We start from the raw sequence: 60,309 nt of genomic DNA, 5'->3' as shown, positions 1-60,309 counted from the left end.
ATAATTGATAGTTTTAATGGTAGATTGTCATCGGAGTGGTAATTTGAGAGGGTTAAGTGGACTTTACCCTATTATATATATATATATATATATATATATATATAATAGGGTATATATATATATGAATTTTACACGTTTGAAAACAAAAAAACAAAAAACAAAAAACAAAAGACCCTACCTAAATTTGCCATCTTATGCCTCAAAATAATATGTATATATTAAACCAATCCTGCCACCCCAGCATGATCTTCCATCTTATGATTTTAGGAGAAAACTGTTCACAAGTCAAACCAAAGGGTTATCAATCAAAATCAAATGTTTAAGATCACAACTTCACAAACCATTTAGTTATAAGATGTATAAATTTATATACATTTTTTTAGTTAATTTCATGCTTACATCAAATGCCCATGTTTACATATATTTTTTTGGGATTAAAAATTAAAAGAAAAGGAAAAAAAAGATGCTCAATCTTGTGAATCACGTTCACCCTTCAAAATTATTTTTAAAAAATCTCTTGTCATACGAGCATAAACTATAACCCAATGCACGTGTTATTTGTCTTGGTCCCATCCCTATGAATTATTGGGCTACTATGGATAAGTATAACCATTAATATTCTTCACAAAAAAAAATTTAATTGGAATTAAATTATATGTTGTCCAAATCTTTTAAAATACCCTAATTCTAATTATTGTTTCCCCTAATGCGCCATGTGGGTGGTCACGACTAGTCTACCGACCCAAACTAAACAATGAAATAACTATCATATCATTAAACGGAGATCTCTAGTTTGAATCATCTTCTCATTCTTCTTGTACGGACATATTAAAAAAATATTATTTTATTCATTTCAAATTTATAAAGTATGATGTATTATTTTTTGGAAAAACTTAACAAAAGCTTCATGATTTTCTCGTGTTTTGAGAATACCCTTCAAAATTCAAAAATATTTAATTTCATCCCTTGAAATTTTTAGTTTGATGTAATCTACGTACGCGTTCTATTAGGGTTTGACGTTAAACAACATTAAAATTGATGAAATAACATTTTATACTCCTGAAACTTTTATAAAATTATAAATTTACTCATAATTTCCTGTTAAATTAAAAAATAAAAAATAAAAAGTTGAGGGTATTTTATTATTTTTCATAGGATTTAACGCAAAATCATAACCGAAGAAGTAGATTGTATCAAATTAGAAGTTTGAGCATTCTAAGGATAAAATTGAAAGTTTTTAAGCTTTAGGAAAAATTATATTTTACCCCCCAAAGTTTAGAGTGATTTGCAATTCGACCCTAAAATTTCAATTTTGACAATTCACCCCCCAAAATTTCAAATTTTTGCAATTTGACTAATTGTATCAAAAACTTTTCATATTGTCTATAATTTTTAATTTTTTATAAAAAATTCGGGGCGGCCGTAGCCAGCTCTTTGGCCATCTGGCCATTTTTGCACCCTCAAATTTGTTTTTTTTTTTAAATAAAAAAAAAAATTAGGGGCAATATAAAAATGTTAGAATAATATTAGTCAAATTGTAAAAATTTAAAACTTTAAGAGTAAATTGTCCAAATTAAAACTTTAAATATTAAATTATAAATCGTCCCAAAGTTAAGAGTATAAATGTAATTTTTCCTAAACTTTAAGAATGTTTTTAAAAGGCCTGAAAGTTTAAAAAGGTTGGGGAAGTTATTTTTTATTTTTATTTATTTTTATAGATAAAAAGAAAAGAAAATGACAGTCTAGATTTTCGTAAGATCTGTCCAATTGACCCAAAATGCTAATCGGATGGCCATGTGATGTTGTGTCATGGGTCCCATACATCCCGTAGAAGGTATTGACCACTGACTAATTCACCACACCATCACATCACGCCCCAAGCAACAAGGCATCAAAATCTTGAAAGATTCTCCACCGACCCAACCCGACCCGACCCAACAGTCCTCTCTTTAATTATAACGGCGGAATCTCTTGCATTCATCGTCGCTGTCATGCCTCTAGTACAAATTCAAAGCTTCTTATCCAGTAATCCTTGTCGGTGTCCTTCTCGCCGCTATAAATTATCCCCATAACTCCCAACGATTCAACACACATTCTGTCGGCTGTAGCCATATGTCGTGGCTGGCTCTCTTCCGATCCCTTTATTCTCGCTCCAAATTGTAAGATACGCCATATTTTACCGTTGATTCAGCGAAGATTAATCTCGTCGAAGACGCGAAGGAGAAATATAAGACTAGAGAGACCCCACGTTCTCTCTGTATCTCTATCTCTTCGTCAAAAAACTTCGTCTTTACTCAGGGGTCCCTTTCTTTCTCTCTGCCAAGCTATTTCCCTCTCTCGAGGTGCTTCAAAAAGCGGCAACCAGGCCCAAACTTTTTTCCCAATGGCGAGCATATACCAGTACCACCAATTCCCGCACCACCTCTACGGCTAGTTGTGTATATATAGACCCTTTTACGCGTTCTATTCCACCAATGGATTCGCAAACTTCGTTGTTGAGGGAGCAGAGGAAGCTCCAGAGGCTGCGGTGCTCGGTCCAGTGCTACGACTGGGGCCGTCGGGGTCAGCACTCGCGGGTGGCTGGCCTATTTGCTCGGAACACGGGGTCCGAGATCCAGCCGGACAAGCCCTATGCGGAGTTATGGATGGGCACCCACGAGTCCGGGCCCTCCTTCGTGGTCCAGACAAGCGTCGACAATGGCGTGTCGGTCGGGTCAGAGGGTGTCAGCTTGAAGTCCTGGGTCTTGGAGAACCCTGGTGCGCTTGGTGATAAGGTTTTGGACGAGTGGGGCTGTGATCTCCCGTTTTTGTTCAAGGTACAATTGTACGAGTTTGTGTGAATGAAAATTTGTGTTTGATGCATTTTGCTTTGTTTTGGGGAATTTCTGGTTGGGCTTTGGGGTCTGATTCTTATGGACTTTGCGATTTTTATGTTAAATATACATGGGGTTTTATGTGAATTTGTGTTTTTCATGGAAAAGTTGTGTGCGTGGTGTGGGATTTTGACTCTTTGATGGGACTTTAGGTGCTTTCAGTGGCAAAAGCGCTGTCAATACAGGCGCATCCCGATAAGGAGTTGGCGAGGACGATGCATAAGGCGCGGCCGGATGTGTACAAGGACGATAATCACAAGCCCGAGATGGCTTTGGCAATAACGGAGTTTGAGGCCCTTTGTGGGTTTATCAGCCTTGAGGTATTATGAACTCCAAGGTTGCTTTGCATATGTGGATCTTTGACTAGATATTTCTTTCTTTCATTCTTTTTTTGCTGGTATTCTGGATCGAAGCACTAAGTTCAGCATTGTTTGTTTGTGAAGAATTTTGGGATGATGGGGGCATTTATGAACTTGGTGTGGCTCACCACTTGATTGTCATAAAGGCATAATGACTGTAATAGGTTACTTTCAAAATGGATAAGACTGTACCTTTTTTATTCAATTATAAATCCTGATTGGTACCTTGTTGTATTATCTTCCTCATTCTTGCCTTCGTTTTTTTTTTTTTTTTTTATTTACTTTTTTTTATTATTATTATTATTTTCTTACATTTCACTTATTTTACTTCTACTCATTAGATGATTGATTCATGATTTTGGTGATGCCCATCTAATCCCTAGTTAAATGTTTATAATTTGGAAGAACGTTGTTACATGGTACTGTGACAAATTTCGTAAATTTCTTTGTTTGAGATTCATGGAGAACCATTGACTACTTTGTAGTTCCCTTGGGTTTCTTGCGTGGCACTTCAGCTTGCAAGATGAATCCCTAACCATTAACCAGCTTTGCTCTGATCTTGACAGTTTATGGCAAACGTGGATTTCCCAGTATTTTCTTATGTGGGAAGAGAGAGAGAAAGAAAAAGAAATGTGTCATCCCATCATTGCTGAAGACTGGTTACTTCTGCCTGGGGATTGTTAGTGCGGTGTGTGGGACACACAGAGTGTTTTCATAAGTAGGATTTTCATCATGTATGGGCTTCCTGAAACCCATGCTCTAATTTGGCCAGGGGTCTAGGTTCATATATTTTCCAGTTGATTTATTTTTCAGTGCCCCATCTGCTCTAGCTGTTGAGATTTGGCTCATACTAGTGATAGTTTCTTGTGTTTCATGGCATGCAATTCCAAAGAAACCTGGATAGGAGAAGGATAAACACATTAACCATCTGAGTCTGTGCAGCAGATCTGATGGAGATTTATTTCCTCCAACTGTAAACAAACTTGACTTTTTAAAGGCATTCCTATTATTATTTTTTTCAATTGACTATGTGCATCCCCCTCAACCCCCCCCCCCCCCCCCCCCCTGGGGTTGCTCTCTCTGCTGCTGGGTCTGCAATTTCTTCCTCCCATTTTCGGTTCTAAAACTTGGTTGTATTCTATATTTGCAAACATATTGATGATTCCCAAAGTCATTATCATTTACTTGGAACAACTTGCTATTTTCTTTCCAGGAACTCAAGGATGTGCTTCGTAATGTTCCTGAGATTGTAGAACTAGTTGGTAGTGCAGATGCAAACCGAATCTTGCATCTTGACGAGCAGGATGAGGAGGAAAAAGCAAAATCTGTTCTGCGATCAACTTTCACCCAACTCATGTTGGCTAGTAAAGGGAGAATAACAGAAGCAGTATCCAAGATAAAAAGTCGCCTGCACAAAGAAAGTCAGGTCAGTTGGAAATTTTACTCATTACTAATTTTCCACTGTTTTTGGCTTTATAAGTAGGATTTTTTTTTTCTTCGAGTTCTTTATGCTCTTATCCTGTAGAGTGATTTGATTGTTATGCGTACCCTCCAAGCAGATACTCATTTCCTGCTGCATATGACAAGAAAACTACCATGTTAGAAAAACCTGTTAAGTTTGATGTCTTACAACCCAAAAATGACCATAAATGGTGTTGGCATAGTTAGTCTCCTTAATGGAAGTTATAGGTTGTAGTCACTGGTGGCCATGAAGAAAATACTGGTAACAGAGTTTGATTAAATCTATCTCAACTTATAGAGCTTGCAATATGTATAGGTAGAGAGAGAGAGAGAGAGTTGTGCCAGTGTAAACTTCAGCTACATACACACCACTCAATAGTTATACATTTTTGTGAACCCACAGTTGGATCAACTGCACCCTATGTACCCCACCATGCGTGCCAAACTGCCCATTATTAAATCGATCTGTTGATTATATCTCTTGAATTCTTAACTTACCTTGCTTTATATGAATAAATGTCAATTTTCAACACTCAAGATGTGATGGCGTTTGTTCTCTGATCAACTTGATATTTGTGAGGGAAACATGCATAGAGATAACATGAAATGCAAAGGTAGGTTTATCAGAAGATAGTTTAAGATGACAGGGTAGTTCACATTTTTTTGAGATGATGAGCAACTTTCTTTTTTTTTTTTTTTTTGTCACTCTCTTCACATCTTCTTGTTTACTGGTAAGACCTTTCTTTTTCCTTTCCTTCAGGTGAGGCAATTAACAGACAAGGAACTGCTGGTGTTGCGGTTAGAAAAGCAATATCCAGGTGATGTTGGTGTCATATCAGCATTCTTTTTTAATTATGTGAAGCTTAATCCTGGTGAAGCATTGTATCTTGGGGCAAATGAACCCCATGCATATATATTTGGTGAGTGCATCGAATGCATGGCGACTTCAGACAATGTTGTGCGGGCTGGCCTTACTCCCAAGCACCGAGATGTCCAAACTCTTTGTTCCATGCTCACATACAAACAGGTAATGAATCTATTCGAGTATGATCATGTTTTGATTGGATGTTCTATTTGTATTATTGGAACTAGATATTTCCTTTGGCAACCTTGTAGACAGAGTTCATCAAGCAATTTATCCACTAGTACTTGTGATCTGTGTTTTTGGCCTCGATGTGGGGTTCTATGGATTTATTTCAACCCACCCTTATTTCAATCTAGTCATCAAGAATCTTGGTCATTGTATAGTATGGAATCAATTAATGTTCTGACAGACCTGCCGGTGGATAAACGTATTCTCATGCTCATTATACCTTGGTCCCCTTTTTAAATGGAGTAAATTGATGTTGAGCTAATTGCAGCTTCACTGTTGTTGGTGCAAGGAAACAAGTGAAGTTACTGTAATCTTTTCCAACTCGCCTGAAGGATACTAGAACTCCTTTGATAGAAAAACTTGCATGACTGCATGTTAGGACAAAGACATGAATAAAAAAAACAATATTTGTCTCTGCTGCAGGGCTTGCCTGAAATCCTGCAAGGAATTCCTGTGAATTCATATGTAACAAGGTACCTGCCACCTTTCGATGAATTTGAGGTTGATCGCTGTATCCTTCCCCATGGGGCATCAACAGTTTTTCCTGCCGTCCCAGGCCCGTCCGTTTTCTTGGTCATGGTTGGGGAGGGAGTAATGCATGCCGGATCATTGAAAGGTGTTGTGGTTACTGAGGGAGATGTTGTTTTTGCACCTGCTAACACTGAGATTAGCATTACAAGCGCATCAGAATTGCAGTTGTATAGGGCTGGAGTGAACAGCAGGTTTTTTCAATAGAAGAGCACCTCTTTTGCTTTAGGTCAAAAGTAAATAACTAATTTATTTGGCGCGCATAATGCTGCAATGTTGTTTATAAATGTCTCTATTACGTAACATCAGCTCATGTATTTGCATGCATGAGCAATGAGTTATAGTAAAAATAAAAGGAATAAAGAGTCATTATTTTGGTAGTAAGATCTTGCAGGTTTTTTTACTCTTCATTGAAATCTTTACCCGTTTTATATTTTGGTCTGCAAATATTTGGTGAAACAGATACACCCTCCATACGTTTCATATAAATCAACGTAACCATGGATATTAGTCTCGATTTAATGATAAATCCAAGCCAATGGCATTCGCACTATCAGTTTGTGGAATTTCCATGACCTTAGCAAATCTTGATCGATTTGACTGCTCAATAATTCTCATATTATGCAAACAAATGCAAGCAAGCAAGCAAACCTAATTCCAATGAATGAAATGCTCAAAATGATGATGAAATTGACACTCTCATTCTAGGTTTACAATATTACTTGTCCTCTTTGTGAAATAGAGAGAGAATCTCTTGAATATATACCTTTTTTTCTCTTATGTCCTGCTTCAGAAGTTAAATTGGCTACTTTTGTTAACATTTTTGCTGTCCTCTGTTTTTATTTTTTATTTTCTCAAAAAAAAAAAACAAAAAACAAATAAGTCAACAAAGAAAATATTCTTAAAAAGCACAAAATCATTTTTCACCTTAACATCACATTAAAATACTTTTTTCAAACTAACAATAAAAACACTTCAAAACAAGAGCTTATGGCAGTGTTTGCCAAGAGCCTGGGCCTGGTACAGTGGCTGGTACCTGGTATTGTATCAGGCCCTCCCTCAATCCCAAAAAAGAAATCTTTTCACCTCAAAATTAATCCCAACATCTCTACTTTTTATACCACATCAATCTTTTTTTTATTATTATTATTCAAATAAAAAAATCACTACAAAACAATTTTTTTACATTTTTGCATATAATTTTTTTTTTCACTTTTTCCCACAAAATATTTTCACTAAAACTAATCAAACACATATTCCTAAAAAAAAATGCTACAGTATCAACTCAGGCCATTGGCAAACACTGCCTATGTTTTCCACTTTGCTAGCCAATCTATTTCCAATCAAGTAAACAACTATTGTTGATAATCTTATGAATGAAAGGTTGAATGTACATTAACATACATGAGATGAAAGTAACATAATGTTTTAATTTCATTTTAGCAAGCAAACAAAACAACACTTTCCATTGATTAAAAAAACAAAACAAAACTAGTCTCTAGTATAAAGGTCATATGAACGGAGTGAGCTTTCAATATAGTGAATTAGCCGCTCTCTCATGTGACAAGCTAATCATATAAATTGTGTCTATTTTATTTTTTAAGTAAATTGCATAATCTCAAAAATAGTAGCATGGCACAATTATGATATACTTTTTACCTTGCCCGGCAGCTATCTTTTGTGACTAATACTCCCAATTTCTTTCATGTAAAAGCAAGAGTTTTCCTTCTCGTGACCACATTTTTTTTTTTTTTAAGGTCACCAATAGTTTCGATGAGTAATACTAGATACCACCTTTTCATCTAGATTTCATCCAGGTGAAAAGGTTTTTCTTTTACAATGAGTGAAAGGGAGAACCATTCATTATCCCCACAAAAATGTAAAGAAAAAGCATTTCCATTTTGATGAAAATGTGACACCTAACATTACTCACAATGTGACATAGAAAGTGTTGTTCATCCCATTCAACTAGCCGAAAGAGATTGCTCAAAGCCTTTATTCCTATTTCATGAAAATTGGATCCTCTCCCGTTTAAATAAACAAAAGAGGAGAAAGTTCTTTTAAAAAATTGTAAAAAATAAAATAAAAAATGAAGGTGATACTATAATTTTACAAAAAGAAGGTAAACCGAGAGAATCCAATTCCCATTACATGTACAACCAACTAATATTGGATGCTAATGTTGGGCAATAAGGAGCCAACTACTTGGAATTCTAATGGTTTCAAAATCCAAAATTAAAACCGAATTAAATGCAAGGCAAAACAGAGTACAACCCGGTAAAAACACTAAACACAATGAGCAATGCCACATTCTCTTAAGTCTCATCTCAATAGGCTAATGTAACGATGGCCATCAACTCTTAAATCAATCTTTATTAAAAAATAAAATAATCCAAGAACCGACAAGCCCTTTCACATTAGCCCAATGAGATGAGATGAGCAAGATGAAAGTTGAATACTTAAGATTACTCATTTATCTAGCACATGCATCACAAAAATAAGACTACTATTGAAGAGCACTTCATTACTATCACCCTATTTGATGATAGCAGATAAAACTACAACCAAACTCGAACTAAATAGATAGTTCTACATCCTTGGCTTGCAGAATTACGCACATCGAGAGAAGGAGGTTCACACCAGTAGCATTGGTCTTATGTAAAGGACATCAAACCAAATATCAAGGTGTCAAAATTTTTATGCAGAATCCTACTCAAATGCAATTATAGTAACTCTAAAATGAAATAGCAGTGCCAAAACACAAAAACCGACGATAGCATCCCTTTCAAGCCTCGTTAAGTGGATATTCGAATACTACATCTTTCCCAGTAAGCTTCCTGTAGACACCAGAAAAGGTTTCCAGCTTGTACTCGGTGTTGTTCCGCTCCTTGGGGTCCAAGAAAACCTGACACGAGAACAGACATCAACAATTAGGATGGCTGATGATAACAAAAATAAATAAATCAGTTTTTGCACTCATCGATCCGTTCAATCGCTAGAGCACTAAATTTGGCAATCACCTTAATTACTTTGGACCCATCAATTCGGTATCTGATGCGTTTGCCAACAATCTCAGCAGGATGCACTATATCCTCTAGCATAGCATCATGGACCGCTGTTAGTGTGCGGGAGCGTGGTCGCTGAGCAGCAGAGCCTTTCTTTGGTGGTCGGACAATCCTGCGGGTAGCAAGCACAACAACATCCTGCCAAAAGTAACAAATGCAACAAAAAATTCACTAACGATGTGTTAATCAACAAAGATATGGTACATCAAGCCACATTTAAGATGAAATGGAGTTCAAAGTTCAAAAGTTAATTCCCAGAGCAAATTGCCAACACCCTTTGCACACCACACTATCCCATGTGATGTTCAAAATTATTGTTAAAAATCACAATAACATAACTTCTGACTATTTTACATTGTTAAAGAAAGTTAATAGAAAACACATTATAGCATCACACTGTGTCACTTGCCAAACAAGGTCCGGACATTGACAACAAATCACATTATCAATGAGAATGCATAGAAATAAAAAGAATAACACATTACCTTGCCACTGAATTTTTTCTCCAGTTCTCTGACAAGGCGAGGATGAATCTTGCGGAAGGACTTCCGCAATCTGTAGGGAACATATATCACCACTGCCTTGCGATTTCCAGAAACATCCAGCTGACTGTGGAATTAAATAGGTTATCCTCATAATTAGTAAAAAAAATTACAAACCATTAGAAAATACAAAACTCGTCGGAGCACGTACGTTGCTGAATTGATGTAGAGATCTTTCAAGTCACTTTTTAGCTCCTGATTGGTGTTCTCCAAATCAAATAGGTACTGCATATACACCAAGCATTAAATTTTAATATATTGTATTGGCAGAGATTATGAAACACCAGCTATTAGAAAGTGGCACAAAATCTAACCTGCGCAACGGTATCCTCAAATTCAGTGGGCTCAACATCATTGTCTTTGTGGATTTTCTTCCTTGAAGAGTACATCTTCACAGACCTGATGAATGGGCAAGATTTGTAAATTTACGCTAATCTAGGGAAGGGACCATTAATATACCAAGAGAAAAACAAACAGTTGAACATGGATTATTATCTCTATATACTTCTTTACAGTTAATCACATCCTTACTAACACACTAGTGTTCTTTCAACAGCTTCCAAAATGAGGCTATTGGCAGTAACCTTGTCGGTGATGTTAGGTTGTTCAGAATGTGAAAGATTTCCTACATTTTCTTTTTCCAATAAAAGAAACATCCATGAAACATTCCCTAACAAGATGGTAGATAATTTTACAATGGGCTCCCCAAAAAGTTTCAACTATGCTTCATACTTCATAGAAAAGGTTAACTAACAACTGAAAAGAGAGAATTTGATTGATCGATAAATTAAGATAGAAGGTGTACTCTATACTCCAGTCACATACCCTAACAGCATTTTGATCCCCAAATGAACATTCAACTTCAATATAGAGCAGTTGCAAATATAGAGCCTTTATGCTTTTGTGGTAGCTAACAACCCACATGTATATAAATACAACTGAACAAGAGTTTTTAAGTCTCGAAATCCATCTAAAAAGACCTGAAAGAAACAAAAATCTCCAGTCAACCTAATAGATTTCTTTGGCTTGCTTGAAGTTTTCTTTCTTTTTGTTTAGTGCAGGAACAAGAAACAATGTAGATAAACTTCTTATTTCTTTTGTTCACTGTACTCAGGAACCAAATATCAAAACCCCCCTTTAAAAATATGAAAAGGGCATCATTAAAACAGGATCCAAAATGATGAGCCCATTATCGCAACTACTTGCTTATGTTTTATTTAAAATGTATTTTGATCTACAAACAGACACACATAAACCCATTGACATTTAATTTGTTAAACCAATATTCCAAGCACTACAATCCATTCTATATGGATAAACAAGTCAAATAACAACCATAAAAATGATCATAATGTAAAGTAATATCATTAACAATACGATATTCATGATTAAATGGTAATAGCGGAACTCAAATATCATCTCTAACGAGAATCTTCATTGAAACAACAACAATAAATCCAAATTACTAAACAAGCAAAAATTAGCTTATATATCATCTATTTTTACAGAAAGAAATCCCATGTATCAACTCATGTCAATATTTTCTTTATCAAAAAAAAAAGACTTCTTATATTTATTCAGGCCTTAGAAAATAAATACTTACGTTAACCCATCAGATCCCCATGAAGACAATATCAACACCAAGTGTATACAGTTACTTCTATAAAGTTACTCATCAACATTAGCTAGTTTCTCGTTATTTTCCCTCAATTTTTCAGGGAACCAAACAGAACCTCACTACCATTTTCAAATAGAAAAAGGCAAGAGCTTGAATCACAGACTCAAGACAAAAATACAAGAATTTAATTACGACCCAGTTGAAGAAAACGGAAAAGAAGGCAACCCTTTTGTTCTTTTAGGTACGCACCGTGAAATGAAGCCGAGGCCGATAAAGCTCTGCTGCGCTCAGGAAAAACCCCTAGGCTTCAAGCTTTGTGGACAACGAGGCGAGCGAGTGGAAGCTAGGCTTTTATGAGGACAAGCTTATAGGAGTGAAAGGCGTTGTGGAAGAGAATAATTTCAGTGTAGCCAGTGCATAAAGGAGGAATTTTGTACACACCATTCAGCAACTGCCACGTCCGCTTATTACACAAACTTAAAATGAGAACAGAATACCAAAATAATTCTTCTCTCATTAAAAAGAATGAAAGTTAAAAGAAAAATTAGAAGGATGAGGGGAGAAGCAACAGCACATGAGGGCGTGCCACCCCCGATGGGTGGCCTGGGGGTGGCCGCGATCCACCCCTAGTGGCCGAATCTCTCTCCCACAATCACCCCCTAGTAGCGGGACCTCTCTCCCTCTCTCTCCGCTGAAGGCAATATGAGGCAGCATGGGTGGTGGCAGAGCATGCGTGTGTTGTTTGAGAGAAACAATCCAATATTTTGCTCTCATATGTTTTTTTTGCAAATTTTTTTCAATACTGATATGTTAAACTCTGAGTGGGTTGATCACACAAAAGACCCTCTCGTAGTCTTATTATTATTATTATTTTTTTTTCCTTTTTATTTTTATTTTTTTTTAATTTTATATTTGGATTCGGCTTACTCAAACATCTTCTATAATACAAACTAATGGCCCATATTTCATCAAAATAAATGTTTGTTTTTTTTATTTTTGCTATACATTTTAGTTTTAGGGTCTGTTTGTGATTGCGTTTGTGGACCTCAAAAGTGCGTTTAACATCCTAAAAATTCGTTTGAAAAAAAAAAAAAAAAAAAAAAAAAACGTTTGGTAAAAAAAATTCAAAGTGCTTTTGAAGATAAAAAAACGTAAAAATGACCAAAACGCACTTTTAACAAAAGCTTAAAAATGAATCTTTTGCCCAAACGCTTTTTTTTTTTTTTACTTAAAAACTCTATTTCTCAAATGCAATCTCAAACATGCTCTTGAGTTTTTTTAGAATTGCATTTGAGATATAGAGTTTTTAAGTTAAAAAAACATTTTTTTTGGCAAAAATTTTATTTTTAAGCGTTTGTCAAAAGTTCGTTTTGGTCATTTTTAGAGTTAAAAAAAAAAAGTATTTCTAAATTTTTTTACCAAATATACCAACTTTTGTTTGGCACAACTTTTTATATACTAAAAGTACTTTTTAAACTCTCCAACACAATCTCAAACATGCCATTAGCCGTATAATTGCCACCGCAAATGAACATACATGAACCTACACTCAGCTCTTATATTGAATTGATATATAAACACCGCTGGGACCGGACAATTTTAAACTTTGTTTCGACATAAAACATTTTCAGCTGCAGAACATTTTACAAGAAAACTACAAATCTTCTAGTGTATAATTGTCATCCTGAAAACATTTTTCATTTTTAACTCATACTGAAAATATTTTCCAGAAAACATTTTCGGATTTTCCATGCAATTGTCTCCGAAGGGAAGGGGTTGAAGTCATCAGAAGATGTAGTGTCCAGAGTGTGCCGTAGACGTAGTGTACATGTTGGCGCGCACACGGGGGTTGAGAAAGTGTACATGTAAACTATTTTACACAAAACAATAAAGTGTTTCACGATTGATCGAAAATGTTTAACACTTAATTACCCAAAGAGCCCCAAAATTCCGATCTTCTGTTTTTTTTTTCCCCAGTGTAACAAAAGGGAGAGATGCCTGAAGATTGAAATACTTGAAAGATATAAATACAGTTTAATTGGCACTTGTGTGGCTCTTGACATGAGCTACTCAAGGAAGCAAGCCAGATATCATATATTGGACAAAATGTGTGCTTGTTCCCAGTCATATCGGTCCTATTTTTTTAAAGCAGTTAACCATGATAGGATAACTTTTGCACCTTTCTCCCATGAACAATCCAACATCATGTCATGAGCAACCCCTTCAATACTGATTGGTGACATGCCATAAAACCGGCCTGTTTCATTGAGACCTTCAGCATCCTACAAAATATTTCGACTCGATCAAAGCAGGTCCAAAGCAAATGAACTAAAAAGGAGAGTCTTAAGTGGAAGAGTTAAAAAAACAGGCATTATTGAAGCAGTGGATTCGAGACTGTTATGTAGGATCAGCAATGGCAGAGCCTGTCACAGAATTAGAGAGAGAGAAGAAGAAGAAGAAGAAAAAAAAAAGAGCAGGTGGGTATGAATTTAAGTGTTAAAACTTTGGCTTACCACAATGAAATCATCACTTGCACCCAACACAAGAACCTCAATAGAACCTTTTGGCGCTGAAGGAACTGGAAGTGATGCATTCAGCTTCCTCAGATCAAACAATGGCATCCTTGAACTTTCTCTCATTAGCTCCTGGTAACTGCAGAAAACAAAAGTTGAAGATAAGATCCACCATTGAAAAAACAGTATAAAGATCTGTAAAAATAAAATAAAAAAATACATAATTCTTGGGCTAAAAGGAATGCCAAATAAATATAATACAACCTTTCTCCATGAGACCCATACTATAGTGAAAATGGTTCTGGTTCATGTGTATGATCAATAGAACCTAACAGTGGCCATATATATAGTGTAGGAAATCAGACCAAGTTGAGTTCCAATTATTAGTTAATGGGTACCAACGTTATTTAGTATTTTATTATTGGTCAACATAATAGTTTTAAATATGGATGGCTAGTAGCTCAAAAGAATTATTGGTCAATATCAAAGTAGGCAGATTAAGATTGCCATGATTCAAAAAAGTTCTTGCCATATTTACACTATATCCCCAAATGATTAGTCATGGTTGCAATTGAAACTTTTTGGAACCACTTATAAAGTCATATTCCACATTCTACACAATTAATATGGTACTTTGGACATACATGCCTTCACGATACACTTACCCAATGTTAGAGTTAACACAGTACTTGAATTGTGAAGGCGGGCATGTGTTCAGTCCCACATTGGTTGTTTATTAGGTGAAAATAGGCTTTATAAATGATTCTCAAAAGGTCCACTTGTAACTACGACTAGTCCTTTTGGGATATAGTGCAGATGTGTATAAAGCTTCCTTGGATCATGAGTGCAATAGAATCACAAACTCCTGTAAAATTCAAATCCCAAATTCACTCTACTTTAAATTTTTCTCAATTTCCAAACTCAACGACACACACCAATCACACTTTATATATCTCTTAGTTCCTTGTCAGGACGAATACGAAGGGCAGAAGAAAGTCCTCAACATTGAACCAAAAGTCAGCTAATAGTGAAAAACGTATCAGTACAAACCCTTTCAACATAGGGCTAGCTTTGCCACACAAATCAATAATGGGATATACTATAGTGTGGATGTCATGCATGATGCTCTATGCACCCACCAATCAATTCAAGCCATATCATAATACAACCAAGTTTCAATTTTTTTTTTAAAAAAAAATCTTACCTTACCAGTGAGGTTCTATACAAGAATATACAATTTTTTTTAAAAAAATTGCAAGTAGGGTTCACCTATTAGCTCTGGTAGGGTGAGTTTGGTAGACATTGACTCAAGGTACAAGCCATCACTCAACTTTCCAATGCAGAAACAGTTTATCAAGGCAATATATGCATGTCAATACACAAACTAAGGTTCAAAGTTAAAGATATAAAGTATCTTGTTCAATGCAATTTTAAACAAACTGCCTATGGACTTCAAGAGAAGTGGTAAAAAACAAACCGTAGAACGAGATGATCCTCCATTGTCGCAGAGAAAAAAGTCTCCTTACAAAGAGGAAGAGAAGTTTGGAAAGCTTTTGCTGCTAAGCTGCGTGTTACCTGCTCAAGTTCATATGGATTGTGTCTGAGTCAATAACAACTGATTTTCATTTTTACTGTAAGAATGCGCATGAAAGTAAAATGAAGACATTGATTGAGAGGTTCTCATATTTTCTGCAAGATCAAGCACGGCATTTAGAAGTATTTAATGGATTACTAAAAACATAAACAATGTAAGTTTTGCTTCAAACATTCTTTACATAATTAAGCCTCCATTCTTCAAGATAATGAATTGAGACATGCAACTCTATGAAGTCCTATGGCAAACGTGTAACCACCAGTGTATTCTAGATGTATAGCTAAGATACTCAAAACAGTTGTTTGTGAGCATAAATAAGAAAAGGATGCACCCATGTTGTTTTTCTCAAAAGAGTGAAAGTAGATACCTTAAAAGCAGCAATAGGCTTGGAGAAGAGATACCGCCACACTAACCCACTGAAAAAAAAAATTTGAAGAAATTCAGTCCTAGCTTGGTTCGTGTAAAAGAAAAGTAAAATATCATAAACATGAGACAGTAGAAAAAATCACCTATTACCAGAAGGAGGTACAGAGCAGACAAGAGCAGCTCCTGTAAGCTTGGGGTAAAAAGTTTCCATTCCTAGAATAAAGTCCAGTCAGCATAAAGAAGGGAAAAAAAGTGAGGAATGTAAATCTGATAGGATTCCTAGGAATATGAGATTTTCATATTTGGTTTATTCCTAGGCATTCTGTAGGAACTATTTATGCTTTCCAATTTTTTTTTCTATCTTCAAGTGCATAAGGTTGTTTGACACAAAAGTAATTGAAAACTAGACTAAAAATGACAGGGAAAAAATAACTATATATAAACCATGGGTTTTGTCATTAGGATTACTCCGTTTAGTGGAGTTGATCTTCTGACATCAACACCAGCTGTGGGTCATTGACGTGGGATCATAATGCATTCTATTTTTAATTCTGCAATCAATGATTAAATTGTAAAATAAAATCACGATTTATTTTGGAAAAAAAAAAAAAAAAAACTTAATAGATTTCTTTTTGTGGATGATAATAGATCCTCAAGTTGATGCTTGATTAGGTTGATAAGGCTCGAAGTTGAAGATTGATGTGCCTATTGTCCAGGTCTTACGAATGGTAAATTGATGTTGTTAAATTTTTTGAATTTCTTCATATTTCTCAATTTGAGTTTTTCTTGTTTCTTATGTATTTTAATTTTTTTACTTGTTTAGTTTTTTTTGGCAACGTAGCTTGCACTAATTCACTGGAAATGGGGCTCGTTTCGGGTTCTAGTACTTATCAATTTCATTACAGAAAATTATTTTAGAAAGTCGTTTATTTTTGTTAACCTCAGTTTTAACAATTGTGTTTTTTTGTGACTGCAGGAGAAAGATTTGCATTTATCAAAATCAAAGATGGTTGGGAGTATATCATATGGATGAATCTTAACATAGAGGGAGAGAATGCTATAAATACTTCGAAGAATAAGATAGTATACTTTGTTCTCCTTCAAAAACTCTATAACAGTGGTTTTTTTTTTTTTGATAAGTAAAAGTATTATATATCAAAAGCGCAAAGGGACGCAACCCATATACAAACTGCCACAATAGCCAACCACCACTATGGAAAAAAAAAAAAAAAATCCCAGTGGTCACCTAAACTGCTGTTATAGCAACAGATAAATTGTGGAAGTCATGAGATGTTTGGAGGCGGTTTCTCCAACCATTGCTATAACTTCTACCAGTGGTTTTCAAAGGTTTTAACATTGATTTTGATTGCTGCTAAAATTTTGCTTTCTTGTAGTGGGTGAAACCGAGGCATCAACATAGCCATCGATTATCAATAATAATAACTGACACTACAATTGATTATCATTGTAGTTAATATTTGTAAACTGTTTTTGGCTTTATTTCAGTTAAATATTTTCAGGCAGACGTGAATTGAGTTAGATCTAAAATGCACTTTCTAATTCTACAACTTTATTGTTTCTTGCCTCATCCATCTAGAGTATTGCTTCACCTTCATCAAATAAATGTGAACCAATTAAAAGATTACCTGAAGCCTGGTTATTCTTCATATTTGCAATGTAATACTGAAGAATAAGCCCTCCAAATGAATGTCCAAGCAACACTGGTGGTGACAATACTTTATTCCTGATGAACTCAGCAACATCACCTGCATGCGTCTACTGCAGAATTTACGGTGAAAAAAAAAGAAAAAGAAAAAGAAAAATAAGAACATAATATCCGGTATGGAAACAATGGAATATACAAAACAACGAATGACCACAATCAAAATTATCGTTTTGAAGGAGTCATTTTCCAATGGAGAGCTAAAATACCTGAAGAGTGCCAGCAACAGAACCAGCAGGTGCATCACTTTCACCCTGACCAAGAAGAATAAGAAATACCAAATCAGCCCCACATTTGCATACAAACAATATAGTAACTCCAGTAGTTTGATATAGGTTCCAGAGTCGGCCCAAAACAAAAAAAAAAAAAAGATTCAGGTTTTAGAGAAGTGCTGTTTTGCATTGGTGCCATTAATGATATAATCACCTTGAAAAGCAGATGATCATTAAAAGGAACTTTAGATTTCCATATAGCTACACATATGTACACTTTAGAAACATATAGGTTGAGAACCGTGCTGGCTCAGCAACATATCCTTTAGAAACATATAGGCTGAGAAGGTTCAGAACTGTACTTGCTAAGACTAATGATGAAAATTCTAAAATTCAAAATTTTAGAGTTTTAGAATAAGGGTCATCAAATTCCTTTAGAAACATATAGTTCCTTTCTCTTTCCACATTTTCTCAAAATGGAGAAAGGATTAAACAAATATGGGTCATCAAATTCCCTAGCACATGTTCCATACATTATTTCTCATTTGCAAATTTTAACACATAAAGATTGTGGGTAATTCTTTTTTTTCAAAAAAAGAGTCAGCTTGAGTAACGAACCACTACCAACTTACTGAAAAGTGACACAGAAACTCAAACCAATTGAACGCCAAGAAAGAAGATAGAGCTAACACCAGCATCTTAGATATAGCTATTCCCCCCCCCCCAAAAAAAAAATCACATATTGCCACAAATTTATACAAACAGAGCTTCAAGAATGGAGAAAAATGCAGGGAGAGAGAGAGAGAGAGAGAGCGAGAGAGAACCCACCTGACCCAGCAAGCTTATAGCATAGCAATCAAACCCACAACCTGAAAAAAATGGAAGCCAGTGTTCGGCCCAGCACCAAGCAGCATGGTAGCTTCCATGGACAAAAACCAAAGGTGGGTTTTCATTGTTTCTCTCATCTGGGTCCTTGTCTACAACACCCTTCTGCACAATGACCTCCATGTTCAGACCAGAAGGGAGCTGATGAAAAATGCGGGCCTGTCCCTGCTTTAGCTCGTAGGGTACCGGCATTTTCCGAGCTCCGTTGAGGACAGCCCGGGGCTTCATTGTCATTTTTGGGAAGCAAAGTGTTGGTTGAGGAAGGGATTTGGTCTGGAGCGAGAGAAGAGCAGCCATTGCCGTGAAATTGAGCTATTACACACATTCCCCACTCACCGTCACAGCTTTTGCTTTGGTTTTATCTAATTTTTGACTTCTTTGTTTCTTGGAAACTACCGCAGCTGTAAATCTACCAGTGCTTTTACCAGATCCATAAAAAAAAATCACCCTACATTAAACTCAACATTACTAAATTAATTTTGAGGCGTGGTGTTTATATTCAACATCCCTCGATGTTTCTCTCTAGCAGAACCTCCACGGAAGAGATCGATTGCTATCGACAAGAAAATCCTAGAAAAATCAAGAGAAATCGACGAAGAATCATGTAGAACGGTCAAGAAGAAGCAGCAGAAGCACTTGGTGACAGCGGTGGAAAAAGAAATTGAGAAAAAACTTATATTTAAATTTATAGAAAAATTTAATTAATATTTTTTTAAAAAAATACATATATTTTAAATAAAGATAATTGTTTACATTTACTTTCAAGTACCAATTGCTTATTATCTAATGTGACAATAAAAATCACAGCTAGATGAAATAATGTAATTTTAATATATGTTTCTTTGTCCTTTCCCCGATCTATGCCCTATCACTCAGATAAAAATGCTAAAAGATGAACACTTAATTAAGAATGCCAAATATCATTTATTGTTGTGCAAGTATAGATGGAGAGGATCCTATTCCGTATATCCCGGAAAAGGATTCTTTCCATTTCAAAATCTCTCAATTTCCTTCATTTAGTATATTTTGAAGGGTATTGCATTTAATGTACTACTATCATTAAAACTTTTGGACAACACTACCCTTCAAAATGTACTAAATGAAAAAAATAGAGAGATTTTGAAATGGAGAGGATCCTATTCCGTATATCCCTATAGCCATCAACAATTCAACATATTGAAAGTGATTAAACAAGATAACCAAGTGGGCAGGGTTATTTAAACTGGTTCTATTGTTCTAAGTTTCTAACAAGGGGACAAAGAAGAAACTGAAGATATGGAAGATTTAGATTTCTTAGATTTGAGTTATTTTGACCATTAATTATAATTTATAAAAGTTCGGACAGAAATTTCCTCCAAACCAGTTTGGAATAAATATCATTCAACCCATTTAAAATAGTGTCAAGTGTCTATAAACATTTAAAATGTACATTAAGGCCCCGTTTGGTTTGCGGAATAGACCTTTGGATTGGACTAGCTAACACTAGGCATAGCTAGTCATTTGTTTGGTAACACTCTATTCCTGGGAATAGTTTATTCCCATGGGACTACTAATCTCATACACACAGGGTTAGCTAAGCCACTCAAAAATGAGTGGCTTAACTAATCCTTTCCTGTGTGATTAAGTTAATTGTGTAAATTGCCACAAAAAAACTCCACTTGTGGGATTAAATTTCGTTCTCTCTCTGATTCTTCTATATTTCTCTCTCTCTCTCTCTCTCTCTCTCTCTCTCTATATATATATATATATATCTCCGCTTCTCTTTTCTCTGTCTATATATTTCGTTCTCTCTCTTTTTCTATCTCTCTTTCTATTTTCTCTCTGATTCTTTTGGTACAGTATTTTTGCAAGTGCAAACAATTTTTTTTTTTTTTTCTCTATGTTGTCTCTCTTCTTTGTACCGTTTCTCTCTGATTTTATTCTCTCCGTTTCTCTGTCTTTTTATTTATGTACCTTTTTTTTTTTTCTCTGTTTCTTCGTATCTCTTTTTTCTCAGTTTTTTTTTTTCTTTGATGGAGAAACAGAATTTGCAAGGTTTTTATAAAATACAAATATAGAATCTGTTTTTTGATTTCTTTTGATTATTTGTACATTCTCCAACTATATTTTTTTTATATAAATAATTTTGTAGCATAATTGAAAAAAAAAAAAAAAAAAAAAGGCCACATACCTGACATAATTAAAAACAAAAAGGAAAAAGAAGTTATAGTAAAGTTGTTTACGTTCTAAAAAAATAAATAAATAAATAAAATAAAATAAAATATGAAAGTCCTTAATAATATAAATTGTATTTGTATTATAAGGGTATTTTAGAAAATTTGATCACAATATGATTTCATTCACCAACATATTGCATTGTACCAAACAAAATAATAGGATTAGCTAGTTTATTCCAGCGTTACAACCAAACAAATGAATAGGAATAGCTAATCTATTCCACACTCTTCTATTCCCAGTAATAGCTAATCCTTTTCCAATGGACTAGACATTCTGCCAACCAAACGAGGCCTAAATTCTTAATATCATTAATAGCAGTTTACTAATTTAGACTAAATTTATGTGTCATTTAAGTGTTTATAGACACTTGACACTATTTGAAATGAATTAGAGGATATTTCCTCAAGACTGATTTGGAGAGCTTCGTCCTTTCATGTTGGCAGGAGAGTCAGCCGCAAATCAATTAATCGCCAATTAAGGAAACACCAAATCAAGGCAGAATCCCACTTCATCAACTTTCCTTGCATACCTCAATCATGTAATCTCACCTATGACCTACCACTATATATGCTTACAATTCTTGTCCATATAATCACACGTATATGCAAAGTCTATCTTATTGTGCGAAATTAAGCACAAGATTTGGTTTGTCATTCATGGTGAGGGAACACATATCCATGAACACATATTATGTCATACTTCCATTATCTTTCACCTTACTTCTGCCAGCCATGCCCTTCTGTCTCAAGTCCCAACTATTTCGAGACACTCTACAGTTGAGCACAATTATAAAACTTAAGAAATGAGTTGAGCACTATTATGCCCATAAGCGCTAGGTCGAAAGGACCGAAAAGCGGCGATGAAACTTGAAAATTTATGTCTTATCCACAGGCCTCGATTGACTGAGATGTTAAGGTGACACGTGTTAGATTGGGCTTGTGTGGCAAAATGAACGGCTGAGATTAATTTTGATGAGATCGGTTGACCAGCCTAGTCATGCCGTGTGTTCAATGTGTAGGGTTGGGTCAGGCCAACTTTAAAGTGGCGGACGTAGATGTCTAACACCAAACCACCTGTAAATTTTTTGTGTTATTTTTTTTCTCTCTTGCTTCCGCTATTATTTATGTAATTTAGTTTTCCTCACAAACGTCAACACATCATCAGAGCTTCATCATTATTTCAACAAAGAGTATGAATACAAGTATATAACATTTGAAATTCAAAGCTATGCAATTTAAGATAAATAGAAAGCAGATGCTATCCTATCCTGTAGGGTTTGTTGTGGAGATGAACTCTTGACTCATTAGTTTCAACAGGTAGGTTAACAGGTAGGAGGTGACACAGTATTTAATGCTACCAGAGCTTCAACAAGTTTTCCCTATCTATGAAAAATGGAGTATTATACAAGCTATTAGGTTCTCTGTTTACTTCTTTAAGAGTGCTCAAATCTCCAATGCTCCTACAAACAACTTGAATGTTTCTTTTCCTTCAAATTTATGAATAGCATTTCGTTTGCAAATAACCAACATGTTTAAGGTCTTGTGTTTTGAGTTCTGTTTAGAGGTAGCCTAGTTAGATAGGGATTAAGTCTTGTCTCAAAATTAGTCCAGAACACCCTAGCAAGACCAGAAAAGGAAAAAAAAGAAAAAAAAGAAAGACAAAATAAAAAAGAGGACCGAATGAACATCCATGAATGTTTTCTTATCTTCCTCCTTACTTTTCCAAACTTTATCATTTTCTTTTGGAAAGAAGTTGGGAAAAAAAAAGAAAAAAAAAAAAAGAGAGAGAGAAATTAAAGAAGAACCACTTTATTGTATATCCAAACATATCAAACCAACTCCAAAAGTTTATATTGGCTCTCATTACTGGAAGGATACATGTATATCCCTTGCAGGGACCCTACCAGAGGATATCAATCTCAGAAAATGAAGCTGCCACTTGAGCTCCCATGTGCCTTTTTTTTTCCCTCTCTTACTTCCTTAAGTGTAAAGGAAAACATAATTACACTGATACCCACATGGTAATAAGCCAAACCCAAATTAGACATTTTAACACAATAATGAACCTTTGTCTATAAAATGCACACTGGAACCCTCCATAATCTAAACACCATGGCTGAGTTTGAACAAGATTTGCAATGTTTTAAACCCTCCATACCCTTCTCAGAAATAAATACAGATATCGAAACGATAAACCAGTTCATTCAGCCAAATGCAAGCATGATGGGGAACTTCAATATTACAGAGTTCACAGTGGATAATTTCTTGGGCTTCCAACAACCTGAATCTCAGGCAGACTTATTGGCTCATGATCTTCCAGGTACTTCATATTCCAGTTGCTTAAATGAACTGCCAATTGTCCATACCATCACTTCAACAAGACATGATTTCCATGAGAGAAAGAAGAGAAAAGCATTGGAACTATCAACAAGCAGCTCAGAGAGCATTCCTTCAACAGCTTCTAGAGAGTTGAAAGATAATAGTAACTCTGCCAAAAAGAATGTGCGTTTCATTTTTTAATTTGATTTACTCTTCTTTCTAGTAAACTTTGACCTTTGTCATTCTATGGAAAAGGTTGGGTTTATAATTTATGGTTTGATATTTGCAGAGCTTAGAGAAAGGAAAGAAGAGGAGCAATGAGAAAGAACAAGACAAACAAGAGGAAGTCATTCATGTTAGAGCAAAAAGAGGTCAAGCTACTGATAGTCACAGCTTAGCAGAAAGGGTATTTATATTTGCATGTTATTAGTCGAATTAATGTATGCAAAATCAATAGATATTGATTATTATCTGTTGTTCTGACTGGAGAAAACATGAATTGAGAAGAGTCTAAGTGCAAAATCATTACCATTTCTTTGTATCAGGTGAGAAGGCAGAAAATCAATTACAAGTTGAGATGCTTGCAAGACCTTGTTCCTGGATGCCACAAGGTAAATTTTGTTTTCTGTGTGTATTTGTATGCTGTGTATATTCTATAACATGGACTGGAAATTCACAGGCAATGGGAATGGCGGTGATGTTAGATGAAATTATCAATTATGTGCATTCACTCAAGAATCAGGTTGAGGTGAGCTAGAAAGAAAGAAAGTGATTTGTAATTGTGTTATATTAAAATCTAAAGCCTAGCAAATAAAAGGTTTTTTTTTCTTCTCTTTTCTTCCTGAAATTCAGTTTCTTTCCACGGAGCTTGCAGCTGCATGCTCTTCTTATAGCTTGGTCTCGTTGACAGATGAAACGGCAAAAGCAAAGGTACTTTATCAAACAATTGCTGAAAACTTGTAATTTCTAATTTTCATTGGACCAACTTGCTAATAGTTGAAATAAGGTTGGGGAGCTTAATTTGTTTCGAGAACAAACATATTAGGATTTAGGAGGGTTATGTTAAAAGATACATCCAAAAGTGGAGTTCAACAAAGAAAAAAACCTGGTTCTTATATCATATTATAAATTCCACCAAAAAAGAAACTCAAAATGTACAGAAAGCCACAACCAAGACAATATCCATCCAACGTGGAATTTCCCTAACATATTGAATTGCAGTTGGGAAATACAGTATAAAGATCAAACAGTCTAGAGGCTTTCAACTCGAAGATATATATATAGAATCTACGGCTGAAATTTTTGGATACAGCTCACAGACTCGACATGAACCTAAAATGAATTTAGCGAGTTAGGATTAATAGGTTTGACCCTTTTAATTAAACGGGTCTTAGAGTTGACATATATAGTCTTATATGCATACCTCGATAACAATTTTTGATATGACACAAGAACCCGATACAAACCCAACACTAAATTAGCGAGTCGGAGTTCGAAGGATTTGACCCGTTTATGCATATCTACATATATATACTTTTGTGTATGTATTATTGTCCAAGTGTAGCTCTAAGATGAGTGATGCTTAATGTTTTAACTCTGCAGGGGACAAACTCACACCAGGCACACACCATGGAGTACGGGGGGAGGGAACAATATGGAGAGCAAACTCGCTTCCACACAACATGGCCACTTTGACTGATTTATGGCCCTTACTCCGGAAGTTGCTGCAAGCCACGTGAATATGCCTCCTACCCCTATCTCCCACAAAACAAGTCTCTTTCCAATTACTAGCTAGCAAAACATGCTATTGATATTTGAATTACTTCATGTAGGGCCGAGAACTAGACAGAAAAAGTCTGTAATCTCTGTTTCTCTCTTTGTAAACTTTAAGGGCTGTATACCTTTGACCATCTAAAAGAAAATTGTGGCTTGTAGCCTCCTATGTATCAATGTTTCCATGTCAGCAAGAACAGTTAATTAAGCACAAATTGGTTTTGAGGGGCCTGATACATTGCTTGTAAATCATATGAGTTTGTCGACAAAATTATGTGGCACTTGTATGATTTTCAATCCATTATATATTCAACTAGCTACTAGTGAGCACATTATACTTGGTTAATATGTTCATGATTTCTCTTGGTGTGCAAGGTAGAAAAAGAATTCGTAGATATTTACTATTCCATAATCATGTATATTACATAATGTTGATACTGTGATTGCACGCCAAACACTTAGAGGAAGAAGCCTATTCTAAGTAACATAAATCATATAGAGAGATTATGTGTATCTATGTGTTTATTTATTTATGTAGGTTCGAACTCCTACACAAAAAATCATGATTTTGCCCCTAACCATCCGGACTAGACACCTGCAAGTAAGCCTTGGGTGAAGTATCTTTTGGACGTCGTTCCAACGAAGCTAGAATATAGACCACGGCCAGAAACCCTCAATCAATGTCCCATTCGGACCACGTCAGGATGAGGTGGCAATATGGGCTTAGACCAATAGAGCACTCACATCCGGCTCAACAAATATTTAGTTAAAAAACACATTTTTTCCATTTTAGCTATCTACTTTTTCAAATCACCTACGTCCGACTCAACATTTTAGCTATTTACCTTCACTTTCCAATTTAAAATATTATTTATTTATCTACTTTTCATATTTCCAAGGAAGAGAGCAAGATTACTTTTATTATTAATATAAATAAGGATTTGTTGAGCTATAGTGCTCAGCAAATTTACTGAGAACTATAACAACTCAACAAATCCTTAGTCATTTTATTGAGCCGGATGTAGAGCATTTTTGTTCCATTGCTAGTTAAAATAGCCAAAAAACTAATTTGTTGAGGCCAATGTGAATGCTCTAAGGGGGTAGTTGAGCACGGTTATGGGCGGTTATATGATGTGGCACGAGAGTGATCTGGTGCACTATGTCTTATTGACTTCCAGGTATTCCCTCACCTGGGGCTAAAACAAGCTTCAGACTTTGGTCATGGGCCTCTCGTAAGTTTGCGCGGCCCAAATTACCTTGGTAACCGTTGGGCTTCTAGAAAGTTTGCACGCGGTGAAAAAAAAAAACACATTGGGGAAGCAAAAATATCACACTTCACCAAGAAAAACACCCAAATTGAAAATGGATTTCAATGACGACGTTTTCTGACCAACGATAACGTCATGATTTTGCTACCTTCGGAACAAAGGAGTCCTGTCCCGATAAGAGAGAAAATAGAAGCTTTGTTTGCTAGAGCTTGAACATGATAGGCGTTCAAAGATCATATCAATATTCTGATACCATGTTAGAAATAAGAGATACAAAACGAACAAGATAAGCAACTAAAGAAAAACTTTGTACAAGCTGTATATTTTTCTTGATGTTTGATGATTACATGATGGACTATTTATACAAGAAAATTGAGAGACACAATCCTGTGATTATTCTATACATGGAAGTCACTTCTGTAAAAGAAAGATGTTATTCTTTTTCTGCAAGTTGGGTAGGTGAGCAACAAAATTCCTGGTTGAAGTTTCCTTTCTCATTTATTGTAAGTGGCTGAGCATTGCTCTTGCTGTCCTTCTTTGCTCATATCTCCTTTTGAAAATCCAAAAATATCGTTTGTCAAATAATTATTGGGCCTTCAGTACTATTTTGCAGACCCAATGACGACTTCCCATCAGATTCAAACATGCAGATTACATCTGAGAGACAGCCAGACATTCAACAATGATGACAAATGAATACAGCCAATAATAGGATTAGCAAGAAGGTGTCCCACAAGTAAATGGATAAAAAGAATTTATGGATTTTGCCAGTTCAATTGTGAAGTGATTGAAAACAACTAATATAGTATAACTTTTGGAGCAATATTAAAGGAGTCTATAGCAGATGCATTGGATCCAAAGATATGGGTTTGAAGCAGTACAGCTGCCTGAATGGGGCCATATTATGCTCACAAGAGGATGGGACAATGTGGGTTGTGGGATTTCTTACATGAAAAAGGCTAATGAACCTTTAAAGTTTCTACAATCTAAGTTTGATCCTTTTTCTTTGACCCTTTTTCGACTATATCTCACTTGGCATTTCTTAAGTGCATGCACACTGAGAAAGAGAATATATAGGTAGTGTGCTAAGAACATTTCCATTAAAAGTGATTGAAAACATGGAAACACAAGTATTATCATTGAAAAGTTTGGTGATCAATGGAATATTAGTGTTGGTCATCAGGTAGTGTATATGACCAACAAGTTAAAACAGGGAAAAAAAAATGGTAATTACCTTTTTCCCACATCAACTATAACGAATTGTCACTTTACTGCCATGAACTGACAACTCTACGGCCCGATCCTATCAAACTACTATTTTGTGCCCAAAACCCCATTCCGTCAGTTAAATGTGTTAATTCAGACGGTCAACCTATCATGTGTGTCCCACATGCCATCTTAAAATTTTCTATCATACTTTTGCCCACAATAGGGTTGTCAGTTTATGAGGGCAAAATGACAATGTGTTGTAGTTAATGGGGGGAAAAAGTGGAATAGAAAATTTCAAAATGACATGTGGGGCGCACGTGACTGGTTGACCGTCTGAGTTAACACCTTTAACTAACGGAAATGGGGGTTTGGGCACAAAATGGTAGTTTGATAGGGTCGAGCAGTAGGGTTATCAGTTCATGGGGGTAAAGTGACAATACATTATAGTTGATAGAGGAAAAGACAATTACCAAAAAAAAAAAAAAGAAAGCAAAAACAAAAGCCTTTTTGTGCCATGAGCATTGAGAAAGAAGTACATGTGAATTGACTTGTTGTATATATGCATTAATTGCAAGAATCTAGCCTAGCTAGGTTAGGTGAGTCTTTTTTTTTTTTTTGTTAAAGATAAGAAAGAATAAATTCAGACTGTCAGACGATGAGCTGTCATTTTACCTAAAATTAATCTTTAAGAGAGATAAATTCAAGGTTTTTTATGGACCTCACATTGCGTCTAATGAGCCCAACTTTAAAGGAGACTCTGAAAGATAAAAAAGACAATAAAAAATATTGCCAGCAAAACTGGTTGTAGCGGCCCTATGTTGACGCATATATGTCTAAGACTACAAAACTCAAAAGGATACAAAGAAGTGACTACTTGCAATAATGTGTGTGCCATCTAGTGAACATAAATCTATTCATTGATCTTTATGTCTCTGCAAAGGTTGGTTCCTGTCATCCTATGTTCGAACTACATAGTAATCCTCTAGGTTTCTGAAGTAGGCATGATGCACATAAGGTTATCTTCAGCATGTTAGTGACATTGATGAATAAAAAAAAAAAAAAAAAAACCACCCCACACCATACAATGTCCATTAGATTCTAGTGATAAAACAATATACACTTTCACTGTTCACCATATATTCACATGCATAATTGTAGGTTATAAAATGTTTTATGGCGTAATTGGCACGAAGCATCAAATCGATCACGTCGTGATTATTATTTATCTTTTAAGCAAGACCGCGTCAAACATAAAAAAACAAGTATACAAGAACAAGGTGGGGAGGAGGGGGTTCCAATAATTTATTTTTGCAACTTTGAACCTGAGTAATTCGGTCTTATCCAGAATAATTTGGCGTCATCTACTTATGTTTCCTACAAAATTGGTTCATTTTATTCATGTCAACATGTGGATACAATTTCAACAACATTAACAAGTCAAAAAAAAAAAAAAAAAAACATTTGATACATGTCCAACATGTTTAAGAAATAAAAAACAAAAAAACAAGGGGTAATTACCTTTTACCCCCATAAACTACAGTGCCTTGACACTTTCTCCCCCATGAACTACTAACTATGACATCTGACCCCATCAAGCTACCATCTTATGACAAAAATCCATCTTCTGTCAGTCAAAGGGGTTAAAATTGACGGTCAACGATCACATGCAAGTCATATGTTATTTTAAATTTTTTTTCTTCCACTTTTGCCCTTATTTTAAATTGTTTTCATATGTTGAATTAGGGTTTAGGAGGGTATAAGCATCATTTTCTGGGTCTGAAGTGAGGGCAAAAGTGGAAGAAAAAAATTTTAAATGGCACATGACCGTTGACCGTCAATTTTAATACTTTTGACTGATGGAATTGGGCTTTTTGTCATAAAATTGTAGTTTGATGGGGTCAAGTGTCATAATTGGTAGTTCATAGGAAAAAAGTGTCAACGCGTTGTAGTTCATGAAAGCAAAAGATAATTATCCCAAAAAAACAAAGGAAAGAAACATCACAGAACTCGGAAAATTGAAAATAAATAAATGGCTAGGCCCAGCCTGGAGAACGAAATCTTATGGGGTTTCGGCCCAGTATGAGGGGCCAGGCCGGCCCGTAATAGAACTTTGCATCCACATTTCTGTTAGATCGTGAAAAAAGAAAGAGGAAAAAAATGGAAAGAGATTTTCTTCTCTTTGTTGCTTCATGCTTGTGAGTTGTGAGAGATTCAACTGGGTTTTGGTAACACGTAACTAATCTGTGGTTAAGCTAATCTAATTTTTGTTGGCATTATAATTGTTCCACGCGCCATAGAGATCCATTCTCGTGCATAATTCGTCCCAGCAAAAATGATGTCTCCAGGGAAAGTCTCTGAAGATCGGGGATCTCCCCATTTCAGGTAATGCACAATACCCTAAACCCCTATGCTTGGTTCCATAGAAACCTCAGGTAAATTAAATTTTGAAGTTGAAGGTTTTTGTTTTAGTGTGCTTCTAAGCTTAGATTGAGTTTCCGTTGTTTTGTTGCACTTTCTCATTCTCAGGAAGTTGGAGATAGTGCCTTATGTTAATTGTTTTTTGTCCATTTGGGTTAGTGCAATAATTTTTTGCTGTTAATGTTCTTTGTAGAAATGGGGATTTTTGGGCACTTCAATTGACTCTTAGAGTTCTGTTTGGTTTCCTGGAAAGCTGGGAAATTGAAAACAATTTTGGAGGACATAGAGATGTTTTGAATTTTGTATGCTCACTAAACCTGTTATGTTGGGCTATGTTGAGTGGAGACCGCTTCTAATTGCTGGTTTGGCAATAAGCTTCCTTATTGGTGATCGATGTGGATTCAAGCTTTCTTTAAGGCACTACTGCTGTTTAGCTACTGGTCTTCTGGGTTGTCCTGCCCGGCAGTTTGTTTACGGGTTTATTAAAATTTATGTTGTAGCTGAGATGCTAATGGACTTGATATTATGCTATGCAAGTGTTTATAAATTGTTCCTTTTCCATTTTACCTCATATGTAGCCTGGTCTTTCCTTTAATGCATTCCTCATGAATATCCTTTACCAGTTACCATTGGGGGAGAATATCTGAATAATATGATGGAATAAATCTGACTGTGACCTTTAATATTTAGAAAACTAAGACGCTTGCTTTCTTTCTTTTTTAAGAAAGATTTTGTCAATATTTTCGTGTGTTTCTCTTGGCTTCTTCTTGATTATCAAAACTTGTTATACCAATGATTTTGTGTTCATGTAGGCACACCCCTTTACAGATAATCCATATTATTGGCAACCTCTTGAGAATATGGTCAGTTTATTCCATGTACCGCTATTTGACTCAGACGGGAGCTCCAGTCATTCTTTTTTTGTTCTGTTGTCTGATACCAGCATCCATCCTTTTTTTAATACTGCAAAAGCCTTGGAAGGGCAGGCCACTCTCAAATCAACAGGTTAAGTAAAAACATCCCTATCACTGTAACTACATGATAAAGGCATCAAAGAAATTTACTCATATGATTAGTATATTCCTTATGTAGTGAGATTCACTTTTCAGGTGGTGCCTTCTATAATAAACGGTGGCATAACAGCTTTATACTTCATCATGTGGGGAAAAGGCCTCAAATCATGTGGACCAGTCAGGTTGGTTTTCTAATGCTTGATGAAGATTTCAACTTACACCTGGGTGTTTCTAGTGCCTACTCTCCCTATCAAGTGCATGCTTAATTCCTTCTTCTTCTTTTTTTCCCTGGTTTTCTTCACATGAAGAGTGATGCTTTGCAATTTATTGGATAATATAGAGACCTTGCATTATAATAAGATTGAGGTGAAATCTTCCTCCCCTTAGTACAATGTTCCTTGTAATATTCTCCTATTTTGATTGAGAAATAAACGGTTAATAAAGTGTGTACTTCGATAGCTGAAGGAGGTTTGGGGTTCAAAATTTACTTGTGTTCAACTGGGCTCTCTTGGGGAAGTGGTTGTGGCGCTACATTCATGGCCTTATGGAGGGCGGTTGTGGATTTAAATATGAGAGTGCTTGGGATGGGTGATGTTCTAATGAGGTTCATGGATTGCAAGGAGTGGGGCTCTGGAAGAATATTATGAGGGGTTGGGGGAGTTTTCTAGCCACATTAGGTTTGAAATGGGGGATGGCCCCAAAATCCGTTTCTGGCATGATGTTTGGTGTGGGGCTCAAACTCTCAAGACATCTTTTCCGGACTTGTTTAGCATTGCCCGTTTTAAAGGATGATGTTGTGGCAGACCATTTGAAGCTTTCTAGTCCCGCCCATCAGTGGAATATTAATTTTCTTAGAGATCATGAGAGATGGATCATTTTACATCACTTTTGACTTTGTTGTATTTTGTTAGAGTAAGACAGAGCGATGAGGATAGACGTTGTTGGATTCCTTCCCGGAGAGGGTCGTTTGATGTTAGATCTTACAATAAGGTTCTTGTTCCCCATGATAACACACCTTTCCCTTGAAGAGTTTTTGGCGGAATACATGCCTGCATGTATTGTGTATGTATCTTTGGCCCTTTCATAATTTACTGGGATTGCTCTCTTACTGTGTCCTTTTGTTCTGGATCCCTCAATGCTTCATATGTTGGCTCATACCACATTATAGGTGCTTTAGGTTCAAGCTAAATGCTCAAGCTGCCATCTCATTAATATGCATTTGTGGATGATTCCCTAGGCTGCAATCATTTTCTCTTTGGGCAACTTATTTACTGTTGCAAATTTATGGCCTAAGAGAGGTGGTAGGTAATTAAGTGTGGCAAGTCAATACCTTATTCTATTGAGGACTCTTGCAATGTCCTGAATAAGCAGCTAATTACGTAAAAATCGAGTTTTCCAAGATTGCTGAGCTGTGACCTAAGTTGCAATTTCATCTTATAAATCCATCATAAAAAATGCTATAAGTTTTATCATCTGCTATCTCTTGCAAACTATTCTACATGGTAAAGATCCCAATGGCTTGAACTTAAATTAGGAGCTTATGATGTCCCCTCCCCCCCCCCCCCCCCCCTGGAGATAATGTCTAGGACCCCTTTACTTAAATCTATTTGTTGTGGGCCACTTGATCTTTGATCTTCTTCTTACATCACTTGATAAAAAATGCTGTCACTTGGTTCCTTCTATTTCCTTGATCGTTCATAATGTATGTTCTTTCTTGTTCATGGTCTCTATCTGTTAGTTGTTACCATTCGTTTCGTTGTATATGTAGAGCTATATTGGCGGAGTATTCTGGTGCTGTTCTTGGAGTATTATCTGCAGTATTATATGGGCGGAGGGGCAATGTTTGGAAGAAGGTAGCTTGCTCTAATATGCTTCATATCATGGTTTTAGGTTTTGTGACTGATGTGCTTTGTATCAGTAAAAGATTAATATATTAGAGCACATATTTCTCCTGTCAAATTGATATCAGTCTTGTAAGAGTCACTAGTCATTTTAACATGGATGCAAGGGTTTTGCCTGTATAGTCAACCATAATGTTGGTCAATGAATTACATTGGTAGAAGTGCTGGACTTTTTTTTTGTAATAAAGTTCTATTTTTAAGTAAAATATTTACATAAGGAATCAAAATGAGATATCTTTGCCATCGCTTCTCATCAATGAGAACAATTTGATTGGAGCATAATAGATATTTTGAAGGCAATAGATATCTTTTCTTTAAATACTCAGATGGATGTTTCCTCATCTTTTACCAGGTAGGCGGCCTTGTTGCAATGTTGGCATCTTTCTACTTACTAGCTCAAGGGTGGGCCATGGCGACATACTCCCCATTTTATATCCTCTTTTACGTCAAATTTTTCTCAAACTGAAATTGTGTTTAGCTGATATATATAGTGTTTGAGTATTCTTTTGCTTACTTTCCTCATTTCTTTCAGTCCTCTCCTTGTTTATTGTGAATAATAAGCATATTTTCAACTTTATTGTTATTGTGAGCTTAACCTGGAATTACCATTTAAAGATAGCCCTGATGCTGAGGTTCAGACAGAACAAGTGTTGGGTGTGACAGAAATGGTAGTTCCTATTTTTGCTGGAGTCTTATCGGCATTGAGAAGGGTGATTGCCCGGCGCGTGTCTCTCAAGGTGTTGATTTTCAGCTAAATGCGGTTATCTTGTGCATTCCCTGTTGGCCCATTTATTTCGAGTACATTTTTCCCCCTTTTGTAATTGATGTAAGCTACTTAATATCCATGACAATATAATATTCTAACCATTTGCTGCTTTCAGAATCAACTTAAAAGACGGCTTCATGCTATAACTATTGCTTCTGCAACATGCTTTCTATTTCCTGTGGCCATGTGGGACATGATCATAGTAAGTGTGACAGCACTCTTTTAGTCATAGGTTTCTTGATTGACATTTAGTTGCTTCCTTCTCTCTTCTCCTTTTTTTTTTTTTTTTTTTTTTTTGCCGCTTCCTTTTTTCTTTTTTTTTATCTTTTTCTTTTTTGAGCATTTAGGGATCACCTTCTGGTAGCAGTGTGGAGTTGCCATTCTCAGCTTGGGCTTTTTTGAGCACTATTCTCTTTGGAGTTATCTTGATATTCTATGTTGACAGTATTGCAGAAGAAAGGTACCTTACATGTACCCTCCTTAATTCTGCTGTCCTTTACAATTTGGGTTTGTAATTCTTTTTTTTTTTTTTTGATAAATACTTGGGTTGGTAATTCATGCAAACAAACCAGTGCAGAAGAGTGATTATATTAATGTGGAAGGAGCAAAAACATCAAAAGGGAGTCGAAAAAGACACGGATATAATTTATAAGAAAAGACATGGTTGTTAGAAAGGTAAATGGGGACATGGCCTTAGATAGGGTCAAGTTGCATGAAAGGATCCATGTAGCCAGTCACAATTAGTTGGGATTAAGGATTGGTTGAGTTGAATGGAAAGGAATATGCACATATACATGCTTGAAAATGTAACTGTTCAAGCTTTTTAGGGGATCAGATTTGATGGTCTCACCCTTTAAATAGGCTCTTCATTGTAAATATTTTATATATATATATATATATATATATATATATATATATATATAAGTAATTGGCCTCAATGGGAGAGGGAAGGGGAGATTTAAACTAGTGACCTTTGCTTCGTAAGGCGTAGTCCGTAGCTAATTGAGTTATTCCTTGGGGTTTCATTGTAAATATCAAACAATTTATATCCATTTTGTTCTTTTTAATGATAGAATTTATAGAGTTTTCCAGCTCTAAAGAAAAGTAGTATGAGCATCATCAGACTGTCAGATTCTTGACTTGGTTGTTACACTGTACAGTTATGGGTCCCTATAAGCCATATACTAAGCTCAATATTATTGATAATTTTTCTTTCTTCTTTTACCTTTTGATCTGTCATGGAAAGGCTGAGATATGATTTCTCTTGTGAAAGCAATCCAAATACATAGAAGAGAAATATGCTGATATAGAATGTGATAACGAGATTGTATTGACTATATCATTTCTTTTTCAATCACTTTTATTGCTATGGTGCTTATATACTATGATTAAAAGTGTGAAATTAAAGGAGAATACTGGTGAACTCCAGTAGAAGTTTTTTAGAGTTTGAGAACTATATAATTTGTTGAGATAAAGAAAAGAATAATAAATTTCAGTTTTCATATATTTAAATAAAGTTGATGGTTGAAGCATTGAACATTTCCTTCATACTGCTTTGAATTGTTCAAAAAGCTTAGTTGAGATATTGATAAATGCAGAACATGTTTTCATATAAACATTCGCTGTTTCATTTATCTCGCTTACAACCTGTGTTTTATTCTCTCGATTCCATTTTTTTTTTTTTTTTTGTAAGCAAACTAAATGGAACTCATATTAAGCTTCTTTGCTGGAAAAACTTCTAAGATAGTCCTGATTCTCTTAATGCTGTTTGAAAGAAAAAGACATGAAAGTTTGTCAACCATTGCATCAGCCTTTGTCATGGTGATGTTTTGCTTGAACTAATATGACGGCATGATTGAAAAGCATCACTGCTTTTGAATCAATTATGACTCCACATTGGTCTAAAATGGTTCTGTTGTCTGTGAACTCTTTGCAGTTATGCTTGACATGCCTATTGACTGGCTTTTTGTCTCTCTTGCATCTCCTTTTTTTAATTTTTTTTTTCATCTTCAGTTCTCTCTCTCTCTCTCTCTACACAATATAAAGTGTATCCTGATGCTGTTTTTGCATAAATGTTGCTACAAGCTCTTCTATTGTAAATGTTTTCATTTGAAAATATCTCATGATTTTAGGGTATACTTAAGGGGCTCATAAAATGATTGGTATGACTCTCATTTGTTTGTAGATTACATATGGTTTTCTCTTCTCCGAGGCATTTAATGGTAGCTGGAGGATGCATCATCGTCATGGAGGTTGTGTACAAAATGGACTTCTCTCTACCAGGCTTCCTAATTTGCTGCTTACTTTTAGGCTTTGGTATGTATAGAAAGTTATTTTTCATTTTTCTTTGCAATTTTTACTAAACTGAACAATTCATTGGTGCAGAAGGTGTCTTTCGGATTTTTTTTTTTTTTTTGGATCAGATTGGTGGTCATTTTTCAAATTGGGAAATGTTGAAATGACCTTTATAATATGTGGCCTCGTTGCTAACAAATTAATTCATTTTTTGCTGGTGCTACTATGTATTCCTTTTTCATCTTCAGAACAAAATTTTCCATCAAAGATATACAATTTTGTGTAATAAATTAAACTGAAATACATCTTAAGTAACAGCCACTATTTCACATTTAAATGTATGCATAGTACTTTATTTAAATAATATCATATCTATTTTAGACATTTGTCTTGATCTGGAGAAGGTTGAAAACTTGAATCAATGTACCTGTTGTAGCCTCAAATTTCTAATACAATCTTTCCAAGCAATTAAGAAAGTCATAATTGGTCATAGGACCATTTTGCATAGCAATTAAGCAATACTTTACACTTTTTAGTCTTAGTAATACTCTTCAATCTCTCTAACTTTAGCTTCATCTCTTAAAATCCTAAATATTTTTCCCCCTTTTTTTTTTGGAACTTTCTTTGTTGGATCATGACTGCAATATTGTTGATTGTGTTTTGGATCAACTAGCAGGAGTCTATCATCATCATCAGACTGAAAGACTGATAATGCCTCTATAAGTTAGCTATTGTTGTTATTTGATTTCCTCAAGGTCCATGTGATCCACTTAAGTTGAAGCTGGATAATTTACCTACATTGTTCTCATGGAATTAAGTCTTTGGTGTCAAAGAGATGATAATTTAAATAATTAATAAACGGTAGTGTAAAAATCTGATTCAATTAAAGAAGATTGAAGCATCTTAGGTCATAGACTCAACATTTAACCCTAACTGTTGGCTCCTAAAGATGGTATCTACATCTTTGAAGTACGATCCATCAAATTGTTGGCCTCAGTTTCCATTTGAATCCCATGGTAAAGAAAGATGGCCATTAATATGCGACTACTAGCAAAAGGTTTATTATTTTAGGAGGAAATGCTGCTTTATCTAAGTATGTGTCAAGTTTTTTTTCTTTTTTTTTAAAAGTTTTTTCCTTGTTTTCTCTGACGAAAGAGGCTTTGCCATTCTTTCTTCATATTTCCTTTCTCAGCTATAGAGTTTGTTTCTTATTGATGGTGGGGAAAAAGGTGTGTTAAGCAAGGTTACTGGAAAAGGTAAAACTAAAGTGATAAACTTTTATGCAAAGCGGCTCGCATAAAACACACTGTTTCCTCTGGATTGGAATATTGATCCTATCATTTCATTAGAGACGTCAACTCCATCCTTCACAAATTCCCACCCTGGTCGGGTAGAAAAATCCATCACAATGTCAATGTGACTGCACATAATCTCACTCTTTCCTCCGGAGGAATTCCCATTTCTTCCCTTCCTCAGGTATTGAACCCAATCAGTGAGCTCAAACCTCTATGACCTTTTTTTTTTTTTTTTTTTTGGTGATACTTATCAAAAAAAAAAAAGTTTGTTCCTGTTTTTGTATTTTCCCAGGGGAAAAAAAAACATAAAACACTGTTCTGGTGTCAGCATCTGGCATGAATTTGTTAATAATTTAGCCAACTTCTGTGACTTAGTGTTTTCATGTGCATTTATTCATTTCTGCTCCTTTTTCTTTTTGATAATTAATTGTACATACTTTATGTGGAAACGTGACTAAATTTGTAGGGATATATGAGGCAACTTCTTTGGAACGTACAAAGAAAGATTCTGTTCAAAATCCCAATCTATCAAATGGGGTGTTAGACGACGAAAACCAAGTGTCTCCGCTTCCAATTTGAAGTATGTTTCTTATTCATATACAGACTTTTTATGTTTATGCAATAATTTATATTGATTGTTTATTGTTACTTTAGTCTCTGATTGTGAAACTCTTCTAAGTTTGAATGTATAGCTGGAGTCCAGGGGCCAAGGATTACACATCACACATTGAAACTGAATAGACAAAAAAAAAAATCACTATGCACTGGGAGCACAATAACAACAATGTGCCTTTGAATTTTGATATATGGGAAACTTATGGCGTGCATATGTAATGGGTGAAAAGTTAAGAGTAGACTGCTGTTGTAGTGTGTTGGTTTGGGTGAGGGAGTTTATGAATTTCTCATCTCTGACCACTCTATATTTTCGTGCAGTTGTCAATGTTTGAGTTTATTTATATCAAAACTCAAAAGGAAAATTTGTTGTGTTGGGGATATGTTGATTCTTTATAACCAGATGGTGCGTAGCAGGAAGCAACAAATATATCTTGCATCAGTCACTGGGAACTACCAGTCAAATACTTGATTTTTGAAATGCTCTGACACACCCCAAGCAAACTGTTGGTTGTTCGGATGTTGAGGTGGCTTCGTTATATTGGTCCATACAGTTTAGATGGTTAAGATTTACACTTACCTGCTGAAGGAATAGGCCTGTACCAATCTGAGAGGAGTGAGAGATAAAGAGTGCTTTCTCTTACAATTAAATTGTTGAACATTAACGCTACCGACTTTCTTGTTAACCAATGGAATTCTCTTGTAATGGTGGTAGTCCTTTTTATGTGCCCAGCTGTAGAGAAGTATTGATGTTCTGTTAATTTTCAGTCTTCTCAATACATTATTTTATTTCTGTTTTAATTAAAATTATTTGAGGACTAATTTTAACAGAGAGAGAGAGAGAATGGAATTTTTTTTTTTTTTGTCTGACCCATTAAAAACATTAACTGTGGGCGTTACTTAACTGGCAAGAGTAATACTAGAAACCACAATTTGATCTCATAAATATCTTACAATGGTGATGCAGTTACAATCAACTTTTGGAATTATTTTTTAACAAAGATTGATTCAAGGATTGATAAAGATTGTTACATCAACATTGTGGATAATTATGAGATAAAAATATAGTTTATAGGATTACTCTTGTTGGTCAGTTTTAAGGATTTTCAACCCAAACAAAATTGTTCTTTAATGGTCAAATAATACTATAATAGGACAAGTACATGATTGCAAGAGTGACTTCAAACTACGGACACATTTGGTATGTAGAGTAGACTTCTAAAATAAAAGATTATTATTATGAAATAACCATTTGGTAGCACACTAATCTTAAAAATTAGGGGTGCAAAGGCGGGCGGTTAAAAACTGCCCGCTAACCGCTAACCGCTAACCGCTATAACTGCCAACCGCCTAACCGCATTAACCGCTAACCGCCTAACCGCTATAACCGTCTAGCGGTTAGCGGTTAGCAGTTATTGGGTCTACTAACCGTAACCGCTAACCGCCTTTTTATATAATATATTTTTATAATTATAATTATAAAAATATTTATACATATAACATAATCACTTGATAATTAAATCACAATTTGAGTATTAATATATTATCACTATAATTTATATGATTATATGATATAATCACTTGATCATTAAATCACAATTTTTTTTAAAAAATAATTAAATCACAATTTGAGTATTAATATATTATCACTATAATTTATATGATTATATCACATGAGATTGATCATTAAATCATTTGATTATATAATAACAAATTATACATATATAATATGACATAACTCATAAGTATACCAATTCATACTAATACAACAATTAAATATCTAGAGACTTATTTCCAATGTATGTTATAAACTTATAAGTCTATATATGTTATAAGTCTATATAAGTCTACATATGTATATGAATAATATAAATGTATAATATCAATACTTAATCATATGATTCGATGACAATTCAAATACTTTATTCAAGACTTCAAGTGAATCATATTATTAATGTACAATGATGATGTGATTCGTATAGTATCAAATTATGTAATTGACATTGGATTAAATAATGACCAATGTGTTACTTATAAACACATTTTAAGTATTAATGTATTATCATTATAATTTTAGTAATTTATATATTATCACTATAATTGATATGATTATATCACATGATGACTTGATCATTAAATCATATGATTATATAATAATAAATAATACATATATAATATGACATAACTCATAAGTCATAAGTCTACAAGTTAATCATATGATTCATGTACAATGATAATCACAATTGATTCAATTGAATTAAACAATATATTACTTATAACTATAAGTCTACAATTTAATTAAAGCATTATTAGATACTTTACGAATTTAGGATTTAGGAGTTTGAACATTACCATTTACCATTAGATATTAAGTTCAATTAAAAAAAAAAAGATTATAAGTAAATATGATAAGAATTTAAATAATTAATCATATGAATCATATGATGTAATTTAATGAGACTATATAATTATATAATATCAAATTAAGTAATTGACATTAGATTCAACAATGTGTTACTTATAATCACAATTGAAGTATTAATGTATTTTTTGAACATTTTTTAGAAAAAGAAATTTAACCATTTTTTGAACTTATTTTATATGCTTTGTGTTGAACTTTTTTTATATATTTTTTTTTATGTTGTGACAATTGTCTGAAATCTGAACTTTTTTTTGTATGTTGTGTTGATTTTTTTTTTTTAAAAAAAAAGTTAACCGGTTATGATTTAATATTTAAGAAAAAAATTTTAAAGTACAAGTAAATGTAAATTTTGGGTCAAATATTTTTTATTTTTCAATATGGACTCTTTTTATAGCAATTGGGCCCAAGAAGATATTAAAAATACAAGAAAAAAAAAATGAGGGTAAAAAAAAGCCAAAAAAGATAAGCCCAAAACTCCCTAAAGAAAGCCCAAAAAGCCCAAAAAAAGCCCAATTTTAAAAAAGCGGTTAGCGGGCGGTTATCTATTTTGCTAACCGCTAACCGGCGGGTTGCGGTTAGTGAAATCTACTAACCGCTAAGGCGGTTACGGTTAGCGGTTATTGCCACTAACCGCTAACCATAACTATGAGGAGTCGATTGGGGGCGTAACGAGATGCTCTTAACATGCGGCATCTCAGCCATTAAAATGTTTTGAGACATCCAAGTCCAACCGATCCTCGTCGTCTCTTTCCTTTTCAAGGATTTGTTTCTTTTTAAAATATTTCATAGACTTGGAGGGAAATTATTTTCACACCGAGGACTAAAGAAGAAAGGATAAAAATATCCTCCAAACCAATTTGGAAGAAATATCTTCTAACCCATTTAAAATAGTGTTAAGTGCCATAAATATTTAAAAAAAATGACCCTTAATCCATATAAATCTCAACTCAATTCAATCAAGTCTTACAATTTCCCGCTGCATTAAAGATTTCAAGTAGAGGGCATAAATCCTTTTTCAATTTTCTTTGAAATTCTATCAAAAATCATATTTGTCGTTCAACGTTTGAGCTCGAACTTCGCCGAGAACCCTTCCATGCCAGTCCCTCTCTTTCACAATTGCCATCTGCCGCTAAGGAACTCGGTCTCCTTTGTGTGCAAACACAGCTACAGCTTCAGCAAACAAGAGCAAACCCAGAAGCGGGATGGGTTGAAATTCATTCGTGGCGTGAAGCTCTTGAAGGATCTAAGCACTTGGGGCATTGGAGGCCCTTGCAATCATTTCGTCCAGGTTTACAATCAAACCCAGCTTGTTTCTGCTGTCAGGTACATTCTCGTTTTCTGAATCATTTTATTTGGTCTTAAATGACATTCATTTCTGTCTGCTTCACTCTATTCTGTATGGTTTTCGTTCTTAAAATAATGCAGATACTGTCATGAGCATTGCATACGATTCGTTGTTATTGGTAAAGGCTCAAATTGCCTCTTTGACGACATGGGTTTTGATGGTTGTGTTATTCTAAACCGGATTGAGTTCTTGGAGACGAATGAACCCGGAATTTACAGAGTTGGAAGCGGTTTCCGATTTAATAAATTGGGCATCAAGTGTTCGAATGAAGGTTTCACAGGCCTTGAATTTGCCGGAGGAATTCCTGGGACTGTAGGGGGAGCAGCTTATATGAACGCTGGAGCCAATGGGCAGGTAAATTCTTTTACTAATTTTTGAAGAAATGGGTTTTTTTTTCTGAAAGTGTTTCACGATAGAAGGACTAAAATGGGTTACCAATATTCCTTGTGTTTGAAGGTGACTGCTGATGTTGTTGATAGCATTGACATTATAAAAACTGATGGAAGGTTGCAGACACTTAGCAAAATTGATCTTAACTTTGGCTACCGGTCATCCTCATTTCAATATATGGAAGACTTGGCAGCCATTGTTGCAGTCACATTCCGGCTGCACCCCTCAGGATCATCACAGAAAAGGCTACAGGAGTATCTAAAAAGGTGGTCTTTAAAAACATTTAGGGAGAAATACCGTAGAGGGTTTTTGAAGTTTAATCTTTTATCATATTAAATTGGCCAAATCACTTCTTATAAGTATATTCCGTTATCAAATCATTCCCTTCGTATACTGTTAGGGTTATTAACGAAAATTGTGATACACTGATACGTAAGCGTAAAACTACGCCAAATCTAGTAATTTACATGCACATAAATGCCACTTGAAAAAAATACATAAAATCCAAAAACCAAAAATTAGGGAAAAAAAAATAAGAGAAAAGAAAATGAGGGAGAGAGAGGTGAGTGGGTGGCCACTTAACCAACCGTTATACACTCACCTCCGCCAACAGAAGGGTAGGTGGATCAGTCTCCTCCTATCAACCCTCCGAGGGTGAGGGTGTGGGTGAGGCAACTCACCCACGTCGCCTCACCCACACCCTTACTAATAGAGGATATAGGTGAGTCGCTCTCTAACAACCACGTAGCATTCCGTTACGCCTTCGCTAGTATGAGGGATACGCCCAACCCAAGTCTTTCACTGGTTGGTTGGTAGAGGGCATGATTAGGTCGTCCCCCACCCACCAATCAACAAAAGGCATGGAGGGCATGCATGGATGGGGTGATCAACCCTCACTTGCAAAAGGCTTTGCCCAACCCACACTGAAGGCTAGTAGGAGTAAAACAACCATATCTAGTGATTTAATGAAGGAAAGCTTGATGGTGTAGGAAACTTGATTCAAAGGACTATAATTTTGTATTTCACAAAACAAAAAAATACAAAACAAAACAAAACAAAACAAAACAAAAAAAAAAAAAACAAAAAAAAAAAATCAAATTCCAACATTTACTAGGTCAAAATGGGTAATCAATAGAAGTCAAAAAATTTGGTATAGAAAGTTCGCTTGATATTTGCTCAAGCGAACTTGTGATTAGTCATGGGAGATTGGGACAGAGACCTCTCTAGACACTTGCTCGAGGAATCGTGAGTTTTTACTTAGTTTTCCTATAATTCCTAGTCTTCTAGGATTATAGAAGAGTTTCGAGTTATTGTGCTTGTAAATTCTATTTCTCACTACACTACGATGCATCGCCCTTCCACACCCTCCTATTGTTAGTGGGTGAGATCTAACCCATCCACACCCACGCCTTCGTAGGTTCATTGGTGGGAGATGAGCCACCTCTCAAGGTGTAACTAGAATTTCAGGTGGGAGGGGACAAAACTAAAATAGATCTTTTTTAGGGGTTTCTTTTTTTTTTTTTTTTTTTTTTTTGTAATTATTTCTTTGGTCATGTGGTATGCTGAGGTGGCATTTTTGTACACGTGAAACTAATTAATTGGTGTTTGATTCGGTCTTACGTATACGTGTCATACTGCACATACGTTAAGGAGTGATTTAAACAATTTTAAACTCTAAAGAGTGATTTGCTAAAAGATTAATCCTCGGAGACCTCTACAGCATTTTTTCCCAAAAATTTAAACGCTTCCTTGAAGAATTTTGTTTACTAGGAGATGCTTAAAGTTGTGGTCTAATTTACAGGAGGAGAGTATCTCAACCGATGGGGGAAAGAAGTGCTGGGTCAGTGTTCCAAAATCCTTGCCATTTGGGAGTTGCAGCAGCTGAGTTGATTGAGAAAGCTGGATTAAAAGGTTTTAGAGTGGGAGGAGCCATGGTGTCCAACATCCATGCCAACTTCTTCATAAATTTTGGTGGCTCAACTTCTCAAGACATGCTTGACCTCCTTGCTACCGTCAAGGAGAAGGTTGATCAGAAGTTTGGAATACAACTTAAGGAAGAAGTATTATATGTATATCCATATTGTGATGATTTGAATCCAAACAGAGACAAATTGACTAGTCATGTAATATTTGATCAAGGGAAACAAGAAAGCTGATTCATTAATATCTGATGACGATGTTGAAACAATATTCATTCCAATTAGAGTTTCGAAAATTTTCAAATTCATAAATCCATTGCTTGATTGATTCTGCAAAGTGAATCATGAGCATGCCTTGTCAGGAACTTCAGGAACTTTTGCTCACTGCTTTGGTGATGAAATGAGTAAGGATTCCAATGGGACAAAAAAGCAGGCAGAGAGAAACTGAATGCCGAGTCTCAATTTGATTTTCCTGCCCATCAATAAAAACTTGCCTGTATTCAACAAAGTGTCAGAACTACTTATCAAAAAAAAAAAAAAAATCAATAAAATGTGAGAACTACAAATTGCGTGTCGGGATCTGGTCGTATCGAGGCATGGGTATAAGACTATATATGTCAACTCTAACCCGGCCCATTTAATTAAACAGGTCAGATTCCTCAATCTTAACCAGCTAATTTCGTGTTGAGTTCATAGGTCATGTTAAAAATTGCCAACCCTAACTACAAAGAGAGAGAGAGAGAGAAAGACCTTGCAGCAAAGAGATCTACAACCAACAAGTGAATCCATGCAGAAGCTAAAGTCATCTCACTTGAGAACATCTTTGCGATGCTAGGCAGCTGCACATAGTTACACAGGAAAAGAAAGTATGAGAATAATCCAATTTTTTCTTTCAATAAAATATAAATGTGTAGTAATACACACACCTCTGGCAGTAAGTATTTACTTGCAAAAATCATCTGGATTGTTTCAGGCGTCCAAGAAAGGTATAATAGATATGCATATAGAAGTCCAAGAACAATGAAGGGTATGCTGCTTTCCACAGATTTTTTAGTCTGGATGCATGATTAAAATAATTAGGAGCTTCAGTTGATATTAAGCACAGGTAAAATAAAATGGATTTACAACCTAGTGGAACATATGTGATTTTAGCAAGAAAATGACAAAAATAGAAATTCATGAATCAATAATATAATATTCAAGTAAGGTCTAAATGAAGGGATAAGCACCCGATATTACAAGAATCATGTGATCCACGAAAGACAAAATAAATTATTAAGAAATTCAACTGGTGCAGCAGAAATGAATTCAATGCAGTTTTCAGAAAAATAAAGCATTGATCTACATATCTGGAACTTCACATCAATGCAGGAATTATATGCAAAACTCATGAAGAAATTGTATGATCTACATGATAAATAGAAACTGAAGAACCGAGAGAGAAGCATGACAATTAATACCAATCTCAATTTATATAAGAAACATACCAGTTCAGCTTTTGGAGCCAGAACCATGAGGGTATAAAATGGAAGAACAGCTACTGTTCCCAAAGAAAAAACACTGCTAGCAAGTTGAGAACTTGACAACCCTGCAAAATGAATAAAAGACTAGATAGGTAGACAACACAGCATAAGGAACAAGAAAGTCATCGCTGACACAAACAATGAAGGGAGCTTCTGCTCAAGCTCACAATAATAGCGTGTAAAATGCCATTGGAATATTTGAGGCATTACAGTTCATCTCTGGCCTTTAGATGAGTATTAATTTTAGACGAATTTAAAGTCCATGTATTAACCGAAATAGAAAATAAACTAAATTAGATGGATTCTCTATTCATTCAGAAGTATATGGATAAACCTAAAACGCCAACACTAGAAAGCTGCAAACTGGAATGCTGAAGGAGCCTTTAAAGGAATACGAATTTACTAGCTTATATTAGTCATTTAAAATGTCATTGCAATAGTCTATCAAATCTTAAATCTGGAATGCATAGAATGTTAAATGAACGTCATTTTTCTCAAGGAACTAATAACAGTTCCAAATCTCATTTACATCTTTCTTTAGTCTTGCTCAATTTTTTTTCTTGCTCAATTTTGTTCTCCAGTATGTGAACTGCATCTTATATGGTATATGTACATGAAAAATGCTATGCTTACAAACAAATTTTACAAAAAAACTTTTATAACATGATGTGGCACAATATGATTGGGTTTCTCAAAAGTTGAATTTATCTCATTTCCAATCATGTTGTGCCACATCATGTTCTAAAAGTTAGTTTGTAAAATCTTGTTTGTAAGCCTAGCATTCCTCTATATACATACATGTGTTATGCATTTTTGTTTTCATACATATATAGATGACACAAAAAATATGATGGAGCACGAGGTTTTTTCTTCAAACATTCCATCCTAATTTCTCATCTCATGTACCCCTCTCAAGACTTTCCTAAAACAAATAAATAATGGAAGAAGAAGGATTAAAATCAGCTATGCAACTTGAAGAATAGCACCTACAGTAGCAACTATTAAGTAGTAGAAGTGGGAGAAAATGGATTACATGAAGCATATACTCCCGAGCTTTTTTGATAAAGAGCACATCTTGCAAGTTTTGGTTTAAAAATAACTCTTGATCCTCCTATGAAACTCCATTCACAGTGTAAGTCGACTCCCACTCTCGCAACCCGTTGGCCACAAAGTTCAGAGACATTACTTCTTAGAGAAAACCCTGTTCTAACATCCCGCCAAGGTCCTATAGACTGCCCAAAGAGGTCAATCTGAAAAAAGAAATTTGAGACTTAAGTGTATGGGATGCCCGCAAGTTCAGGAAATATACACAAAGTCAGTAAAGTGAAAAAATCAAGAAATAGGGTTAGTTATGTGTTTTATCATGCTAAAACTCTGTAGTGTAACAAAAGCTAATGATAATGTCCAATAAAAAATATATACAGATGGGAAGATGGATAGAGAAGCATATTGTTGCTTACATTGTTTACCCTTGTAGAGAAAGCATAAAACTGATTTTTATGAATAATAATTTATTGAAAGAAAAGGGCAAAGCCCTCGAACACGAAAAGTATACAAGAGAGGCAAACACTTTACAAGCATCTAAAATCTTAAGGAAAAAAAAAAAAAAAAAAACCAAGACTTAACATATACGAATACGAGAAATTAGGATCAAAGACTACAACCTAATCCAAGAGAGACCTCAAAACCGAGGATTTTAAACAAAGCACACTGGACTCGTAGTCTTCAAAGAAGTGCCGATTCCTTCCTCTCCAAAAACACCACACAAGGAATGCAAGAATAACGTTCCAGATAGCCTCTTTGGGAGGACCGGACCCCTCCCTCAAGTCTTCCAACAATTAAGTAGCTCTAGGATATTACTCGGCATAGCCCATGAAACTCCAAACCTGTTGAGAACCAAGTACCAAAGATCACTAATGTACTCACAATCAAGAAAAAGACAATTAACGGTCTCCTCATTCTTTTTGCAAAGGCAACACTAGTTTACAAGAATGAAACCCCTCATTCTAAGATTATTTCCCGTGAAGATTTTACCCAAAGCTACCGACTACCGTCCATGCAAAGAAAGCCATGTGGGACGGGGCCTTAACCTTCCAGACACATTTCCAGGGGAACATGCAAGGCTCTTCAAACTATAAAGATTTGTAATAGCTCTTCACTTCAAAGCCATGATTCTAGCTAGGGTCCACAACATTCTAACAGCCTCCCCCATATGTGTCTTCATGGATTATAGTAAATTAAGAAAAGAGTCAAGAGATTCAAGCTCCCAATTTCGAACTGCCCAAGTGAAACTCAAATTTCAATGAGTAAAAGCTCCAGAAGAAACCCAAAAATCCGACACCAAGGCCTCTTTCTCGCAAGCTATCAAATAAATTTCAAGGAATGAACACTTATAATAGTTGCTCCGCACCACAGATCTTGCGAAAAGCAGATACGGGAGCCTTCCCCAACCTTGAATGAAACACAATCGAAGAAATTCCTACAGCCACTCCAAATATTCTTTCAAAGGCACACCCCATTGGGCCCTCAAGCTTCCTCTGAACACCATTCCCCTCCTTGTATCCCATACTTCTCAACAATCACCTAAGAGAATTCTCCTCTTGCATGAGTCTCCAAAGCCATTTCCCCATAAGAGCTTTGTTGAACAGCATGAGATTTTTAACTCCCAACCCTCCTCTAGAAACTAGGGAACAAATAGTCTTCCAGTTCGCTAGATGAAACTTAGGCTCACCTCTTGGACCGTCCCAAAGAAAGTCTCTTTGAAGACACCCCAATTTCCAAGCCATACTAGCTGGTAAAGGAAAAAAGGGACAAGTACGTCGGTAAACTGGATAACATACTCTTAGTAAGAGTAAGGCGACCAGCCCGAGACAAGTATATCTTCTTCTAACTAGCCCCAGGGGAAGACCCAAATATTTCATAGGAAGAGAAGAAACTATGCAGCTGAGCCAATCGACTAGATCTTCCTGATGTGGAAACTCCCCTACTGCAACTAGTTAAGATTTGCGAAGATTGACCTTCAAGACCAAAATGGCCTCAAAACACAGTAGAATGTAATCCAAGGTACAGATTTGATGACAATCTGCATCACACATAATAAGCATGTTGTATGCAAAAGAAGGTGGGATATTTCCAGAAGTAGTGTATGGCGTCAAAACCCATACATGCATCTTTTAACCCAATCTGGCTTTACATTTTTTTCTCGCATGGGGAGTTGAGATGAGAGGGGCATTCACTGTGACAACACAGAGGACACCCTCCTTGCAAGAAGAATCAACCTCAGAAACTAACTAAAACTGATGACATGATTAAACACTACAGAGCATCAGAACGTTCATGAAATTCTACTTTAAATGTCACTTTAGAACTTAAAACCAAAGAAATTACATGTACTTATCTCACTGATATTCTCTTCTTCTTTTTTTAAGTCAATCTCACTGATATTCGAAATAGAGGAAAGGTCCCATCTAGCAGTTAGTCAAATATTATATAATTTATGAGAATAATAACACAACATGCTCAGAGAGAGAGATTCTTACATATTTGACACCAAAGTAATATTATTTAAAAACGTGAGAGGAAATAAAATTCCACATCAAGTAATGATTGAGCAACAAGCACATGCATGACCATGTAATCAACAATACCAATCACCATCCAACGAAACATTATACATTATATTATATAAATCAAAGGTACACTTCTATACTGCATATTGGAAATGGGCCTAAAGATAAAAAAGATGCAGGCATAAAAATCAGAGACTGTAAATACGATATGTCTTAAGTACTCTAAAAAGTTATTGCGTGTATAAGTTATTGACAACCAGTTTGGCCCCTTATTAGAATGGAATGAATATTTATAATTTTTATAGCATAGGAACAAATTAATCACCTTAACCAGGGCTATTGCAAAAGCTTGAACCTTCACCACAGCCGATGGGATAGGATCAATTTTTTAAGTATTCGCAAAATGCACCAATTTCAGATTTTATACGATGATGGCTGCCACTTTTGACTTTCTCCACTCCCAGTTATGAATTTGCTCACAAAATTGTCCGCAGAACTCAATGAACCAATTCAATCAAGCAAAGAAAATGGATATCAAATACAGAATTCAAGATGCCAAGAAGTAGAAATGTGTGTAAAACACTTGTAGTACATCCCATGCTAAAGTGGCTGGTTTTTATGATCAGAACCCCATTTGACATTACAAAGAGAAGCAAAACTGTATGCACAATCTATCACTTTATGATATCATATGGGGAAAACACCCATCTCAGATCTAGCAGAAAATTTTATCGGGAAAGATGTATAAATTGCACAATAAAGTTCACTTTTTTGGACAAACTATACCTAGCCACAAAACTGTAACTGGCAAAGGCAGAAGGAAAAAAGAAAAATCAATGCTTGAAAAGCAGAAAAAGTAAACCTTGAGTGAGATTGGAGAGAGGCAAAGGCGAGAAGAGAAGCCCATGTTTTGAAGACCCAGATGGCTGACAACGAAGACAACAGCAATGGCTTCTTCATGAGCCAATATATTATTACTATATAGAAAACGCAGAGTCCATGACGGTAAAGGGGACAGCTTTCCCACTCAGAGCAATGCAGTACAGACACGCAGCTTATTTGAGAGAAAGGCAAAGATGGGGATATTGCGCACTAGCTAAGAGCTAAGTCTGGCATGGAAGCACTACAAGCCCCCCCACTTGCCCAAACTTTATCTCTTTCTCAGCGGTAGTGGCCAGATAGAAAACTTTAGAGCCCTGAACAGTGAGGGTATCCCTCCTCCTGTTGGTGACTTGGTGTGTATAGTTTTTGTTGGGCATGTGCAATGTCAGCAACTTGTACATATCTTATTGATCAGCTGGATACAGATAGATCAATCATAAACATTTATGTAAATGTAAATCATCCTACTTTTAGAAATTTAATGTTGTCATCACTAATGTGTTATTTTTACGACATAAATTATGAGAATTTTCATATCCTATTAGGAACTCAAAGCATTTTGAGTTTTTATAATTGCGATTGAGCGTTTTTAGTAAGTGCAATCGATTGTACTAACAGAAACAATAATAAAACTTTTTGTAACTGCGATCGATCACTTTACTAATTGCCATCGATCACACTCGCAGAACCATGAGCTGCTACTGATTGTTGAAAAGCAATTAGAATAGTTAGGAATTAGTTTCCTTTCTGTTAAGTTGGTTTGTATATAACAACTTTATTGTTATGTAATTAGCCGTTAGTATATGCTATATATACACTCTAAATGTAAGAAACTGAATTCATTCAATACGAACAGAAAATTCTCTCTCAATTCTTAAGTTTACAAACTTTTCATTTTGTTAAGTTTCTGTTCTTGTTATATCCAACATTTGAAAGTCACATGCGGTTTTTAGCGTATGAAAAATTCTTTAGGACGTGAAAAGAACACATGTCACTTTTAAAAGCTGAATTTGAAGAATTTCTTACTACCCAATTTGTAAGAAATTTTGTTACTTTATTTTCATTGGATTGTTTTGAATTCGGGACCCAAATCACCATCACTTTGTTCGTAATTTGCAGAACCTAAAAAGTAAAACAAACCAAATCCACTCATTTCTCTATTTTTAGAATAAATGACTCCATTGTTTCCAATAAATGTATGCACTTTTCCAGTAAATTTTACAATTTCCTCTATTTTTCCTTTTTTCACAAACTCTTCTTTTTTGCAAAATAAAAAAATAAAATAAAAAAAATATCACGAACGTGCAATTCTATCATTCTTCCTACGTCACACTTGTCAATATTCTCCTTACAATTTAAAAAATTAGTATATAAAAATGCCACCTAAGAAAAGTTGATGGGAGACAAAAAAAAAAAGAAAAAGAAAAAGGGAGAAATTGCTGTCTAGCTCATAGAAAGAGCCAGTATGGTAGCACTAGAAATCAAGCCAAATTTAATCGGATAACGTTTCATATCTCATTTGCACTGCGATTTGTTTGTTTGTTTTGATTTTTTGACGAATAATCATTTATCGGCTGAGTTTGTGTTTTCGTCCCTTTCGAATACACCCGTAGGGGAAAGGGTATCGCATGTCGGGTGAACTCTTCTCTATTTTTGATGGATCTTGCATCAACCCATGAAAACTCCTAAACCCCTTCTGTTAGATCATTTCAACACGCAATTTTTAGCATCATAAAAAGGATATGCTCTGTTTGTTCATGTGTTTTGAGGATTTTTTTTTTTTTTTTTAAAAAAAAAAGTGTTTTAATATGACGTAAAGGTAACAATTATTTTTGTGTTTGAGTTGTTTGTTAATATTTTTATTTTGGAAATAGAAAAACAAAAAGCAGTATTTTAAGAACAAGAAATTCAAGATCCAAAAGACTTGTCCAGCCCATGACAACAAGAGAAGTTTTTGAACAAATTTGCTATGAATTTATCTGAATTGTCTGATTGATACAATTATTAATTAATACTAGAAATGCAATGCGCTAGACAATTTTGTTACATTCAATTACAACCAAAGCTTATTTGAAAAAAAAAAACAAGAACAAAAACTTTTGTACGAGAAAAAGAGGGAGAGAAATGATCAGAGGGAAGTATTTTTTATACTGTGGTCATCAAGCCAAGAAATTAAATCATTAAACACTCGAATTATCATTTCATCTGGCTCACCTTCAAGAAGAGAATGATAGGCATCCTTGTAAAGGTTAAGCTTCTTGTCTGCATTGCTTGCTTTCTCATACAAGGCCTTGCTCACAGATGGGTCCGTTACAATATCAGCCTCTCCATGCAAGATCAGTAACGGCAGAGAGACCTGTAATTACAGCAATTATGAGTCGCAATTCATCTAATATAATTACAATTCCAAATACTCATTTCAGAAGAAAACAAAACTATTCTGATTTTGACTGAAACTTCCAGGTAAAACAAAACTTCTCTTCTCAAATAAGCTGAAGCCATAGCTCCCAAACACGAATCTAGTAAGAAGATTATTTCCCATGACTCAGATCTGTAGCACATATCCATGAAGCATATTCAAAGATACATCTTGAAAAAAAAAAAGCCATATTGAATCTTGCCTTGCATTATCTCATTAGCACAACATGAATAAGTTATGTTATATATGTGTAGCATTAGAGCTTGGAAATAATAGGAAAACGGGAGCACAAAACAGACTGACCAAGATCCAATCTTGAGAATGTTAAAACAGAGGTCCGATTAATTCAAACATCTTATAAATGTCACAAAAGAGAAAGTCGGAAAACTAGCTTACCTCTTTCAATCGACGTTCTATCTCTTGAGTGGTTTTGAGCATCTCCATTGCAGTCCCTAAGCGTGGTTTATCCTTGTAAGCAATGACGTTATACGCTGTCTGCATTTAGAGAAATATTAGAAACATCTTAGCTGAAAGGGTCCATCGGACAATGATAAGAACCAATCGGTCACACACACAAAAACAGATGGACTAGCACAACAGCAATTTAAGGCAGAGAGAATGGATGCCAATATTACAGAAAACTGAAGCCTCCTACATCATTAGTCGACAAGACTAAACATCTTATCTTTTTTATTCTTAGAATTATCTATTTTGTGCAAAGAAACAAACCAGCTCTCTCTTTTTCAAGTCTCTAAATGCTGCCTCAGCCAAATCCTTTTGTGGAACTAACTTCTGCTTTGGAAGAAATTTAGCTATACCAATCAGGATTTGTGTGAGCAACCACGGTGGGACCATGTTATCTGCAATCTACATAAAAATTTCAGTTAATAGCAGGTCAATCTAAGTAGGCTTTTGAACGTAGGTTCAGAGAGAGTACTTTGCACATAGGTGCGACAAGAACGGCACCATCCCATGCATTAGGTTGTTTTAGGTGCACCTTCAAAGCTACAGCTCCACCCAAAGACTGACCAAAGAGGAAGCTCGGGAGAGTATGGAACTCCGGGTTCTCTGCCATTTAACTTAATCAAATCAATTCAGTTTGAACAAACTAGTATAACCAATGGTATGAATAACATGATAGCTCATACACAGATCATTTAGTTAGACTTTTACATTAAGTATGCAATAAAAAATTCAGTAAAAAAGGAAAAGGCCTTCACCCAAAAAAAAGAGAATAGAAGTACAGGAACATGAATCAAAGAAATAAAATGAAAGATGTATTCTCCCTTGGAAAAGATAAGACTGTTGAAGGTCCCCTCTCAGCCAAAACGTCATGATTACCAGAGCTATGAGACCCGAAGAATGAGATATTAGTACAAGATGCAAATTCATCATTATCTTGGTCACAGTGATGGCAGGAGATGATACTTTCGCTCCCAAATGAGCCAAATCAATGTCTTGCAGACTTTCTGTAGAAAACACTTTCACTTCAAGATGCAATTGTTTTTCCTATACTATATTAACCAAATAACACTTAACTAGGCACTTTCTAGATCCTTAGACCTCTTTATCCTCGAGAAAGGAGGAACTCATGAGCAAAGAAAGCTACAAGGATAAGCTCAGCTTTTGCCCCCCATGTTGTAGGAATTATTCCATATAAAGGAAGCAAATTTACAACTTGAATAGAAGTTAAATCAAATATTTCCTCTCTTGACGCACATGGGAAAACAGATTCTGAATATTTCCAATTTGAAACTTATTTCTACCATAAACCTATAATTAGTCAAGAAAAAAGGTTCAGGCAAGGAACTCTAGAGTAGCAAATCTATTTACAGAACATAAGACTCTTTGGAGGTCTATATGATTTGACCAACTAGCCTCAAAAATATTTATATAAAAGAGATCCACTGGGTTGAAAGTTTAAAAATAAATAAATTAAAAAAAAAAAAAAAAAAAAATCAATTTTGTCCCTGACAATGATTTCTGTCTATCAAATACAAATTGAATTGCAAGTGTGATTAACAGAAGACTGATGTTGTAAGTTTATAATTTGAAATGAAATTCACAGCTGATAAAGGGAATGACAACATCACTACCTTTTAAATTTTTGAGGGACACAACTGAATTTTTTTTAAATTTGTGGGTTGAAAACCAGACCTACACCTAATCTCATGAACCAAAAATGCATTTCAGACTTCTCTTAGGTACACCATGGTTGACAAGCAAAGAAAGCTACGACAGCCAAGAGACGACATAAAAAGAAAAATTGCAGCAAGGAGACAAAATAGATGGAAAAGCAGCCATGAATAGCCATTGTCCAACCCACGATTAAGAACTTGGTTTTGTCACTAGAATTAACATCTAAAGGGATTGGGAACTAAAGGTAAACCTTGATGATTTCCTTCCCATGCAGCTTGATTAGATTCCATATTTGTTATATTTGACTCTCTACAAATATAGGAATTTCAACTTCACTTCTAATCACAAACAGCTTGCCACTAGCTATAAGGATTGCTTTCAAATCTCAACACCCTATTTCATGAAGGCCACACAACAAACCAGAAACCCTTAGCCCACCAAACCTTAGGGATGAAATAATTGATAAGTCCAACAGAAGATAAGCCGAAGGTCAGTTTTTATAGAGTTTTGATTTGGCGGATAATTATGTTATTTTTTTTTCAAAAAATAAAAAAGGCTTGAAAGCATAACACTTTTTCCACCCAAAAGCTTAAAACGTCACATAGCCATGATTCAATCTCTGTCACTGGGAATTGTAATGCCATGAATATTGTGTTTGCAATGAAGAATGACACCAGGGCCCACGGCGTATAGGTAAAGGCAGAGAAAAACGATGATAAGAAGCTGAAAGGAAAAAATGTACTTTCCAGATTTCAACCTTCAAAAATATCTCAGGACCGAAAAGTGCTCGATCTCTCACCCCAATTCCAAAATGCAAGTCACACCTCAAGATGAAAAGCTGACTCATTGAGCAGACAAAGAAATTAACCAGCTTTCCACGTAGTAAAACCTAGTCATACCTTTCTCTCCAAGATAAAAGAAAGAAAAAGAAAAACCATTGCTACAAAAAGATTCAACAAAAATGACATGAAACAATATAGCTTACCTTTGACTTTTGAGTAGTGCTCAATGACATCATCAACAAGCCTGTCAAAGCTGGGAATATAGCAGTGGAGACCTTCTGAAAGACCAAATCCCGGGTAATCCATTGCAAAAACTCCATATCCAGATGATGCCAACTTTCTTGCAATTCCTGTCAACAATGCCATGACCAAGTTAATAACTAAGTCCAGAGATTGGTTACGACCAGTGCTTGACACTATCTAATAGTGGTCACTTAAAAATAAAAATAAAATAAAAGAGAGAGAGAGAGAGAGAGGAAAAAAACACGAAACAAAACAGAAAGAGCTCCGTGCCTTCAAAGAAAAATGTGCAAGTGTCTCCATAACCATGACAATAGCACACCATTGCCTTCGGGCGAGAGGTGCCTGGAAGCCAACTTTTTGAAAAAATTTCCAATCCTCTAGAGTTCTTTTCATACGACTGTACAAAGAATATCAAATAGACGATCTTTAATAGAAAAGAATGGTGATAGCAGTCACTTCCGCCAAAGTAGAATTAAATGACCAAACTAGAAAACACAATGGGGAGAGAGAGAGAGAGAGAAAGAAAGGTGAACAGTTTCTTGTTGCCCCTTTTTTTTGGCTAAGTTCAAGTTACCAATGGTCATTAATTGGTATATAGTTAAAATATGAATTAAATGACTAAATTCACTATTATCTATTAGTGTAAGATTTTAGGACACTTGGTGAGTCAATATGGTATTAGATCAAAAGCCTGGGTTTGTCAATTTTTACCTCTTTTTTACTCAAAATATTTCATGTATTGTCAGGCCACACACATGAAGGGAAGTACTAAAATATTAATCAAATGATTAAATTTATCATTTTCTATCAACTTAAGCTTTTTGGGCAATTAGCGATTCAACAATAACTATTTTGCACCTTATTTAGCAAGTAAAAAAATAGTTGAACAAACAAAAAAGATATTTTCACTAAAACTAAGTTTTATCACTAAAAGTAATAAATTAGAATGAAGGTTCACAACCCAATTATTACAGGAAAGAGAACTCCCCGATTTAAGGATAAGAAGGGGGACCTACGAAAGAGGAGCAGTTTTCTGCATATATAATAATCCTTATTCAGCTGCATTAGCAAATGTTTTCCACAACTGGTAGTTAGATTCTTAAGCACAGAGTAACCGTTTCTTGGTCACATTGCCCTTTCTCAACCTGCAACAAACCTCAACCTTCTGACATCAACATGGTGCATCTTTACTGTTTAAGCAAAGCAAACAAAGGCTTGCCCGCTCAGAAGTAGGGAGAGATGAACTTCTGAGTTGCAATGACTCTGATAGTTAACTTCAGATACCATAAGTAAAGCAAAACATCCAAATTATGAAGCCTTAAGCAACTCCATTTTATACGTACGATGCCTACCCAAGAATTAAATTTGAAAAAAGCAAGTGAAATTTCACAGATAAACAAACTTAAGTCTAGAGTTCTTACCTCATTCATTTTTAGTCCATCAAAAGGCGTCTGCAACACAGTAAAATATGAAGTAATCAATATTACTCGGTGAACATTTGAATGAGAGTCAACATTGCACTAAATGTAATACATATAATCTCAAAGGAAGAATGTTCTCTCACAACTAGCTGTTTGAGTAAATTGATGCATTTTTAAAATGTATTATAGACAAACAATGCACGAAGTTTGTTGTCTGTGCATTCATGCAGACTAGAAAGAGTGAAGCAATAAGAAAATTGATAGTCTTTTCAAGTAACAAATGATTACAAACTCCACCCATTGCCACTGAAGAGCAATCTCCTCAATAGTCTCAATCCTAAATTCCCTTTTAGCTATCATCCCTAAGTGGTCATTAAGGTCAATAAATCATACAGATTATGACTTCCAATCACAAAAATAATCAATTCTACCATGAACAAACCCCAATTTCAATTATCAAATTCTGATTTCAATCAACCTCCCCAGAACAAGAAACAAATCAGTCCAATGCAAACCAAACCAATCTTTCCACCTCTGCACACAGCCATTAAAATTCCATCCTTTACACACATCCATTATTTACTTGTCCATACAGAAAAGACAACAATAGAAACAAGTATACACACCCCAGCAAATATATACAAAGAAACACCAGTTATAGACATAATAAGAAAATAATAAGAAATTTGACTCAATTATGCAAGAAACCAATAACCCAAAAGCAAATTCGTATACACACAAAAAACAAAAGATCCTAAGTTCAACTCCCTCAGGACCATCATTAGATGTAGTTTGAGGGCGACATCACATCCTTTAACCTCTTTTCAGTCTCAAATTGTTAAAATTTGCCTGTAGGAATCATGTGCTTCGAAAAAAATAAAAATTAAATTTTAAAAAATTAAATAAAATAAAATAAACCCCAAAGACAATATAGCAACCCCCTTACAATCATTCACATTTAACTTATGAACCAAAAATAAACTTCAGTTGGGTAAAATGACACAATTCAGGGAAGCACTGGCCAGATCAACGTTATACCCAAAATGACTAGTTAAAATTAAAATTTGAGCTCCATAAAGCCACTTATATAATCCAATCTCGTCTAGTATACAATTAATGTGGACTACTGATACACGCCTCATAATCCTTCCATCCAACGTGGAACTCAACTTTCACACGATATCACAAAAAAGAGCAACTTTCTGAACTATATAGCTTGTATTTCCCCTGTATATATATATATATATGTATATAAGTCGCTTGAACTGAACGATTTATGACACAATAAACTAACACATACACAAATGACGAACATAATTTACAAAGTTTGATTCAGCCATGCAATAAACCAATGCAACAGAAAACCAACAAAATTAAAAAGCATTACCTTGAACAATATGTGGTCAATCCCGAGCTGAATATCCTTAAAAGCCTCGCGTGCGCGCCTTCTGGCGGGCACTTCGTCCATATTAGCCTCCAAAATCCTCTGCAACTCCTCGCCAACCCCAGGGAAGCTCCTCACAACCGGTGCCATCACCCCTCTCCTCCCTTTCTTCCTCCACTGAGACCAAACCCTAGCCCCAAAGTCTACACCAATCCAAAACCACGTCTTATAAACATCAAAAAAGAAAACCCAGAAACAGTGAAGCCAAGAAAAACACGAAACACTTTTGTACTTCTTTTATGCACTGTTTTTTTCCAAGTGTTTGTCAAAGTGTACTACCGTCTACAAGGTGGCCCCTGTAGAGCTTTGCGATTGCGGGTTTCAAAGCCATGTGGAGTTTATAATGATGGCTTTGCTTTGGAAAAGGAAATCCAGATCCTACTTGGCCAATCAAATGCGTTGAAGATGCGATCTTAGTGGGAGATGCTTTCAACTTTTGGGAATTAAAAATGCAATAAAGATAAGTTTTTTTTTTTTTTTTGCTTGGAGAGGGGTTGTTTGATAAAAATAATTTCAAATATTTTTTTCTAAAAGACAAAAAAACAAAAAGCCATTTTCAAACGAGGTCTGCTTGATTTCTTCATTGGAGATTTTGGATGCGGGGTTAGGTGTGGTACGATCGAGAGAGCCAGAGAGGGGACCTGTTTGGTCGCTACAGGCCCAAAAGGAAAGAGCGTTTCCATGAATATGATATTGAGCCGCGGTGTCATCGTTTTACTGGCTACAACCAAACAGAATATTGGTTACTATGCGTAACAAAAAAACATATTTATAGTAATTAATATGATTAATTGTATTCATCAATTAGTGAAGCAATAAGTAATGAAGGACCACCCAGGTTGGCTTTCTTTGGGATAATTATTATAAAAGAATAGTGATTTTTGGCACATCGATGTGCTAAAACAGTAAGTATGCTGGTGTTTAAATATTATTAAAATAATATTTAAATAATAAACAAATAATATTTTAATACCGGCGTGCTTATTATTTAAGCACGCCAGTGTGTCAAAAATCATTATTCATTACAAAAATGAACGTAAGAAAGGACATGGCTTACCTGCGTAGACCAAGGCTAAACTATATGTGGTAGTTTGGTCTACCCGCTAGGATCTATTCTAAGGGGTTTTTAACCCTTAGAAGAAAAGAGGTGAATAAAAAAACAAACGTCTGGCAACTCCCGTTAACTCTCTTTTATTTTTTTTCTTCTTCTCTCTGGCCGTGAACTCCCAATCGTTGAAAGTAAACAAAGGAATTCTCTCAATCACAGCATTCAGCAAACAAAGGAATTCTCCCAATAAAAATGGTCAAAATTCATGTATTAGTTACGGATTGCGAGACTTGGTTATAAGTTATGTTTTTTTTTTTCTTACTGTCTCTTTTGGCCGTGAACCCATTCAAAACAAAGGAATTATCTTCTTCTTCTTCTTCTTTGGGTCAAAATCCATGTATTGGTACTGCCTTTCTCATATAATTTTTTACTCTTCAATTTAATAACAAAGTAACACCATAAGATGTTTTTTTTTTTTAGTGTACACCTACCTCAGTAAGGCTATCAAATTTTAAAAATTAATATTTAACACATTCAAAATATTATCTTCTTGTAGGTTGTAATCTACATTAAAATATGACGAACGTGTGCTAATTGTTGACTTCAAATGCTTAAATTGTCCTTCAAAATTTATTAAAAAACATGTATATATAGGTCCCTAAGAGATAGCTCAATCGGCTGTGAATCACGCCTAATGAAGTAGATGTCACTAGTTCGAATCTCCCCTCCTCCTTCCCTCGTGTGAACATGTCAAAAAAAAAAAAAAAAAAACATGTATATATATATATATATATATGCCACCTCCCAACCTCAAAGCAATGAACCATGTTCTCATGTTTAATCACC

The 60,309-nt window shown here is 35.2% G+C and overlaps 8 protein-coding genes across 9 annotated transcripts; 4 read left to right on the top strand and 4 right to left on the bottom strand.

Annotated features, from left to right (window-relative positions):
* The first annotated feature begins 2,103 nt into the window (after positions 1 to 2,103).
* On the top strand, positions 2,104 to 6,694 carry LOC132182367 (mannose-6-phosphate isomerase 1). The gene is made up of 5 exons (XM_059595596.2): positions 2,104 to 2,816; positions 3,026 to 3,193; positions 4,446 to 4,658; positions 5,454 to 5,720; positions 6,210 to 6,694. Exons 1-5 carry the CDS (start codon positions 2,475 to 2,477, stop codon positions 6,519 to 6,521), a joined length of 1,302 nt encoding a protein of 433 aa, XP_059451579.2. The 5' UTR covers positions 2,104 to 2,474; the 3' UTR covers positions 6,522 to 6,694.
* Positions 6,695 to 8,818: 2,124 nt separating this feature from the next.
* Positions 8,819 to 11,898, bottom strand: LOC132181227 (small ribosomal subunit protein eS7). The gene is made up of 6 exons (XM_059594348.1): positions 11,789 to 11,898; positions 10,236 to 10,320; positions 10,073 to 10,146; positions 9,865 to 9,988; positions 9,335 to 9,517; positions 8,819 to 9,219 (listed from the first exon to the last, which is right to left on the bottom strand). Exons 2-6 carry the CDS (start codon positions 10,308 to 10,310, stop codon positions 9,100 to 9,102), a joined length of 576 nt encoding a protein of 191 aa, XP_059450331.1. The 5' UTR covers positions 10,311 to 10,320; positions 11,789 to 11,898; the 3' UTR covers positions 8,819 to 9,099.
* A 1,544-nt stretch (positions 11,899 to 13,442) lies between these two features.
* On the bottom strand, positions 13,443 to 19,466 carry LOC132181319 (alpha/beta-Hydrolases superfamily protein). Its single transcript, XM_059594486.2, has 8 exons — positions 18,776 to 19,466; positions 17,945 to 17,989; positions 17,659 to 17,788; positions 16,156 to 16,225; positions 16,014 to 16,062; positions 15,530 to 15,627; positions 14,053 to 14,191; positions 13,443 to 13,821 (listed from the first exon to the last, which is right to left on the bottom strand). The coding sequence occupies exons 1-8, from the start codon at positions 19,127 to 19,129 to the stop codon at positions 13,675 to 13,677; spliced, it is 1,032 nt and encodes a 343-aa protein (XP_059450469.1). The 5' UTR covers positions 19,130 to 19,466; the 3' UTR covers positions 13,443 to 13,674.
* A 3,664-nt stretch (positions 19,467 to 23,130) lies between these two features.
* Positions 23,131 to 25,480, top strand: LOC132182577 (transcription factor BEE 1). Its single transcript, XM_059595862.2, has 6 exons — positions 23,131 to 23,550; positions 23,657 to 23,773; positions 23,913 to 23,978; positions 24,047 to 24,115; positions 24,220 to 24,297; positions 24,970 to 25,480. The coding sequence occupies exons 1-6, from the start codon at positions 23,161 to 23,163 to the stop codon at positions 25,060 to 25,062; spliced, it is 813 nt and encodes a 270-aa protein (XP_059451845.2). The 5' UTR covers positions 23,131 to 23,160; the 3' UTR covers positions 25,063 to 25,480.
* Positions 25,481 to 29,773: 4,293 nt separating this feature from the next.
* Positions 29,774 to 38,642, top strand: LOC132183262 (zinc transporter). Of its 2 annotated transcripts, none has more exons than XM_059596663.2 (11): positions 29,774 to 29,999; positions 30,848 to 31,040; positions 31,145 to 31,230; positions 32,817 to 32,901; positions 33,302 to 33,380; positions 33,556 to 33,686; positions 33,831 to 33,917; positions 34,063 to 34,175; positions 35,901 to 36,031; positions 37,772 to 37,885; positions 38,239 to 38,642. In XM_059596663.2, exons 1-10 carry the CDS (start codon positions 29,950 to 29,952, stop codon positions 37,882 to 37,884), a joined length of 1,068 nt encoding a protein of 355 aa, XP_059452646.1. In that variant the 5' UTR covers positions 29,774 to 29,949; the 3' UTR covers position 37,885; positions 38,239 to 38,642. The 2 variants fall into 2 exon arrangements, with proteins under 2 accessions (XP_059452646.1, XP_059452647.1); XM_059596664.2 differs by having other exon boundaries at positions 37,998 to 38,642.
* A 2,718-nt stretch (positions 38,643 to 41,360) lies between these two features.
* On the top strand, positions 41,361 to 44,230 carry LOC132180634 (uncharacterized). Its single transcript, XM_059593525.2, has 4 exons — positions 41,361 to 41,662; positions 41,765 to 42,038; positions 42,141 to 42,340; positions 43,876 to 44,230. Exons 1-4 carry the CDS (start codon positions 41,433 to 41,435, stop codon positions 44,228 to 44,230), a joined length of 1,059 nt encoding a protein of 352 aa, XP_059449508.2. The 5' UTR covers positions 41,361 to 41,432.
* ABA4 (abscisic acid (aba)-deficient 4) lies at positions 44,217 to 50,310 on the bottom strand. The gene is made up of 6 exons (XM_059593526.2): positions 49,948 to 50,310; positions 46,550 to 46,766; positions 45,481 to 45,581; positions 44,920 to 45,048; positions 44,744 to 44,832; positions 44,217 to 44,487 (listed from the first exon to the last, which is right to left on the bottom strand). The coding sequence occupies exons 1-6, from the start codon at positions 49,990 to 49,992 to the stop codon at positions 44,361 to 44,363; spliced, it is 708 nt and encodes a 235-aa protein (XP_059449509.2). The 5' UTR covers positions 49,993 to 50,310; the 3' UTR covers positions 44,217 to 44,360.
* A 1,606-nt stretch (positions 50,311 to 51,916) lies between these two features.
* LOC132181061 (alpha/beta-Hydrolases superfamily protein) lies at positions 51,917 to 58,819 on the bottom strand. The gene is made up of 9 exons (XM_059594111.2): positions 58,695 to 58,819; positions 58,359 to 58,558; positions 56,972 to 57,001; positions 55,821 to 55,947; positions 55,511 to 55,657; positions 53,324 to 53,454; positions 53,116 to 53,253; positions 52,783 to 52,881; positions 51,917 to 52,323 (listed from the first exon to the last, which is right to left on the bottom strand). The coding sequence occupies exons 1-9, from the start codon at positions 58,744 to 58,746 to the stop codon at positions 52,096 to 52,098; spliced, it is 1,152 nt and encodes a 383-aa protein (XP_059450094.2). The 5' UTR covers positions 58,747 to 58,819; the 3' UTR covers positions 51,917 to 52,095.
* Positions 58,820 to 60,309: the final 1,490 nt, after the last annotated feature.

The sequence above is a fragment of the Corylus avellana genome, chromosome 5 (genome assembly GCF_965113065.1).
Source record: "Corylus avellana chromosome 5, dhCorAvel1.hap1.2, whole genome shotgun sequence".
NCBI lineage: Eukaryota > Viridiplantae > Streptophyta > Magnoliopsida > Fagales > Betulaceae > Corylus > Corylus avellana.
The sequence above is the reverse complement of the archived record's forward strand: the minus strand, read 5'-3'. Positions and strand labels throughout refer to the sequence as shown.

Coding starts and splice junctions, on each gene's coding strand:
- LOC132182367 (XM_059595596.2), top strand. CDS start 2,475: ATGGATTCGCAAACTTCGTTGTTGAGGGAGCAGAGGAAGCTCCAGAGG. Junction 4,659..5,453: donor GCCTGCACAAAGAAAGTCAG/GTCAGTTGGAAA, acceptor CCTTTCCTTCAG/GTGAGGCAATTAACAGACAA. Junction 5,721..6,209: donor CCATGCTCACATACAAACAG/GTAATGAATCTA, acceptor TCTCTGCTGCAG/GGCTTGCCTGAAATCCTGCA.
- LOC132181227 (XM_059594348.1), bottom strand. CDS start 10,310: ATGTACTCTTCAAGGAAGAAAATCCACAAAGACAATGATGTTGAGCCC. Junction 10,147..10,235: donor TTGAGGATACCGTTGCGCAG/GTTAGATTTTGT, acceptor GTGTATATGCAG/TACCTATTTGATTTGGAGAA. Junction 9,518..9,864: donor AGAAAAAATTCAGTGGCAAG/GTAATGTGTTAT, acceptor TACTTTTGGCAG/GATGTTGTTGTGCTTGCTAC.
- LOC132181319 (XM_059594486.2), bottom strand. CDS start 19,129: ATGGCTGCTCTTCTCTCGCTCCAGACCAAATCCCTTCCTCAACCAACA. Junction 17,990..18,775: donor CTATAAGCTTGCTGGGTCAG/GTGGGTTCTCTC, acceptor CTTCTTGGTCAG/GGTGAAAGTGATGCACCTGC. Junction 14,192..15,529: donor GAGGATCATCTCGTTCTACG/GTTTGTTTTTTA, acceptor TGTTTTCTGCAG/TTACCAGGAGCTAATGAGAG.
- LOC132182577 (XM_059595862.2), top strand. CDS start 23,161: ATGGCTGAGTTTGAACAAGATTTGCAATGTTTTAAACCCTCCATACCC. Junction 23,979..24,046: donor TTGTTCCTGGATGCCACAAG/GTAAATTTTGTT, acceptor GGAAATTCACAG/GCAATGGGAATGGCGGTGAT. Junction 24,298..24,969: donor ATGAAACGGCAAAAGCAAAG/GTACTTTATCAA, acceptor TTAACTCTGCAG/GGGACAAACTCACACCAGGC.
- LOC132183262 (XM_059596663.2), top strand. CDS start 29,950: ATGATGTCTCCAGGGAAAGTCTCTGAAGATCGGGGATCTCCCCATTTC. Junction 32,902..33,301: donor GGGGCAATGTTTGGAAGAAG/GTAGCTTGCTCT, acceptor ATCTTTTACCAG/GTAGGCGGCCTTGTTGCAAT. Junction 33,687..33,830: donor CCCGGCGCGTGTCTCTCAAG/GTGTTGATTTTC, acceptor TGCTGCTTTCAG/AATCAACTTAAAAGACGGCT.
- LOC132180634 (XM_059593525.2), top strand. CDS start 41,433: ATGCCAGTCCCTCTCTTTCACAATTGCCATCTGCCGCTAAGGAACTCG. Junction 41,663..41,764: donor CAGCTTGTTTCTGCTGTCAG/GTACATTCTCGT, acceptor AAAATAATGCAG/ATACTGTCATGAGCATTGCA. Junction 42,039..42,140: donor ACGCTGGAGCCAATGGGCAG/GTAAATTCTTTT, acceptor TTGTGTTTGAAG/GTGACTGCTGATGTTGTTGA.
- ABA4 (XM_059593526.2), bottom strand. CDS start 49,992: ATGGGCTTCTCTTCTCGCCTTTGCCTCTCTCCAATCTCACTCAAG. Junction 45,049..45,480: donor TGGCTCCAAAAGCTGAACTG/GTATGTTTCTTA, acceptor TCATGCATCCAG/ACTAAAAAATCTGTGGAAAG. Junction 44,833..44,919: donor GTAAATACTTACTGCCAGAG/GTGTGTGTATTA, acceptor AACTATGTGCAG/CTGCCTAGCATCGCAAAGAT.
- LOC132181061 (XM_059594111.2), bottom strand. CDS start 58,746: ATGGCTTTGAAACCCGCAATCGCAAAGCTCTACAGGGGCCACCTTGTA. Junction 53,254..53,323: donor TTGTCGCACCTATGTGCAAA/GTACTCTCTCTG, acceptor ATTTTTATGTAG/ATTGCAGATAACATGGTCCC. Junction 52,324..52,782: donor TAGAACGTCGATTGAAAGAG/GTAAGCTAGTTT, acceptor CTGTAATTACAG/GTCTCTCTGCCGTTACTGAT.